This window comes from Muntiacus reevesi, chromosome 9 (genome assembly GCF_963930625.1).
Source record: "Muntiacus reevesi chromosome 9, mMunRee1.1, whole genome shotgun sequence".
NCBI lineage: Eukaryota > Metazoa > Chordata > Mammalia > Artiodactyla > Cervidae > Muntiacus > Muntiacus reevesi.
Window position 1 is genome coordinate 42,654,822 of NC_089257.1, and position 72,089 is coordinate 42,726,910.

The 72,089-nt window shown below is 39.7% G+C and overlaps 2 protein-coding genes and 2 pseudogenes across 2 annotated transcripts; 2 read left to right on the plus strand and 2 right to left on the minus strand.

The window, feature by feature from the left end:
* The first annotated feature begins 10,624 nt into the window (after nucleotides 1–10,624).
* On the plus strand, nucleotides 10,625–11,659 carry LOC136174503 (olfactory receptor 51I2-like; annotated as a pseudogene).
* Nucleotides 11,660–20,337: 8,678 nt separating this feature from the next.
* On the plus strand, nucleotides 20,338–21,114 carry LOC136175101 (olfactory receptor 51I2-like). The gene has a single exon (XM_065945408.1). The coding sequence runs from the start codon at nucleotides 20,338–20,340 to the stop codon at nucleotides 21,112–21,114; it is 777 nt and encodes a 258-aa protein (XP_065801480.1).
* A 16,101-nt stretch (nucleotides 21,115–37,215) lies between these two features.
* On the minus strand, nucleotides 37,216–38,105 carry LOC136174655 (olfactory receptor 51I2-like; annotated as a pseudogene).
* An 18,697-nt stretch (nucleotides 38,106–56,802) lies between these two features.
* On the minus strand, nucleotides 56,803–57,747 carry LOC136174799 (olfactory receptor 51I2-like). Its single transcript, XM_065945005.1, has one exon. It carries the CDS (start codon nucleotides 57,745–57,747, stop codon nucleotides 56,803–56,805), a length of 945 nt encoding a protein of 314 aa, XP_065801077.1.
* Nucleotides 57,748–72,089: the final 14,342 nt, after the last annotated feature.

Genomic DNA, 72,089 nt, shown 5'->3' on the forward strand with positions numbered 1-72,089 from the left:
AAACAAGATCCTCTCTGACCCACCTCCCAGAGTAATGGAAATAAAAACAAAAGTAAACGAGTGGGATCTGGTTAAACTTAAACACTTTTGCACAACAAAGGAAACTGTAAGCAAGGTGAAAAGGCAACCCTGAGAATGGGAGAAAATAATGGAAATGAAACAAGTGGCAAATGATGAATCTCCAAATATAGAAGCAGCTTATACAACTTATTACCAGAAAGACAAACAACCAAATCAAAAAGTAGGAAGAAAGTCAATCAGACATTTCTCCATTGAAGACATAGAGATGGCTAACAGACACATGAAAATATGCTCAACATCTCTCATTACTAAAGAAATGCAAGTCAAAACTAGAATGAGATACCACCTCACACCAATCACAATGGCCAACATCAAAAAGTCTACAAACAATAAATGCTGGAGAAAATGTGGAGAAAAAGGGAATGCTCTTGCACTGTTGGTGGGAATGTAAATCGATACAGACACTGTGGGAGACAGTATCGAGATTCCTTAAAAAAAACTAGGAATAAAACCATAATATAACTCAGCAATCCCACTCCTAGGCATATAACCTGAGGAAACCAAAATTGAAAGAAACACATGTATCTCATTGTTCATTGAAGCACTGTTTACAATAGCTAGAATATGGAAGCAACCTAGATGTCCATCAACAGATGAAAAGATAAAGAAGTAGTGGTACATATACACAATATAATATTACTCAGACATAAAAAAGAATGCATCTGAGTCAGTTCTAATGAGGTGGATGAAGCCAGAACCCATTATACAGAGTGAAGTAAGTCAGAAAGAGAAAGATAAATATTGTATTCTAATGCATATATAGAGACTCTAGAAAAATGTTACTGAAGAATTTATTTATAGAGCAGCAAAGGAGACACAGACAAAGAGAACAGACTTATGGACATGGAGAGAGGGGAGGAGAGGGTGAGATATATGGAAAGAGTAACACAGAAACTTACATTACAATATGGAAAATAGATAGCCAATGGGAATTTGCTGTATGGCTCAGGAAACTCAACCAGGGGCTCTGTATCAACCTAGAGGGGTGGGATGGGGAAGGAGATGGGAGGGATGTTCAAAAGGGAGGGGATATATATATATATATGTATGCTTGACTCATGTTGAGGTTTGACAGAAAACAACAAAATTCTATAAAGCAATTCAGTTCAGCTCAGTCGTGTCTGACTCTTTGCAGACCCATGAACTGTAACATGCCAAGCCTCCCTGTCCATCATCAACTCTTGGAGTTTACTCAAACTCATGTCCATTGAGTTGGTAATGCCATCCAACCATCTCATCCTCTGTTATCCCATTCTCCTTCTGCCTTCAGTCTTTCCTAGAATCAGGGTCCTTTCCAATGAGTCAATTCTTCACATCAGGTGACCAAAGTATTGGAGTTTCAGCTTCAGCATCAGTCCTTCCAATGAATATTCAGGAATGGTTTCCTTTAGGATGGACTGGTTGGATCTCCTTGCAGTCCAAGAGACTCTCAAGAGTCTTCTCCAACACCACAGTTCAAAAGCATCAATTCTTTGGCACTCAGCTTTCTTTATAGTCCAACTCTCACATCCATGCATGACTACTGGAAAAACCATAGCTTTGACAAGATGACCCTTGTTGATACAGTAATGTCTCTGCTGTATATTATGCTGTCTAAGTTGGTCATAACTTTTCCCCCAAGGAGCAAGCATCTTTTAATTTCATGGCTGTAGTCACCATCTGCAGTCATTTAAGGGCCCCCCAAAATAAAGTCTGCACTGTCTCCACTGTTTCCCCGTCTATTTGCCATGAAGTGATAGGATGGCAGCTGGAACAGCGCATGCACGGTCAAGGTCAGGATCAGTGGCCGTGAGGAGATATCCGACATCCAAGGTCAGAGAAACCCCAGTGAAACAGTAGAAGCTGGGGAAACTGTGAGGAGATACCACACATGCAAGGGCAAAGGAGAAGCCCCAGCAAGATGGTAGGAGGGGCAAAATTGCATTTAGAATCAAACCTTATACCCATCAGAGATTCTCAGAGGACTCAAACAAACTGCATGTGCACCAGCACCCAGAGACCCCACAGATACTGAGACAAAACTGTGTTTGACTGTCTCCTGTGGAGGTACGGGTCAAGAGTGGACTGACCAGGGTCAGGGGCTCTGGGTGGAGCAGACTTGAGTATGGCATAAGCCCTCTTGAAGGAGATCGCCATTAACACCACCATAGAGCTGCTAGAACTTACACAGGACTGGGAAATAGACTCTTGGAAGGCACAAACAGAATCTTGGAAAGCAATTATCCTTCAATAAAAAATAAATTATTTTTTTTAAAAAAGCAGAGATATTCCTCTGCTGACAATGGTCCATCTAGTCAAAGCTGTGGTTTTTCCAGTAGTCATGCATAGATGTGTGAGTTGGACTATAAAGAAAGCTGAGTGCCAAAGAATTGGTGCTTTTGACCTGTGGTATTGGAGAAGACACTCAGTAGTCCCTTCAATTGCAAGGAGATCAAACAAGTCAATCCTAAAGGAAATCAGTCCTGAATATTCATTGGAAGGACTGATGCTGAAGCTGAAACACCAATACTTTGGACACCTGATGTAAAGAACTGTCTCATTGTGAAAAACCCTGAAGCTAGGAAAGATTCAAGGCAGGAGGAGAAGGGGATGACAGAGGAGGAGATGGTTGGATGGCATCACTGACTCAATGGACATGAGTTTGAGCAAGCTCTGGGAATTGGTGATGGACAGGGAAGCCTGGCATGCTGCAATCCATGAGGTGGAACAGAGTCGGACACGATTGAGTGACTGAACTGAACTAAACAGAATGTCAGCTAGCTTCCAGACACATTCAGTGGTTAGGAAGCACTGGCACACAGAGATTATGTCACTGCCTCCATTCTCCTGCCTAAAGAAGTCCCTGGCATGTGTTTCATTTCTTCCACAGCTCCAACTTTTGCCAGTTCAAATCACCCTGGCTTCAGTTCTGGTGATCCCACCTTGAGTCTTCAGCCTGTGGATCATAGTGACACATCTATAAGTTTTATTAGCAACAGCAGGTCCATTTCTTGGATCCTTTGAAATCTGTGTAAACAATTTCCAAGATTAAGTTCACTCTGTTTTATTGTACTAGTTATTTTATCATTGTCTCTCAGTCTCAATTACACATTTACATTATTTCTTGTGATACTGGGTCTCTGTAAACTCCATTTCTCACTTTCCAATCAGTTTCCCAGATCTGCAAATAGGATGTGCTTGGAAACTCGAGCAAGAAGGAAGATTGATTTTTGTTGCTTTCCGTGTTACCCCAGCAAAACTGTTGCACTGGAGCAACAATGATTCTTTCCAATGCACTAGCTGGTTCCATTTTATAGCTTTCCAAGAACGTCCCTGGTGGCTCAGTGGTGAAGAATCTGCCTGCCAATGCAGGATACCTGAATTCAGTCCCTTAGTTGAGAAGATCCCCTGAAAAAGGAAATGGCAACCCACTCCAGTTTTCTTGTCTGGAAACTCCCAAAGACAGAGGAGCCTGGTAGGCTATTGCCCATGAGGTCACGACGAATCAGAAATGACTTAGTGACTAAACAGAAACAAAACTCCAGAAGGGGTCTAATGTGACCTCGTAAAGGCCTCTGAACAAGCCAGAGAAGTTCCCTGTCCCTCACATTTCAGAGGAGTAAATCTTAGTTATATAAGACCTCTTGTCTGAACTCGAGATCCCAACATCACCAAAACAGTACCTTCTTCTCTGAACGGAGTTTCAGCTCTTCATCGCTATTGCCTCAAGATTATAAGAATTAATAATTTCAAAACTCTGCCCTTATTCTTTAAGTCCTATAGTTAGAAGCTACTTCCTAAAGTTATCACCTCCAGTGACACCATCATAATCTCTTTTGGTCTTATGCATTATTTAATAATTGGTTAAGAAGTTTTTACATTAATTTTTCATAATTAGAGGAACTGATGTGGTCTTTATATTCTGTTGAACCATAAATAAACCATAGTCTTTGTTTCCTGGGTTAGATCACAACTAACACATGAATTCAATAGACATCACTATCTGCTACACTTCAAGCTCTTTCCTGCTTTCCTAGGACCTGGAGATGTAGCAATATCAAGACAAAGTGTGATCCTTCTCTAAGGGAGCTTATTGTCCAGTTGGAAATGTGACAAGTGAGTTCATCACAATCCATGTGAAAGGAGAGTTACCAAGAAAATAAGGAATATTATGGGAGTACCTGGACATATATTATGCAAGTAATTAGAAACATTTGAACTGAGAAGACCCTAAAATTTCAAAGATGTTTAAGCAAGAGACATATATATGTGTGTGTGGGTGTGTGTGTGTGTGTATATATATATATATATATAATGTGTCTTTCATTGCTCTTTTCATTTAAAAGAACAAGGAGCATAAGTTCATTTAGTCAACAGATGCTTATTAAAATCTCAAAAGTGTCCTACAATATTTAAATAATGTAAACACAATTGTGAACAAAACAGTAAAGCCCATTTGGATGATGCTAATAGAGATGATAGACAATAACCAGGAATTTCAGAGAAGTAAGAGAGGGTTGAAGAAAATAAAATTAAAACTAAGAATATATTTTCATATTCTAAGGTTTGCTAATGCTGAGATCTTAAGCTATACATGTGTGTGTGCCTGCTAATTTGCTTCAGTCATGTCTAACTCTTTGCCACCCTATGATCTGTAACCCGCCGGACTCTTCTGTCCATGAAATTCTCCAGTCAAGAATACTGGAGTGGGTCACCATCCCCTTCTCCAAAGGATCTTCCTGACCCAGGGATAGAACCCACATCTCTTGTGTCTCCTGTTTTGACAGTGGGTTCTTTACCACTAGGGCCACCCGGGAAGCCCTTTGGCACTTAGTCAAAACTCTCTATATATTGATTGAATAAATAGAGATGGTTTCAAATGACTTGGGCAATGTGGAATTAGAGTTTTGTTTTCTTTTGCTTATTTTGGTTTATTTGGCTTTGTTTTCTTCAGTGTGAAGGAGATATGGAACAGCATGAGCTAAAACCTATGGTTTGATGATGTCAAGCTGAAGGCATCTATTCTACCAGAGCTGTTGCTGTGGAAGAAGATAAAGAAGGATAAACAGACCAGAACATAGGAAAAAGAAGAAAAAAGAAGAGAGCTGGGAAAGAAGAAAACATGAGAAAATAAGAGGAGATAAGTGGGGAATTCCCTAGATGTCCAGTAGTTAGGACTCTGCACTTCCACTGCTGGAGACTGAGTTTCTGTCCCCTGTGGGGGAATTAAGATCCCATAAGCTGTGCTGAGCAGTCAGAAAAGAAACATAATTAATAAGAGAAATATCTACAAGAAAGAGGAGTAGAACCAAAAGCAAAAAGAAGAGAAAAAGAAAGAGAAACAATAAGAGAAAAATTATGGGACAATGGTAGTGATTTGAACAGCAAATTCTTTACAACCAGTTAATCCATGGAACCTTCCTGTATGTTTTTCTTTTTTGCTTTGAGATAAATATTTTAAATCCTAAAAATTATTCTTAAAATCATCAACACATGTTTTAACTTTAATTTTCTCCTGCCCCCAAAGATCCCCAGCTACAGATATGCATATATGTATGTGTGTGCTCAGTCATGTCTAACTCTCTGTGACCCCATGAACTGTAACCCACCGGGCTCCTCTGTCCATGGGATTATCCAGGCAAGAATATTGGAGTGGGTTGTCACTTCCTTCTCCAGAAGATTTCCCAACTCAGACAGGGATCGAATCCATGTCTCCTGCAGCTCTGCCATTGCAGGCAGATTCTCTACCCACCGAGCCACTGGGAAGCAGTATACAGGTAGGCAATGCCCCTGTGCAATTGTCCCACAGTGTACGGGTGAACTTGGGACACTTATAAGTAACAAAACAAGAAGTAAATGATCATGCGTGGAACAAAAACTAGATTTTTTTTTTTTAATGAGGAGTTGTAACATCGCATCATCCATCTTTCAGATTAGAGGTGAAAGATTGCACCATCCATCTTGTCTCCTTCTAGAGGAAGGTGCATCACACACAGTCCTGTGGAGAGGGTTAAGCAAACAGGTACTGAAGCCTCCTGCCAATACCCATGTTAACCTGGGGGAGGGTCATCCAGACCTAGTCAATTCTTCATGAACTGCAGCCCTGACCAGCAGTTTGACTGCAACCTCATGAGAGAGTCTTAGCTGGAACCCTCAAACAAGGCAATCACTGGCCCTTCATAAATAAGACACAAAGTTCATCACTTATAAAGTTAATAGTATTAAGCTACTGAGGGTTTTTTTTTTTTTTTTTGGTTAATTTGTTACATATCAATTGATAACTAATATAGATACAGGATTCATACATCATAATCTGAAAATTTAATCAAGTCTAAGCAAATACTTGCTACTTAAAAATGGTTTTTGGCTAATTTATTTATTCATTAATTTTATAATTTAAAAAATAAATTGAGTACCCAATATATACTGTGGGGAAACAAGAGTAACCAGACTCCTTCCTGTTTTATAGTTCCCATATTGAGTTTTATGATGATAGTCTGAGGAAATTGTGAATAAATTCATTGACAATACCTTAAACATTCCTGGTAAGGTTAAGAGGTAGGCAGTATTTGGGAGGAAATAACTGGGACCAGAAGAGTCAAACTCTGGGTTAAAAGAGGCCAAATACCACTTAATATCCTGAAAATGGTTAGTTGTGCATTCCATATTATTTCCTCACCTTAGAAATTTCCCTCAACTTCTTTTTAGAGAAATTTTGAAAACTCATGAATGGCACTGAATGTGGATGACTCTATCTTAGACTACATGTTAAAACTGCTTATTTGTGAGAAAACCTTTAGCTATTTCTGTGATTATGTACAGTGACACGGACTGACTCCATTCCAAAATCAATTTCTAAATGCCTACATCATGTGAAGTCAAGCCAGACTCTGGATAAGATATGGTTTCTGTGACTATGAAGCTGAAAATAATTTTCTCTGTTCATTCTTTCTAAGGGTCAAAAAAGCCCGAGGCACTGAGCTAGATACTGAGGATAATGTAATGAGTAAGACACAAAATGTGTGAGTTATGTAAAGTTTAGGTAGCATTTGATAAAACCAGAAATAGGGAAATGTGAAGCTCACAAACAATCACAAAAAAGCACAAGAAAATAGGAAAATAATTAAATAAACAGGTAAGGTTCTTACAGCTGTAGGATTCACTAGGAAATGTTTTAGGGGCAAAAATTCCCAGCAGAGGACATAATAAAGACCAAATACAGAAGCACGTGGTCATGAAATGGCATATTTGCTTAAGAATCTGCAAGAGGTTCAGTTAAAAAAGAAAGAAAGAAATGTAACAGGGGTTTGAGCTGAGAGCATTATTGAGCCCTACACCAAGGCGACAGATGTGGAACCCTTTACCAAAGTCACAGGACAAAATTCGCCAGAACTGACCAAGCCCCATAGCAACTGTTACCAAGCCCCCTGACTTACTCTAGCCAACTCTCTGACCCCCTATTAGGTAAAATACCCACCCTATAGCATCCTAACCAATCACCTAACACCACTGTTACTGCAGGAATTTTGTCTTGAGGCTGTAAAAATTGGCTAGTAGCCCTTGAAAGGGGTCCACTTTCCTTTGAGCCAGTCCACTATTCTAACAGCATCTCTTTCTCTAAAAAGCTCTATTCACCTCTCATTCTACCTCGTCTCTGGAAATTCTTTCCTAATTCATGCACAGACCACACTTTTGAGATGAGAAATTCTAATGTTCTAAGAGTTTGAGATATTTTGTACATGAAACAGAATTTTAAAATGGATCCTATGTATCTTAGACTGGTTGATATGTGAAGATAATGGCTATTATCATTTTAATGATCAACTATGGGAAATTTTGATTTTCATAGAACGAGTTAGCTGACTTATACACTCATTTGCAAACTTCAGTGGTTCTCAACCAAACGTTCTTTTGTACTGCATGGCACACGTGTCAATGTCTGGTGGCATTTTTATTATCATAGTGGGGGTAGAGCATCTGTTAGGTAAAGGCCAGTGACACTGCTAGAATTCTTACCATGCACAAGACATCACGTCACAACAAAGAACTATTCAAAACAAATTGTTGACACTGCTGAGGTTGAGAAACTCTGCCCTAATCAAAGGTGTAAAGAAAGAGTTATGAATTAGAGGATCTAAACAAAGATTTCTGAAGAGAATAATTGGAAAGAGCTGTCTCCCATCCCACATCCTACATGCAAGAGAAAGGGATACGGAGGGACATCCCACTGTTCTTGAATAAAAAGAGAGTTTCCTCAAGGATTCTACTCAGGAGCTTTTGTCCTCTGAGTTGTAGGGGAAAAGGGACAAAGCAGACTGGTTTCTTGTTACACTTGAAAATTTAAGTAGTGTGATAAAAGCCATCTTGCTCTTCAGATAGCAGGAATAAATAGAAGACTATTGTCATTTTGAGGTAAGGCATTAGTTATGCACAAGAAGTTTAACTATTTCCTGGGTGGCTGCATGTTAGAGAGAATGGTCATGGTGTTGTTGCTTCTGATCAGAAGAATATATGGTTCTACAAAGGTGAAGGCAAAGAATTATTGATGCTTTGTATGAAGTAGATAACTAACAAGAAGCTACTGTAGAGTTCAGGGACCCCTACCCAGTGCTCTGTGGCGACCTGAACGGGAAGAAAATCCAAAGAAGAGGCCATATATATGTATATATATGCATGCAGTATATATACATATATATGTATAAGTGTATATATATGAATAACTGATTCACTCTCCTGTGCAGTAGAAACCAAAACAATATCATAAGTCAATTATAGTCCAATAAAGTTAATTTTAAAAAAGAACTAAGCCTTTTCAATAAATTCAGCAGGATAAGAAAACTTAGTTATTTTCCAATTATACCTTATTTGTTGTGCTAGTTCAATATGTCTCGCAATTCTGGGATGTCTTTAAAGATAACGAGCTCCTGTCTTGCATGCCTGCCCAGCCTTCACCAAGCAGTGTCTTGCACTGGGGAGAGAACTGGTGTGGCAGATTTGCAGAGTTCTTTTTCAGCTAAAGGTGCTTCTTGTCAATACTCATGAAAGTCCTCAAGAGAATAAGATCTCACTAACGAGTTTTCAGGCACAAAGTCAGCCCTACTGCTCTCCTCCTGGGGCTTAGAGTGAGATATAAAAGAGGCAGGCATGAATGCACTTGAGCAGATAGAAGAATGTGTTGGCCTTGGATGTCTCTCGTCAGTCTGTTCTCTGGTGAGTTCTGAATCCCAGTAGGGGTGAACTAGCTGACTGTCCTGAGAGGGTTTAACCCTGCCCCCGAGAAAGGGTTATACTAGGAAAAGGGTAGGGTGAAAAAGAGAGAGACTGAGTGGAGGGAGGTCTTCAGATGGCAGTATCTCAGCTGAGTGAACAGAATAATTGGGACTGTCCTTGGCCTTGGGGTTCTAATCCTGGAACAGCCACTACCTGCTTGTGTAACTCTGAGTGATTCACCGTACTTCTCTAGATTGTCACTTTCCAGAGTCAGACTCCTTGAGATCAATGTTTCTATGATTCACTAACATTGCTGCAAGGTGAGGAAGGAAAGCAGGACTTTGGCACAAGAAAGTTTCAGAAAAATAGGAGCGAAGTGGTCACTGCCAATTCCACAACTCAGACCAACAGGTAAGCCAGCACACATGATCTTTGTTCTCATTTTATTAATTCTGAGAAAAAGATATATAAGAATTCTCAGGATATATAAAAAAGTATACACAAGTCCCCCAGAGAAAAAGAAATCAGTTAGTCATAAACTGTAACCATAAATAGATGAACATATCTAAACATGGATGACTATGACATAGATTTAAAAGTATCATCCTTACATCAGCTATGTTTCAATTAAAAATAAAGAAAAACTATGGTTTTTAGACAACCTGAATGCTAGTATACCTATACCAGATTTAGAGGAGAATTCATAAATTTTCCCCAGACAACTTCACACCTTTGCACAAATAAAAGGCTTCTTTGTTGCTTTTTTGCAGCAACTCTGCCAGTAAAAAACTGATATCCATCGGCAGTAGATTTCATAGAAGTCCCACTGGCCCCTCTCTTCCCTAACCAAACATATATCATAATTCAGGCTAGCTCTGGGGTATGCTATCATTAATTAGTGACATGACTGAATCAAACAACATTGTGAAGGAAACATTTAAATATTGGTACAGTTACTGATGAGTCAAACACCAAATGTCCGTTGTAATAGTTCTCTAAGAAGTTTAACCTATTTCCTTTCAAAAATGCAATTAAAATTGTAGATACCAAAGTGCAAACATTTTCTTTGTAACTAACTGACACATCTAAGCATTTGTCAGTATTGTCCTTCTTTCCTAAAACAGAGGGAATATGTAGCCCAGCCTATTACTTGATGATCATAAAGTACAAAGAAAAGAAGTTTACCTGTATTTTTCCAAAATAAGTGATTTCATGAATGAGTCAGTTTAAACTGTGTAGACACCATCTGCTCTGTCTTTTTCTCTCTGGTTCCTCCTCTTCCAGTTAGTACAACTCTCAGAAATCGCTAAATCAGAAGGTCTGACACTGAAAAGCTCTCTGGCTTCCTCCTGCCATGGGGTTGTTCAATATCACTCACCCTGCCTTTTTCCTTCTGACTGGGATCCCTGGCCTGGAGAGCGCTCAATTCTGGCTAGCGGGACCCCTCTGTGTGATGTATTCTGTGGCTCTCGGGGGCAACACGGTGATCCTGCAGGCTGTGAGAGCAGAGCCTAGCCTGCATCAGCCCATGTGCTACTTCCTGTCCATGCTGTCTTTCACTGACATGGCCATGTCCGTGGTCACACTGCCTACTGTGCTCAGAACCTTCTGCCTCAGTGCCCGCACCATTGATTTTGATGCCTGCCTAATCCAAATGTTCCTCATTCATTCCTTCTCCATGATGGAGTCAGGCATTCTGCTGGCCATGAGCTTTGACCGCTAAGTGGCTATTTGTGATCCTTTGCGCTATGCCACTGTGTTTACTAATGAAGTCATCGCTGGAATGGGTTTAGCAGTGACTTCTCGGAGCTTCATCACGCTTTTTCCTCTTCCCTTCCTCATCCAGAGGCTGCCTATCTGCAGGTCCAATGTCCTTTCCCACTCCTACTGTCTCCATCCAGACATGATGAAGCTGGCTTGTGCTGATATCACAATCAATATCGTCTATGGATTCTTTGTTCTTATTTCCACATTTGGCATGGACTTGTTATTTATCTTCCTCTCCTATGTGCTCATTCTGCTCTCAGTCATGGCCATTGCCTCCCATGAAGAACGCCTCAAAGCTCTCAACACATGTGTCTCACATATCTTGGCTGTACTTGCATTTTATGTACCAATGATTGGGGTCTCCATGATGCACCGTTTTGGGAAAAATGTGCCAGGATTCATCCATGTCCTTTTGTCCAACATCTACGTCTTCGTGCCTCCTGTGCGTAACCCTCTCATTTATAGCGCCAAGACAAAGGAGATCCGCCAAGCCACTGTTCACACATTTCACCGCATTAAAATGGGACTTCCATGTTTGGCTTTAAAATATAATGACCATTGTAGTCCTAGACTATCATCCACAGTGTCATTATTATCATCATTGTTGATGTTGTTATCCTAAACATCATAATTATCATCACAAATGTAGATTTACTGGAGTGGGGGGTGGAGATTAAAGATCAGGAATGGAGATTCAAAACTTATAGGACAGAAAAAAATGTGTAACAATACATCTCACAAAAACCAATTTCATTCATAGAAAGATAACTATTAGAGTCAACTGAGTGATTAGACAAAATTTTGCAGAGGAACATTAAGCTAGGAGCCGTTTTCTATATACTAACAGAATAATAATAGTATCTGTTTCTTAAAAGTGCCAGATTCAGTTCTAAATTATTTTTGAATTAATTCATTTAATATTTCTAACAATCTTATCAAGTATAGAGAAAGAAATGAATTGTTCTGAGTAAATCACATAATGTGTGATCCAAGTGAGATTCAATACTTGTCTGTCTCCAATGTTTGTACCCGACCACTGCAAATACTGCCTCTCTAACTGACATCACTATTAACATTACAACTTCTTGAGGTATGCCAAACTGGGAAAGATAAATATCATATGATATTGCTTAAATGTGGACTCTAGAGAAAAATTTGCTGTTCATTGTTCAGTTGCTAAGTCAGGTCCCGCTCTTTGTGACCCCATGGACTGCAGCACGCCAGGCCTCCCTGTCTTTCACAATCTGCTAGAGCTTGCTCAAACTTGTGTCCTTTCAGTGGGTTATGCCACCCAGCCGTCTCATCCTCTGTCATCCCCTTCTCCTCCTGCCCTCTGTCTCTCACGGCATTAGGGTCTTATCCAATGAGTGGGTTCTTTGCATCAGTTGGCCAGACTATTGGAGCTTCAGCTTCAGCATCAGTCCTTCCAATGAATACTCAGGGTTGATTTCATTTAGGTTTGATCTCCTTGCTGTCCAAGGCACTCTCAAGAGTATTCTCTAGCATTACAGTTCAAAAGTATCAATTCCCCAGCAGACAGCCTTCTTTATGGTCCAGCTCTCCCATTTGTACATGACCAGTGGAAAAGACATAGCTCTGACAACAGGGATTTTTGTTGGCAAAGTGATGTCTCTGCTTTTTAATAGGTTATCTAAGTTTGTCATAGCTTTTCTTCCAAGGAATAAGTGTCTTTTAATTTCCATAAATATCACACACAAGGTTATAATTTATAATGTACTTAGATATCAGTAGCTTACTTAAATACTTAATTTAATAGCTTAAACAAATATAATTTATCTCAGAAAAAAACAATTCTTTCTCCCCACAAGTCTGTTAATTAGGAAATTGGTCAATATTTGTTAGTCAGAAATAATACATATACATTGGTGAATGAAATGGCAACCCACTCCAGTATTCCGGCCTGGGAAATCCCATGGGGAGAGAAGCCTAGTGGGCTATAGTCCATGGGGTCATAAGAGTCAGACATATCTGAGTGATTAAACAACAGCAAAATTAAAACAATGCAATACATACACAAATTTACACACATACTCACATATAATGGAGTATTTTTTCCTCTACTAAGAATATAAGGGCTTATCATTTTCAACCTCCTCAGCAAATGTCTCTATAATCTATGGTCTCTATAAACAGGCTGTGTGTACACACCTGCACATGCTCCATAGGTCCCTAACCAAGCAAGAGCTGGAAAGTGAGTACTTTCAAACACTGAAAGAAATTCCAATCACTATTTTGTTCAGTGATGCCTTACTTATTCAGTACTCAGATCAGCACATTTGTATTCAGCTGTTAGCACTGCTGAGGTTAAGAAACTCTGCCCTAATCAAAGATCTAAAAGAATTATGAATTAGAGTATTTAAATAAAGATTTATGAAGATACCAATTGGAAAGAGCTAAGTCTCCTATCCCCCACTCCTCATACAAGAGAAAGGAATACAGAGGTGCATCCCACTGTCCTTGAATGAAAAGAGAGTTTCCTGAAGGTTTCTACTCAGAAATCAGAGGTCCCCTGAGTTATGGGGAGAAAGAACACAGCAGACCTGTTCCTTATTACCCCTGGAAATTTAAATGGAGCAATGAAAGTTACCTTGCTGTCCTGATAGCAGGATTGAGTAGCAGACTATTGCTGCTTTGAGGTAGAACATTTGTTTCACACAGGAAGGCTGCCCATCTCGGGTGGCTACATGTTAGAGAGAGCTGGCAGGGTGTGGTTATACATCCTGACAAAAAGAATGTAAAGGGGATCTGGGTTGTGGGTGGAGTCAAAAGCAATCATATGAAAATATATTAGTTAAGATTGATGTAGGAAATAGATGGACCCCTGGGCTGGACAACTGGTGCTTGTCAATTGGAGTACAACTGAAGCTTTGTTTTTCCTCAGAGATACCAAGGACGAAGCTAGTGGCAAAAACTGAGCTTTGCTGGAGTAAAGAGATAACATGCAGAAGTGTCCTGAGATCCAGGAAACTTCCCTGACAGCAAGACAGGTACAGAAAGGGGGTGGGTTGCTGCCCTGATACGTGTTGCCAAGACCCCCACAGGTCTGTGTGGTGGAATCCATCTTGGGCAAAAGTTGCATAAGCATAGTGGGGAGGGTCCTAGGGCAGGACAGGTGTGAAAATGAAAACAAGATTTTTGGGCAAAGGAAGCAACAATTAGAACTGGACATGGAACAGACTGGTTCCACATAGGAAAAGGAGTACATCAAGGCTGAATATTGTCACCCTGCTTATTTAACTTATATGCAGAGTACATCATGAGTAATGCTGGGCTGGAGGAAGCACAAGCTGGAATCAAGATTGCTGGGAGTAATATCAGTAACCTCAGATATGCAGATGACACCACCCTTATGGCAGAAAGTGAAGAGGAATTAAAATGCCTCTGATGAAAGTGAAAGAGAAGAGTGAAAAAGTTGGCTTAAAGCTCAACATTCAGAAAAGTAAGATCATGGCATCCAGTCTCATCAATTAATGGCAAATAGATAGGGAAACAGTGGAAACAGTGGCTGACGTTATTTTTCTGAGTTCCAGAATCACTGCGGATGGTGACTGCAGCCATGAAATTAAAAGACACTTACTCCTTGGAAGGAAAGTTATGATCCACCTAGACAGCATATTAAAAAGCAGAGACATTACTTTTCCAACAAAGTTCCATCTAGTCAAGGCTGTGGTTTTTCCAGTGGTCATGTATGGGTGTGAGAGTTGCACTGTGAAGAAAGCTGAGTGCTAAGAATTGATGCTTTTCAATATGGTGTTGGAGAAGACTCTTGAGAGTCCCTTGGACTGCAAGGAGATCCAACCAGTCCATCCTAAAGGAGATCAGTCCTAGGTATTCATTGGAAGGACTGATGCTGAAGCTGAAACTCCAGTACTTTGGCCACCTCATGAGAAGTGCTGACCTATTTGATAAGATCCTGATGCTGGGAAAGAGTGAAGGCAGGAGGAGAAGGGGACAACAGAGGATGAGACAGTTGGATGGTGTCACCGACTCAATGGACATGGGATTGGCTGGACTCCGGGAGTTGATGATGGACAGAGACCTGGCGTGCTGCAGTTCATGGGGTTGCAAAGAGTCAGACACAACTGAGTGACTGAACTGAACTGAACTGAGACAAAGACTGGACTTCCCTGGTGGCTCAGGTGGTAAAAAAATCTGCCTGCAGTGCAGGAGACCCAGGTTCAGTTCTGGGTCAGGAAGATTCCCTGGAGAACAGAATGGCTACCCATTCCAGTATTCTTGCCTGGAGAATTCCATGGACAGAGGAGCCTGGTGGACTACAGTTCATGGGGTCACAAAGAGTTGAACATGACTGAGCAATTAACACTTTCATTTCCAAACAAAGACTGGGGAGAACTGGCCTATATAAGTGATTTAAATCACCTCTTACTGGGATCTTCTTCATTATGGAGGACACTCACATCCTTTCTCTCTGGGTGTGTATTTTTGGCTTGATTTTGTCTTTAATAAGCATATTATGTCCCTGTGTGCTCTCTCACATGTTATGCTGTATCTCGCATAATAAGCTTTGTACTTATTTTTGCAGCTTTTGCTTCCTTGAGAAATTTACTTCTCACAAGAGGCAAGAGTCAGGGAAACTTTGTTTCTAGTCTCCAGCCGCTGGTAGACTAGCAGCTAGGATTCCTGGTTTTCATCCAGGCCACCCAGGTACAATTTCTAGGCAGGAAACTAAGATTCAAGACTTCTCACTGCTGTCTCTTCAACATCAAAGTCAAGTGGAGAGGTAAAAGATGGAGAGAAATTTCTTCAAGTAATTAATGAAAGAACCCAATGAAAGAGTCAGCTTTAAGTATTGTTTTAAGTTTTTAACAAACCTAGGAAACATGATATCAGCTAACTGAATCATAAGGAAATGAATCTTGCCATTTCCCTTCTGTCTCCTTTCTGGGTGAGAATTCAGGTACCATTGTTAGCCAGGGAAGGATAGCAGAAAATAAAAGACTGTAATTCTGAACACTGGAAGATTCGACTATTACATTAGTCTGTTATTCTCTCAGTGGTGTCTGAATCTTTGTGACCACATGCACTGTAGCCCATGGGGTTCCTCTGTCCATGAACTTTTCCAGGCAAGAATACTAGATGGGTAACCATTCTTTTCTTCTGGGGTTCTTCCCTACCCAGGCATTGAACCCCAGTCTCCCACATTGCAGGCAGATTCTTTACCATATCTGAGCTATAGGGAAGCTATATATGAGTCTGGGTTTTCCAGATACTCACCAGAGGAAATTTTATCATCTGAATGTGACCAGAAATATTAAGGAACTTGTTTTTCATCTAGGAGTAAAGGAAGAACTAGCATTTTCAATATATTTAAGAGGAAAAGAAAAGTGATCTTAATCATGCTTTGATTATATCTCCGGCTTTCTTCCTGGGCTTGGACAACATATCACATAATTCTGGAATTTTTTACAGGGTAATGAGCTCCTGTCTTACATTCCTATCCAGCCTTCAATGGATGATATCTTGCATTGGGTAAGAATCAGTCCTGCAGATTGTTGAGTTATTTTTCAACTAAAAGAGTATATGCTTTATTCTCAGTAATCATTAAAAACCTCAAGAGAATAAAACCTTCCTGATGAGTTTTCAGACCAAAAGTCAGCATCACTGCTCTCTCTCGGGGCTTAGAATGAGATATAAAAGAGGCAAGCATGAATGAACTTTAGCAGATAGAAAGATATGTTGTTCTGTGGGTGTCTCTCATCAGCCTGTCTTCTGGTGAGTTCTGAACCCAAGTAGAGGGGAGACCCGGGTTCAATCTCTGGCTCAGAAAAATGCCCTGGGAGAAGGGAATACCTATTCCAGTATTCTTGCCTAAAGATACCATAAACAGAGGATCCTGGTGGGCTACCATTCCATGGGGTTGCAAGAGTCAAACACAACTGAGCGACTAACACAACAACAAAGGGGTGAGCTCACTGACCCTGAATTCAATCCCTGGGTTGGGAAGATCCCCTGGAGAAGGGAAAAGCTACTCAATCCAGTGTTCTGGCCTGGAGAATTCCTGGTTCACAAAAAGTCAGTCATGACTGAGCAATTTTCACTTTCACTTTCTCACATCTAAACATGACTACTTGGAAAACCACAACTTTGACAAGACTGACTTTTGTCTGCAAAATAATATCTCTGCTTTTTAATATGCTGTCTAGGTTAGTCATAGCTTTCTTTTGAAGGAGCTAACATCTTTTAATTTCATGACTGCAATCGCCATTTGCAGTGATTGTGGAGCCCAAGAAAATAAAGTCTGTCACTGCTTTCCCATCAAATTGCCACGAAGTGATGGAACCAGATGCCATGACCTTCATTTTTTGAATGTTGAGTTTTAAGCCAGCTTTTTCACTCTCCTCTTTCACTTCATCAAGAGGCCCTTTAGTTCTTCTTTGCTTCCTGCCATAATGGTGGTGTCATCTGCACATCTGAGGTTATTGATATTTCTCTCAGCAATCTTGATTCTAGCTTGTGCTTCATCCAGCCTGGCATTTCTCATACAAGTAAAATAAGCAGGGTGACAATATACACAAGTATATCAAGGAGTACATCAAGGCTGTTTATCATCACTCTGCTGTTTGCCTTATACGCACAGTACAATCTTAGAGTCTTACATACCTTTACTTGAGGTTTTATCAGCTGTTTGCATACTCTGTGAGGCAAGCTCACTTCATTGAGCCTTCAGTCAGTCAGTTCAGTCTCTCGGTCATGTCCAGTTCTTTGAGACCCCATGGACTAGCACATCAGGCTTCCCTGTCCATGATCATCAGTGAGCCTTAGTTTCCACTTCTGTCAAGAATTAATGAATAAATAGTTGTAAATTTCCTTGCAGAGTATCTGGCTCATAGCATATGCTCCATAAATATTGGTTTTTCTCTCACTACATTTGTTTGTCTTCAGCTGCATCTACACCACTCACAAATTCAGGGGCTGCCGGATAAACTAAACAATGGGATCCTGGGATGGACAGGAAGACTTTCCCCCATATACACTAGAGCTAGGATAGCCAGACCCAGAATGCCTTTGTCTCTGCCCTGCACAAAGTAAGCCTGCTTTCTTCTCCTTTTCTTTCTTTACATTATCTCAGTTCTTGACTTTTTTTCTGATTACCTTCTATAGGGCTGCATAAAAAGCATGAGAATTAGAATCATAGGACAGAAAAAAGATATGAAGTTTAGTCAGTCCCATATCCCAAGGAATCACAGTTCTGAAGGGGAGATGAGCATGCATGAACTTATCCCTAAGACCAGAGGGATGTAACCAATCACATAGAGAAGTGGCCCCTAACTTCCTGGGAACCACAGGAAGGTGGTCTGAGTTCTAGCCTGCCAGAGAAAATTAAGGAGTTTTTCCCAAGGGGTGAATACTGCATTGCAAACTATCCCAGCATCTCTATGGCTTTCAGGTACCTAGGGCTCCCTTTCTCCTCCATTCCCATCAGAAGGTACACTGCCATTACTTTCTGGCCTTGTTTTGTTAGAGGCTAGAGAGGAAGGTCAAGGGAAAATAGTAGCACATATTTCTGGAGGTCCTCCCCCAAAGGAGGATGCCTTAGAAGCCTGAAACATGTCCACCAGGTGAAAAGATTCTAACTTTCTTTCTTCATACGTCATGAGATAATGAACCTGGAAGAATTTCGAAAACATGAGAATAAAGACAAATAAAAAAATAAATACTGTTACAGAGAAGTAGTTGTGGGTTAGTCTCTAGGAACTGGGTAAGTAATACATAAATGCTGTTGCTGCTGCTGCTGCTAAGTCACTTCAGTCGTGTTCGAATCTGTGTGATTCGATAGACAGCAGCCCACCAGGCTCCCTCATTCTTGGGCTTCTCCAAGCAAGAACACTGGAGTGGGGTGCCATATCCTTCTCCAATGCATGAAAGTGAAAAGTGAAAGTGAATTCGTTCAGTCGTGCTGGACTCTTAGTGACCTCATGGATCACAGCCTAGCAGTCTCCAGCCATGGGATTTTCCAGGCAAGAGTACTGAGTGGGGTGCCTTTGTCTTCTCCAAACTAAATGCTACTGTAAGAAAAATTGTGAGTAAATGCAATGCACGAGGGTAAAAAGAGAGTCTAGGTGGATTAGGGGATGAAAACTAGTGGGTAAGAAGGAATATATGAGCAGGTAGGTCAAAGCATTTGTTATATGAGTACACAAATCTACATATACACCTGAATGTTATTCAGGTATTAATACTGCATATATGTCAACATGGACTGAAGGAATGAGCCTCAGAGCGTATGTGCATTAAAAATTATAAAGATCAAGAGGGAGTATTAAATATATATTAGTATCGTAAGAGTAAGTTGGGAGAGAAAGAGAGGTGTGAGTGTTTTTATAAAGAGCATGAATGGAATCCATGATGAGACAGTTGTGAAAGTACAGGAATGTGTCTATGAGAATAAGCATATTTTGAGAGTATATATGACTAAGGGTGTGGAAAATTTCTGTTTGGATTAATGCTTTCCCAAAGACTGAATGACACTCTACCTGTAGCAGATTTAGGGAGAAATTCATTATTTTTCCAAAAACAGGAACTGCTTGGTGACATTGCCCAAGTAAACAGTTTCTTTGTTGATCTTTTGCAGCAATTCTGCCTCCTGTAAAGAGGCAATCATTTTCATCCAGGTCCCACTGCCTCTTCCCCTCTCAGCAAACACACTTTATAGTTCAAGCTAGCTCTGGGGAATGCTTTCATTACTCAGTGACATGTCTGAATTAAATAGCATTTTCAAGGGACAATGTAAACACTTCAAAAAGCTAATAATAACTCAAACCCTCACTGTTCTTTTATAATCTATGAATTCTGGTTAACATAATTTCATTTAGTGATTCTTTTAAAGCACATGAAAATTATAGATAAAGCTATGTAGGTTTTATATAAACATAGCTAACTAATTGATACACTTAAACATTTGACAATATCGTCCTTATTCCATAAAACAGAGAGAAAGAGTAGTCCAGCCTATGACTTGATGATCACAAAGTATGAAGTAAAGAAGTTTGCCTGTATTTTCTCAAAACAAGTGATTTCATGAATGCATCCATTTAAACTGTGTAGAACATAGGCTCTGTCTTTTACTCCCTGATTCCTCCTCTTCCAGCAAGTGCAGCTCTCAGAAATCACTAAATCAGAAGATCTGACCCTGGAAAGCTCTCTGGCTTCCTCCTGCCATGGGGTTGTTCAATGTCACTCACCCTGCCTTTTTCCTTCTGACTGGGATCCCTGGCCTGGAGAGTGCTCAATTCTGGCTAGCGGGACCCCCTCTGTGTGATGTATGCTGTGGCTCTCGGGGGCAACACGGTGATCCTGCAGGCTGTGAGAGCAGAGCCCAGTCTGCATCAGCCCATGTGCTACTTCCTGTCCATGCTGTCTTTCACTGACATGGCCATGTCCATGGCCACACTGCCTACTGTGCTCAGAACCTTCTGCCTCAGTGCCCACACCATTGATTTTGATGCCTGCCTAATCCAGATGTTCCTCATTCATTCTTTCTCCATGATGGAGTCAGGCATTCTACTGGCCATGAGCTTTGACTGCTATGTGGCCATTTGTGATCCCTTGCGCTATGCCACTGTGCTCACTAATGAAGTCATCGCTGGAATGGGTTTATCTGTGACTGCTTGGAGCTTTATCATCCTCTTTCCTCTTCCCTTTCTTTTCAAGAGGCTTCCTATCTTCAGATCCACTGTCCTTTCCCGCTCCTACTGCCTCCACCCAGACATGATGAAGCTGGTCTGTGCTGATATCACCATTAACAACATCTATGGATTCTTTGTTCTTATTTCCACATTTGGCATGGACTTGTTATTTATCTTCCTCTCCTATGTGCTCATTCTGCACTCAGTCATGGCCATTGCCTCCCGTGAGGAACGCCTCAAAGCTCTCAACACATGTGTCTCACATATCTTGGCTGTACTTGCATTTTATGTACCAATGATTGGAGTCTCCACAGTGCACCGCTTTGGGAAGCATGTCCCACGCTACATACATGTCCTTTTGTCCAACATCTACCTCTTTGTACCGCCTGTGCTCAACCCCCTCATTTAAAGTGCCAAGACATAGGAGATCCGCCAAGCCATCGTTCGCATGTTTCACCGCATCAAAATGTGCCTTTGATATTTAGTTTTAAAATCTGATGCTTATTGTAGTCATAGACTGTCATCCATGGTGTCATCAACATCATCAACATTATCTTTAAGAATATGATAAATATGTGTCCTGGGGGGAAAGTATAAGATCAGGAATGGAGCAGCAAATCTCATAACACAAAACAAATGAATAGTACAGTCGACAAACATTAATGGTGTCCATAGAAACATAAATATTACAGGCAATTGAATGATTAGAGAAAACTTTACAAAGGGAATTGATCTAAGCTAGAAATCATTTTTTATAATGATACATATTAGTAATATAATTCTAATTAATACATTGAGTCCTAAATCAGGTTTTGTTCTAAATTATTTTTGTAGAAATCCATTTAATCTTTGTAACAATCTTATGAGATATATAGAATTAAGTAAGTTGTTCAAAGTAACACAGATCATATGGGATCCAGATGAGCTTCAATACTGGTTTGTCTCCAGTATTTGTACTCAACCATATAAATACTGCCTCTCTAAAAGGCATCACTATTAGCATTGCAACTTTCACCACCATTGTCATCCTCAAATAATCATGAGTTGCTTTAACTTCATAGAATGAGATTTGACATATTTTCAAAACTTGCCATAAGATGTATGTATGTATAACACAGGAAAAACAATAAAGATTGACTTTGAAAAGAAACCCCAGATTCCTCTCTGTTTCTTTTATCTGTCTACCATTCAATCACCACCCCCCAACAAGGAAAGTAATCTTTCATATCTGAGCCATAGTTTTTTTTTTTTTTTAGAAAATTTTATTAAGTGTATAATTTTTATTTCTCTTACCTTCTTGGATTTTTGTTAATTGAAATATATTTGATTTACTATATTTTTTAAATTTCAGTTGTACAGCATAGTGATTTGCAATTTTTTAAAGGTTATACATTTCTTCTACACAATGACATATCAGAAATTATTTTTTCTAGAATTTCTAGCTCCAAAACCTTAGCATAAGCAGAATAGAGTTTTTATGAATTTTACACTAGAAATTATTTTTGGAAATTCTCTCATACAGTTTTTTTTAACCTATTCTTTCCTTCATACAAGGGAGATAAGATAAAGTAGAAACTTTGTTAGCCTCATTTTAGTGCTTATAAACTAAATTGGACATACACCAATAGCATATTCAAGGGGATGCTCAACAGAGGCTAATCTACTCACCAAGGAAATGGGGATGGAGACCTCAAAGCAGCATTGAATGCAGTTATTAGAGCTTTTTATCTTTTTCCTCTGTACAGTCTTGAGAGGTGAAGTGTATTAGGTTCCAGAGAGAGAAAAATATTTCTGAATTGAGAGAATGTAATAAAATCCAGGTCTCCAAAAATGTCCATAAGTACAACAACAGACTCATAAAATCTGTGCCTTTTTCCACTAATTAAATTATTATAGGGGCATGATTGAATAATATAGCATAGTATGATTTAAAATAGAAAATAATTTTTTGGAAAATAAAATGGTATTGAGTGGTTCAGAGTCAGATTATGGTCATCAGTCAACTTAAATTTTGTCCTTTCTGATTTCTAAAGGAAGTTCTTTATTTCAACATCAGATAATAATGATAATGGTAATCCACAATGCCTTGAGAGTTTAGTTTTAAATAGGTGTGCTGTGCTGTGCTTAGTCATGTCTGAATCTTTGTGACCCCATGGACTGTAGCCCACCCAGCTCCTCTGTCCATGGGATTCTCCAGGGAAGAATACTAGAGTGGGTTGCCATGCTCTCCTCCAGGGAGTCTTTCCAACCCAGGGATCAAACCCAGGGCTCCAGCATTGCAGGCAGATTCTTTACCATCTGAGCCACCAGGAAAGCCCAAGAACACTGGAGTGGGTAGCCTATTCCTTCTTCAGAGAATCTTCCCAGCCCAGGAATTGAACCAGGGCCTCCTGCATTGCAGGCAGATTCTTTACCAGCTGAGCTGCCAGGGAAGCCCTTTAACTATATATAGATACAAAGACAGAGTTTAGAGAAATCACTAGATATGAAAATGCAGTAAGCACTCTCTTAGTCTCACCCCAGGCAGAGATGAAGGCATCCTTTGACCACATGCCTAAATTTGAAACCCACTGTTGGACCAAGGGAAATGACAAGGAACAGGGAATGCAAACCTCCTGAAAGAACCTGGAGCTCCTCTCCACTTTATTTCTGCCCCTTTTCTTCATTGGCAATGAGAAATGCTCTTTTCTTCAACTGCTGTTCAGTCACAAAGTCATGTCTGATTCTTTGCTACCCCATGGACTGCAGCATGCTGGGCTTCCCTGTCCTTCACCATATACTGGAATTTGCTCAGACTCATGTCCCTTGAGTCAGCGATGCCATCCAACCATCTCATTCTCTGTTGCCTCCTTCTCCTCCCGCCTTCAGTCTTTGCCAGAATCAGGATCTTTTCCAGTGAGCTGACTCTTCTCTTCAGGTGACCAGCACTGGGGCTTCAGCTTCAACATCAGTCTTTTCAATGAATATTCAAAATTATTTTCCTTTAGGATTGACTGGTTTGATTTTCTTGACGTCAAAGGGACTCTCAAGAGTCCTCTCCAACACCAGCTTGATGGACATGAGTTTCAGCAAGCTGAAGGAGATGGCAAAGGATAGGGAAGCCTGGTGTGCTGCAGTCTATGGGGTTGCAAAGACTCAGACATGACTGAGTGACTGAACAGCAACAACAGCCTAATGCTTTGTATGTATTAATTCACCTGCCTATTAGAAACTGCATTGATTTCAGTATTTTTTGTTTCTTTTTAAAAAACACTTCCCAGACACCTGCATCAGCCACCAGCAAGTGGGGGCAGAACGGAGAGGAGCAGGCGGCATTGCTTAGGGTAAGGACCGGGCCCGAATGCCCCGAGGGCAATCGGAGGGAACTAACGTGAGATAGCAACTTAAGCTGTGGGATAGCAAGAGAGAGAGAGAGAAAATTACCCAGCCGAACACACTGCCAGCCATTTGTAGAACAAAGGGACTGAGCATTTCCAGAGAAGAGCTAGCCATCTGTGGACTGGCCCATCCCCGCCAGAGGCAGGAGGCAGGGGGGAGGGGAAAGGGGCAAACTCGGCCCGAGAGAAGGCACCCCTACCAAACTGCAAACAGGCCTAACCAAAGACTTCCTGAGATTCTGGATGGTCGACATCTGCCGGGAGGGTCGCAGCTAGAGGCCAGCTCCTGAGAACAGACACAAGCCGCTCATACCAGACTAGTGTGCATGGAATCTGAGGCTGGGACTGCGGAGGGGAGAAGGTGCACCACACCGGGGGAGAGTGAGCCTGTCAAGCTCCTGGCTTCCTGAGCTACTTCAGCCGGGGAAGTCACAAAACGCAGGCCCAACCGAATTCGTGCTTTTGTAGAATACCGGAAAACTGGAACTGCACGCAACGCAGGGCCAGTTCCATATAGAGCAGCCAGGCCTGAGCAGTATAGAGGGGGAGAGCACACACACCTGTGAGCAAGGGCAAACCCAGTGTGGCCGGAACACTGTGAGTGCTCCCCACACACAGCGATATCTGTCTGCAGCACCCCTCCCTCCCCACAGCAGGACTGAACTAGCAAACCTGAACAAGAGGCCACCTCCGCCCACCTGTGTCAGGGCAGAAATTAGACACTGAAGAGACCTGCAAACACAAGCCAAATAAAAAGGGAACTGCTTCAGAAGGGACCGGTGCAACAGATTAAAATCCTTGTGGATAACACTGACTACACTGGAAGGGGCCTATAGATATTGAGAAGTGTGAGCTGGAATGAGGAGCTGTCTGAAACTGAACTGAACCCACACTGACTGCAACAGCTCCAGAGAAATTCCTAGATATATTTTTACTTTTTCTTTTTTTAATTAAAATATTTTTCTTTTCTTTTCTTTTTTTTTATTTTTTCTCTTTTATTTTCTTTTAAAATTCCCTATTACTCCCCCATTACTCCTTATCTTTCATTTCCATTTTCATATATTTTTACTTTTTTTAAAAATTAAGAAAAAAGATTTTCCCTGTTTTATTTTTTCTCTTATTTCCTTTTAAAGTCCTTTATTACTCCTCTAGTACTCCTTAATTTTCATGTTCATTTCACTATAACCTTGCAAAAAATAAAAAAGAAGAAACCATATTTTTAAACCACACTTCATATATATTTATAAATTTTTTGTGTGTTTTTGTTTTTAATATTGTATTTTTAAGAGTCTAATCTCTACTCTAGATTTTTAATCTTTGTTTTTCAGTATTTGATATCAATTTTGGACATTTAAGAATCCAATATTCAGTACCCATTTTTACTCAGGAGTGTGTTGATTACTCTCTCCCACTTTTGACTCTCTGTTTTCTACCTCAGAACACCTCTATTTCCTCCATTCTCCTTCTCTTACCAATCCGATTCTGTGAATCTCTGTGGATGTCTGGGCTACGGAGAACACTTTGGGGACAGAAAACTGCGTAGATCTGTCTCTTTCCTCTTGAGTTCACCTTTTTCTCCTCCTGCTCACCTCTATCTCCCTCCTCCCTCTCCTCTTCTTCATGTAAATCTGTGAAGCTCTCTGGGTGTCACTCATGGTGGAGAATCTTTTCAGCATTAGCCTAGAAGTTTTATTATCAGTGCTGTATAGTTGGAAAAGTCTTGAGACTACTGGAAGAAAGAACATTAAGTAATAAGAGACCATTCAAAGGCCTCCATACCTACAGTGAAACCAACCACCACCCAAGAGCCAGTAAGTTTCAGAGCAAGACATACCATGCTAATTCTCCAGCAACACAGGAACATAGCCCTGAGCATCAACATACAGGCTGCCCAAAGTCACACGTAACACATAGACCCATCTCAAAACTCATTACTGGGCACTCGTTTGCACTCCAGAGAGAAGAAATCCAGTTCCATGCACCAGAACACCAATGCAAGCTTCCTTAACCAGGAAATCTTGACAAGCCAATCGTCCAACCCCACCCACTGGGTGAAACTTCCACATTAAAAAGGAACCACAGACCACCAGAATAGAGAAAGCCCACTCCAGACTCAGCAGTCTAAACAAGATGAAAAGGCAGAGAAATACCCAACAGGTAAAGGAACATGAAAAATGCCCACCAAGTCAAACAAAAGAGGAGGAGATAGGGAATCTACCTGAAAATGAATTTAGAAAAATAATAATAAAATGATTCAAAATCTTGAAAACAAAATGGAGTTACAGATAAATAGCCTGGATACAAAGACTGAGAAGATGCAAGAAATGTTTAATAAGGAACTAGAAGAAATTAAAAAAGAGTCAATTAAAAATGAATAATGCAATAGTTGAGATCAAAAACACTGTGGAGGGAATTGACAGTAGAATAAAAGAGACAGAAGATAGGATAAGTGAGGTAGAAGACAAACTGGTGGAAATAAATGAAGCAGAGAGGAAAAAAGAAAAAAGAATCAAAAGAAATGAGGACAACCTCAGGGACCTCTGGGACAATGTGAAACGCCCCAACATTCGAATCATAGGAGTCCCAGAAGAAGAAGACAAAAAGAAAGGCCTTGAGAAAATACTCGAGGAGATAATAGCTGAAAACTTCCCTAAAATGGGGAAGGAAATAGCCACCCAAGTCCAAAAAAACCAGAGAGTTCCAAACAGGATAAATCCAAGGCGAAACACCCCAAGACACATATTAATCAAATTAACAAAGATCAAACACAAAGAATAAATATTAAAAGCAGCAAGGAAGAAACAACAAATAGCACACAAAGGAATTCCCATAAGGATAACAGCTGATCAATCAATAGAAACCCTTCAGGCCAGAAGGGAATGGCAGGACATACTGAAGGTAATGAAAGAGAATAACCTACAACCTAGATTACTGTACCCAGCAAGGATCTCATTCAGATATGAAGGAGAATTCAAAAGCTTTACAGACAAACAAAAGCTGAGAGAATTCAGAACCACCAAACCAGCTCTTCAACAAATGCTAAAAGATCTTCTCTAGACAGGAAACACAGAAAGGTTGTATAAGCATGAACCCAAAACAACAAAGTAAATGGCAACGGACCACACCTTTCAATAATTACCTTAAATGTAAAAGGGTTGAATGCCCCAACCAAAAGACAAAGACTGGCTGAATGGATACAAAAACAATACCCCTATATATGCTGTCTACAAGAGACCCATCTCAAAACAAGGGATACATACAGACTAAAAGTGAAGGGCTGGAAAAAATATTTCATGCAAACAGAGACCAAAAGAAAGCAGGAGTCGCAATACACATATCAGATAAAATAGACTTTCAAAATAAAGGATGTGAAAAGAGACAAAGAAGGACACTACATAATGAACAAAGGATTAATTCAAGAAGAAGATATAACAATTATAAATATATATGCACCCAACATAGGAGCACCACAATATGTAAGGCAAATGCTAACGAGTATGAAAGAGGAAATTAATAGTAACACAATAATAGTGGGAGACTTTAATATCCCACTCACAACTATGGATAGATCAACTAAGCAGAAAATTAAAGAGGAAACAGAAATTTTAAATGAAACAATGGACCAGCTAGACCTAATTGATATCTATAGGACATTTCACCCCAAAACAATCAACTTCACCTTTTTCTCAAGTGCACACGGAACCTTCTCCAGAATAGATCACATACTGGGCCATAAATATAACCTTGGTAAATTCAAAAAATTGAAATCATTCCAGTCATCTTTTCTGACCACAGTGCAGTAAAATTAGATCTCAATTACAGGGAAAAAAAATTGCTAAAAATTCAAACATATGGAGGCTAAATAACATACTTCTGAATAACCAACAAATCATAGAAGAAATAAAAAAAAGAAATCAAAATATGCATAGAAATGAATGAAAATAAAAACACAACAACCCAAAACCTATGGGACATTGTAAAAGCAGTGTTAAGGGGAAGGTTCATAGCATTACAGGCTTGCCTAAAGAAACAAGAAAAAAGTTAAATAAATAACCTAACTCTACACCTAAAGCAACTAGAGAAGGAAGGAATGAAGAACCCCAGAGTTAGTAGAAGGAAAGAAAACTTTAAAAATAGGGCAGAAATAAATGCAAAAGAAACTAAAGAGATCAGAGCAAAAATCAACAAAGCTAAAAGCTGGTTTTTTGAAAAACTAAACAAAATTGACAAACCGTTAGCAAGACTTATTAAGAAACAAAGGGAGAAGAACCAAAGTAACAAAATTAGAAATGAAAATGGAGAGATCATAACAGGCAACATTGAAATATAAAGGACCATAAGAGACTACTACCAGCAGCTCTATGCCAATAAAATGGACAATTTAGAAGAAATGGACAAATTCTTAGAAGGGTATAACTTTCCAAAACTGAACCAGGAAGAAATAGAAGATCTTAACAGACACATCACAAGCAACGAAATCAAAACTGTAATCAGAAATCTTCCAGCAAACAAAAGGCCACGACCAGATGGCTTCACAGGTGAATTCTACCAAAAATTTAGAGAAGAACTAGCACAGATCTTACTCAAACGCTTCCAGAAAATTGCAGAAGAAGGTAAACTTCCAAACTCATTCTATGAGGCTATCATCACCCTAATTCCAAAACCAGACAAAGATGCCACAAAAAAGAAAACTACAGGCCATTATCACTGATGAACATAGATGCAAAAATCTTTAACAAAATTCTAGCAAACAGAATCCAACAGCATATTAAAAAAAATCATACACCATGACCAAGTGGACTTTAACCCAGGAATGCAAGGATTCTTTAATATCCGCAAATCAATCAACGTAATACACCACATTAACGAATTGGAAGATAAAAACCATATGATTATTTCAATAGATGCAGAGAAAGCCTTTGACAAAATTCAACACTCATTTATGATTAAAACTCTCCAGAAAGCAGGAATAGAAGAAACATACCTTTACATAATAAAAGCTATATATGACAAACCCACAGCAAGGATTACCCTCAATGCTGAAAAATTGGAAGCATTTCCCCTGAAATCAGGAACAAGACAAGGGTGCCCACTCTCATCACTACCATTCAACATAGTTTTGGAAGTTTTGCCCACAGCAATCAGAGCAAAAAAAAAGAAGTAAAAGGAATTCAGAGAGGAAAAGAGGTGAAACTCTCGCTGTTTGCAGATGACATGATCCTCTACATAGAAAACCCTAAAGACTCTACCAGAAAATTACTAGAGCTAATCAACGAATATAGTAAAGTTGTCAGGTATAAAATTAACACAGAGAAATCCCTTGCATTCCTGTACACTAACAATGAGAAAACAGAAAGAGAAATTAAGGAAACAATACCATTCATCGTTGCAACAGCAAGAATAAAATACTTAGGAGTATATCTACCTAAAGAGACAAAAGACCTATACATAGAAAGCTCTAAAACACTGATGAAAGAAATCAAACAGGACACAAACAGATGGAGAAACATACCGTGTTCATGGATTGGAAGAATCAATATTGTCAAAATGGTTATACTACCCAAAGCAATCTACAGATTCAATGTAATCCCTATTAAGCTACCAATGGTATTTTTCACAGAAGTAGAACAAATAATTTCACAATTCGTATGGAAATACAAAAAACATTGAATAGCCAAAGTAATCTTGAGAAAGAAGAATGGAACTGGAGAAATTAACCTGCCTGACTTCAGACTACACTACAAAGCCACAGTCATCAAGATAGTATGGTACTGGCACAAAGACAGAAATATAGATCAACGAACAGAATAGAAAGCCCAGAGATAAATCCACGAACCTATGGACACCTTATCTTTGACAAAGGAGGCAAGGATATACAATGGAAAAATGACAACCTCTTTAACAAGTGATGCTGGGAGAACTGGTCAACCACTTGTAAAAGAATGAAACTAGGACACTTTCTAACACCACACACAAAAATAAACTCAACATGGATTAAAGATCTAGATGTAAGACCAGAAACTATAAATCTCCTAGAGGAGAACATAGGCAAAACACTCTCTGACATAAATCACTGCAGGATCCTCTATGACCCACTGCCCAGAATATTGGAAATAAAAGCAAAAATAAACAAATGGGACCTAATGAAACTTAAAAGTATTTGCACAACAAAGGAAACTATAAGCAAGGTGAAAAGACAGCCCTCAAATTGGGAGAAAATAATAATAAATGAAGCAACAGACAAAGGATTAATCTAAAAAATATACAAGCAACTCCTACAGCTCATTTCCAGAAAAATAAATGACCCAATCAAAAAATAGGCCAAAGAACAAAACAGACATTTCTCCAAAGAAGACATACAGATGGCTAACAAACACATGAAAAGATGCTCTACATCACTCATCATCAGAGAAATGCAAATCAAAACCACAATGAGGTACCATTACACTCCAGTCAGGATGGCTGCCATCCAAAAGTCTATAAACAATAAATACTGGAGAGGGTGTGGAGAAAAGGGAACCCTCTTACACTGTTTGTGGGAATGCAAACTAGTATAGCCACTATGGAGAACAGTGTGGAGATTGCTTAAAAAACTGGAATTAGAACTGCCATATGACCCAGCAATCCCACTTCTGGGCATATACACGGAGGAAACCAGATCTGAAAGAGACACGTGCACCCCAATGTTCACCGCAGCAATATTTATAATAGCCAGGACATGGAAGCAACCTAGATGCCCATCAGCAGACGAATGGATAAGGAAGCTGTGGTACATATACACCATGGAATATTACTCAGCCATTAGAAAGAATTCATTTGAATCAGTTCTAATGAGATGGATGAAACTGGAGCCCATTACACAGAGTGAAGTAAGCCAAAAAGATAAAAACTGAAACAGTATACTAACGCATATATATGGAATTTAGAAAGATGGCAATGATAACCCTATATGCAAAACAGAAAAAGAGACACAGATGTACAGACCAGAAGTTTGGACTCTGTGGGAGAAGGCGAGTGTGGGGTGTTTCGAGAGAACAGCATCGAAACATGTATATTACCTAGATTGAAACAGATCACCAGCCCAGACTGCAGGCATGAGACAAGTGCTCGGGCCTGGTACACTGGGAAGACCGAGAGGAAATGGGTGGAGACGGAGGTGGGAGGGGGGGATAGTAATGGGGAATACATGTAAAGCCATGGTTGATTCATGTCAGTGTAAGACAAAAACCACTAAAAAAAAAAAAAAAAAAAAAAAAAGAGAGAGAGAGAGAGGGAGAATGAAAAAATGTACCTTTGGGAAAAAAAACAAAACAAAACACTTCCTAATCTCAACCACAAAATTGAGCAATCAGAGAATAAGACATGAGAATAGGAAGAGTGGGTGCTATGTAACTATGAACATTTCTCTCCTGTCTTTTGTGGTGACTCCTTCTTTATTCATTGAACACACCCACATGGAGTGACTTCTCTGGGTCTCTCTCTGGGCTAAGCAGCAGGGACGTGGTGCTGGATTGTGGTTGATAACAAAAAATATTGGGACATTGGGAGATGTGTCCTTGCCTGTGTCTCACCAGTTGCATAGTAACGGGCTAAGTTCTGAACAAATAAGTGATCAGTGCATAAAATGGAGGTAGAAATTCTCTTCTGTGTTACAGAAGTGCTCACTTTCCAGTCTTGGTTGGATAAGAACCACTGGGACACGTGCACACACACACATAACCTGTTTATAGTGACTATAGATTTTAGAGACATTTGTTTAGGAGGCATAAAGTTAAAAGCTTTTGTTTTCTTAATAGAGAAAAAACCAGTATATATATATATGTGTATGTATTTATGTATGTATATGTGTTTATGTTTATTGCTGTATAATAAATATTGACCAATTCCCTAAACAGCAGACTTCTTGGTAAAGGCTTTTTTATGAGACAAATTGTATTTGTTCACACTGTTAAAATAAGGATTTAGTTCAGTTCAGTCACTCAGTCATGTCTGACTCCTTGTGATCCCATGGACTGTAGCACACCAGGCTTCCCTGTCCATTACCAACTCCTGGAGCTTGCTCAAACTAGTGTCTATTGAGTCAGTGATGCCATCCAGCCATCTCATCCTCTGTCATCCCCTTCTCCTCCCACCTTCCATTTTCCCCAGAAGCAGGGTCTTTTCCAAGGAGTCAGCTCTTTGCATCAGGTGGCCAAAATATTGGAGCTTCAGCTTCAGCATCCGTGCTTTCAATGAATATTCAGGACTGATTTCCTTTAGAATGGACTGGTTGGATCGCCTTGCAGTCCATGAGAATCTCAAGTCTTCTCCAAAACCACAGTTAAAAAACATCAGTTCTTCAAACTCAGCCTTCTTTTTGGTCCAACTCTCACATCCATACATGACTACTGGAAAAACCATAGTTTTGACTATACAGACATTTGTTGTCAAAGTAATGTTTCTGCTTTATAATATGCTGTCTAGGTTTATCATAGCTTTTTTTCCAAAGAGCAAGCATCTTTTAATTTCATGGCTGCAGTCACCATCTGCAGTATTTTTGGAGTCCAAGAAAATAAAATCTGTTACTGAATTCATTGTCTCCCTATCTATTTGCCATGAAGTGATGGGGTCATTTGCCATAATCTTAGTTTTATGAATACTGTCAAAAAAAAAAAAGAAAAAAAACCAACATTCAAATATAAATATTTTCCTTTAAAGAAGGACGATTTCCATTGTAAGTATGAGAAGCTCAGGGTCATGGGTTAATCTTTGCCCTTGCTTTGTTTTTCCTTTTCTTTTGCTCAGAACTGTGTATGGAGTTGCCAAAAAAGTCTGTATAGTCAAAGCTATGGTTTTTCCAGTAATCATGTATGGATGTGAGAGTTGGACCATAAAGAAGTCTGAGTGCTGAAGAATTGAGGCTTTTGAACTGTGATGTTGGAGAAAATTCTTGAGAGTCCCTAGGACTGCAAAGAGATCAAAGGAGTCAATCCTAAAGGAAATCAGTCTGGACTGTTCATTGGAAGGACTGAAGCTGAAGCTGAAACTCCTATACTTTGGCCACCTGAAGGGAAGAGCTAACTCATTGGAAAAGACCCTGATGCTGGGAAAGATTGAAGGTGGGAGGAGAAGAGGGTGACAGAGGATGAGATCGTTAGATGGCCTCACTGACTCACTGGACACTAGTTTGAGCAAGCTCCAGGAGTTGGTAATTGACAGGGAAACCTGGCACGCTGTAGTCCATGAGATAGCAAAGAGTCAGACACGATTGAGCAACTGAACTGAACTGTGTATAGAGTTAGCTTATACCCGTTCAAAGAGGGAAGATTCTTCAGTACGACTTGGAAAAGGATTCTCTGGATTGAGAGGAGAGCACAGGGTAACTTTTGCAGCTTCATGATCTAAGACTTCCTCTAGTTATGTGAAGAGTTCAGAGTAGCATCTCTCTTTGAGGCCACTTCTGTGACTCAGACCTAAGTCTGTTTCCAGAGGACATTTGACTCCCTCCCTCTGTTCCAGCCCCAGAGTTCAACAGACCTTCCTTCCTAGGGGAACTCAGCTTTGAAGGTTTGTGTAACTGTAGCAGTACTTTCTTACATATGCTTTCCTTATAGCCTTTCGACCTGTTATCACAACCTGCTTTGTCCCTTACTCAATGATCTTTCTGTGAGTGTGTGGTTCTCATGATGCTAAGGTAATATCATTTTGGAAAGACTTCTTTGCTGAACATTTCTGAGATTCTTAGATGCTGTAGACCACTGTGCTCCAGTAACTGTGACAGTGGGGAAAAGTTGATTGGCTCTCTAATGGATACTACTCTCCTTTGTGAATTAAACGCTCAGATAAACTTTTCTCCAGAACAGGTTGGCATCAGGGTCCCACCAGGGCCGTTTTTGACCTTCTCCAATCTGTGGAGCTTCAGCTCCCGTCTAGGGGGTTTTGGCTCCAATTTGGGGTGTTCTGCCTGTGAAAGGAAACTGTTAATAAGGCGCTTTGGAGAAAGGTCACTGGGCTAGTGGAACTGGAAAGTCACGTTAATGTGACTTTCTGGCTGGTTAGGTTTTGGTTTAGTTTGACTTCCCAGGTAGCGCTAGTGGTTAAGAACCAGCCTGCCAGTGCAGGAGACATAATGAGGCTCAGATTCAATCCCTGGGTCGGTAAAATCTCCTGAAGGAGGAGATGGCAACTCACTCCAGTATTCTTGCCTGGAGAATCCCACAGACAGAGAAGCCTGGTGGGCTAGAGGCCATGGGGTCGCAAAGAGTCAGACACGACTAGAGCGACATAGCAAGCACTGCGGTATTGCTCGATCCTGTCAAGTGCAAAAGTACTTGGACCTTGACAGGACTATCTCGTTTTACTAGCAATGTCAAAGCCCCCTGCCAAGGTTTCAGTGCTGTCCTAGCCTACGGTGATGTGTTTGTGGTTTTAGAGGGGTTTTCATTCCATACTGGAGTAGGGATTTTTAGTCACCTTCACTGCACTGACCCCCACCACACATTTGCCAATCTTGTGGCTTGGCGACCCTGATCTTATTCAAGGATACTTGAGATTTCCCTGACACCTAACATTGTTGAAGATATTAACTCCAGTTTTACTCTGCTTTGTTGCTTTCTTTTTGCCAACAAATGTCCATCTAGTCAAGGCTATGGTTTCTCCAGTGGTCGTGTATGGATGTGAGAGTTGGACTGTAAAGAAAGCTGAGTGCCGAAAACTTGATGCTTTTCAACTGTGGTGTTGAAGAAGACTATTGAGAGTCCCTTGGACTACAAGGAGATCCAACCAGTCCATCCTAAAGGAGATCTAACCAGTCCATCCTAAAGGAGATCTAACCAGTCCATCCTAAAAGAGATCAGTCCTGGGTGTTCATTGGAAGGACTGATCCTGAAGCTGAAACTCCAATAGTCTGGCCACCTCATGTGAAGTGTTGACTCATTGGAAAAGACCCTGATGCTGGAAGGGATTGGGGGCAGGAGGAGAAGGGGACAACAGAGGATGAGATGGCTGGATGGCATCACCAACTCGATGGACATGAGTTTTAGTAAACTCCGGGAGTTGGTGATGGACAGAGAGGCCTGGTGTGCTGTGATTCATGGGGTCGCAAAGAGTCGGATACGACTGAGTGACTAAGCTGAATTGAATGTCTGTTTGATTTGACAGCCAGGAGGTGTTTGGGAGAGACTAAATTCTATATTACTTCTATATTTAGGGCATTATCATGTCACTCATCCTCTCTGGTTTTATTTTAGAAAAAGTATTTTATGACCCTATGAGAAAAAACCATGGAAAATAATGCTTATTTAAACATATATACATATATATACTAGCACCAGATGGCAATAGAAGTAAAGAAGTTGCCAATGCAAGAGGTGTAAGAGACATCGGTTCGATCCTTGGGTTGGGAAGGTCCCCTGGAGAAGGAAATGACAACCACTTCAGTATTCTTGCCTTGAGAATCCCATGGACAAAGGAGCCTGGTAGACTACAGACCATGGGCATGCAAAGATTTGGACACGACTACAGCAACTTAACACACACACATATACATGTATACATGTATAGGTGTGTGTATGTATGAATGTGTAATGCTTTTCACTACTATCTGCATCTCAAATCATCTATAAGGATTGAACTATGCTGTAGTCTGTCCACCGCCCAGTGAAGGAATCCTCACACCAATTTACTTACCTCTGCCAAGAGTCATTCCCTGGTGACTCAGAGGGTAAAGCGTCTGCCTACAATGCAGGAGACCTGGGTTCGCTCCCTGTGTCAGGAAGATCCTCTGGAGAAGGAAATGGCAACCCACTCCAGTACTCTTCCCTGGAAAATCCCATGGATGAAGTAGTGTGGTAGGCTACAGTCCAGGGGCTCGAAAAGAGTCGGACATGACTGAGCGACTTCACTTTCATGCCAAAGGTTTGCAAGCTGCTGTGACTTCGTACTTGCTCTGTGTAAATTTGCACAGGATTCCTCTGCCTTTATGATTGTCACTCTCTAGAAATTATGCTCTGAATTTCCTAATATTCTTCAGCTACCTCTCCTCTGCTCTTGTTGTTTAGTTGCTAAGATTGCCAACACACCAATCCCATGGACTGTAGCCTGCCAGGCTCCTATGTCCATGGGATTTCCCAGGCAAGAATACTGGAGTAATTTGCCATTTTCTTCTCCAGGGGAACTTCCTGATTCAGGGAGGAAACTTGCATCTCCTGCGTTGGCAGGCCTTGGCATGTAGATTCTTTATCTCTGAGCCACTGGGAAATCCTCCTGTTGCTCTAGCATGTACAGATGTCTCTGAGCTTGGGTGATGAGTATAGGCCATTAAAATCCATATTGCAGCAGATGGTGAGCACAACTATTTATGCTCATGAAGTAGATTCACCCTACCATCAATCACTACTATCTATTTCCCTTCCATTCAGAGTGCTAACTAGCTCCCTAGAAGAGAGTTGATCCTTCCCTCAGCAATGCCCAACAGATGGCAACATATGATTTTTTCCCCCCACAAACCCATTCTCCTGCTTTTAAACTTTGGAATTTCTGGTCTTACATGGTTTATATTGCAGTGTCACTGTGACAGTCATATATGATCCATCTGATCAGTCTCACGAATGCTCTTACTTATTTCAGAAATGTAAAATTGGTCACAGGTATTGTGTATCTTTAATTTTTAAAGCTAAAAGATGCTCAAACTATTATTCCTATAAAAAGCATTGGATGATACTTATGATCTTGAGTAACATAACCCCCACTTATAATGTTTCATATGAATGCATTAGGCTTTGTGTTTTTGAGGTTTACTTTAAAATTTAGTCAATAATAATATACTTGGAAAAATAGAAGTGTCTAGTTTAAAACCCTCTTCCTTACTGAGTGTGAGAGAAATCATTTCGACAACCTGTAATTTGGTTAATTACAAAGTAGTTTGATGTTTTAAGTTATGAATTATAGCCAGGCTATACCCTACAGCTAGTAGCAGGTCCCCAACCAGAGGCCCATGCATAGAAGGAGATGACACAGTTCAACTGACCAGCCTGTAAACCCAAACATCAGCAATAACAATAGACTCTTAGGGTACCTGGGTTTTTAGAAGGTGTCTCTCTGATCAGTGCTTAGATTTCAGTATCTTATGTAGCCTCTCACGAATCTCCTTAGTCTTAATGGAATAGATGATTGGATTGAGCATTGGAGGCACAAAGAGATATACTAGGGACATGAACTTGTGCACATACTCAGGGGCATGCTTCCCAAATCGATGGACCATGGACACACTAACCATGGGCACATAGAAAATGAGCACAGCACAGATGTGTGACACACAGGTGTTGAGTGACTTAAGTCTCTCTTCCCGGGAGGCGATGGCCAGCACAGAGTGTAATATGAGCACATAGGAAACGAGGATGAGCACTGATTCTACACCAAAGGTAGAGACCACAATGAACAAGCCATACATGCTGTTGATGGTGGTATCTCCACAGGGCAGGCGGATCAGGTCTGGGTGCAAGCAGTAGGAGTGGGTCAGTACGTTGTCTTTACAAAAAGGCAACCTCTTCAGAAGGAAAGGCAGTGGGAAGACCATGCAGAAGCTTCGGATGATGATAGATATGCCCATGTGAGCCACACGGGTATCAGTGAGCACTGTTGAATAATGCAAGGGGTTACAGATGGCCACATAGCGGTCAAAACTCATGGCCAGCAAGATTCCAGACTCTGTCCAGGAAAAAAAGTGGATGAAGAACATCTGAATCAGGCAGGCATCAAAGGCAATCTCTGGTGCGTGAAAGCACAAGGTAGCCAGTATAGTCGGCAAGGTAGAAAAAGACACACCCAGGTCATTGACAGACAGCAGAGACAGGAAGTAGTACATTGGCTGGTGCAAGCTTTGCTCCTCCTTTATGATGAAGAGAATGAGACTGTTGCCCAGGATGGAGACAGCATACAGCAGTAAGAGGAGGACCGCTAACCAATGCTCCACTCCCTCCATCTCTGGGAAGCCTGTTAGGGTGAAGCTGGTCGTGCTCGAGATGTTAGTTTCAGAACTTCCCATGGGGCCCCTCAGTATCTTTTGGAGAAACACAGAGTAAAGTGAGGTCAGACAATGGAAAAATGGTCACTGTCCAGGATGGAAAGGAAAAGGCTACTTAGATTGCACACCAACAAAGATCATGAAAAATTGGGAGGAAACAAGCTAGGGATCACTGGTCACACCTCAGGCCTTCTGCCATCTGATCATTTCTACAGTTGGGTCATGGGCTCCACTTCCTTCCCCACAAAACTCCTTTGAGGCTGTTTTGAACACTGTATTTCATTCATCCTGTTTCTGTATTCTTTGCAGAAATATTAAAATCTTTCTCCAGTAGCATAAAATGTTTTAGCACTTACTCTCTACCAGTTCTAGCCACTACATTCTTCAAGAAGTGAAGTAGAGTATGGCCTCCCCAAGACCTTATCTCAGTGCTCTCCACTTACTCATGAATCTCCATGTATGCAGGGATGATACTTTCATCTGTACTCTGAGCTGTGTCTTTTCTCCTGCCTACACTGGAAGATCTCACTCCAGCCCCCCATCCTCTTTGCCACTTGAGCTCCTCTCTTATTCACCAAGGATCCAGAGTCTCATGCTCCCCTACTCCTGATTGCTCTGAGTTTTTCTATCTTGCATATTTATGTGTTTTCCTCTGTTTAGATTAAGGATTCTCAAACTGTGCATATTCTAGATTCACCAAAGTAGCTTTAAAAAAAAACTCCTTTTTCTGGACCCCAATAACACCAATTCAATCCAAATCTCTAGCAGTAGCAGTTGGAAGGCTGATTCATGTCAATGTATGACAAAAACCACTACAATATTGTAAAGTAATCAGCCTCCAACTAATAGAAATAAATGGAAAAAAAAAAAAAAAAAAAAGATCAGTACATTAAAAAAAAAAAAAAAAACACTACCCAGGAAATTCCAATGCAAAGTCAAGTTTGAGGATCAGAGGTTTAGATTATGTCCCATCCAAAACCAACTTCTTTATTATTGAGGATCAGTTTCAGGATATACAGTCAAAGAAAATAAATAACAACAACAAAAAAATCACTTTATTGCCCCCACATATTCTTCCAGTAGTCACTCACTTCTCTGCTCTCTTTCACACTAAGTTCAAAATTATTTTCTACTCATAATGTCCTTCTTACCTCTTCTCTGTATGTAAATTATCCCAAATTTATGTCTCTAGCTCAGATGTCTCTTCTAGCTATAGAGTCAAGCATCCAACTCCCTACTGGAGTATCACCTGTAATAGCTCATCAGCACAACATAAATATATGCCAGTCTGAAATTTTGTTAATTACTGTACTGGTCCTCTGCAATATTTTCCTCGTGTAAAAGTCCATCAGCATTTATCCATGGACTAAAGTCAGAAAAACCTAGGAAGAATTTTGACCCACTCCCATTTCCAGATCTAATTATATTACTACCTTTACAAAATATGCTTAACACTGGCACTCCTGTCTCTCTCACTTCCAGTTAATCCACTATCCAGTCTATCGCACTGATCTGTCCCTCTGCATTTTCAATCAGGATGTTCACAGACCCTTTCTTGCTGATCACCCAGCTCCATGTCATGAACCTCTCTAATCCATTTTTTACAAAGAAGTCAGATTATCTGTCAATAATATCAATAAAATGATGTTACACTTCTATGGAAAACCTCTCAGTGGCTTCCCTTCACTCTTAAAATAAGGATTAGAGCAAGAATTCAGTCTTACCTAGGCATGAGGCAGCATATGAACTACCTGAGAACTTGTTGCCTTTCTGTTATACCAACCAGTCATTACTTCTCTACATATCATTGTATGTCCTTATTTTGCATCCTCACACATACTTTTCAGCACGACTGTTATCACACTTTAGAATTATAGTGAATTATTATGTATTTGTTTGGTCATTTTGTTAGTATCTTTCTTCCCCAAAGAATTATAAGATCCTATAGTTGTCTCAATGCATATCCAAGTTGCTGGGCATAGAGTCCTGGATAAGGATTCAGATTACCAGTTCTAATTCTAACCAGTAAATATTGATTAAATAGATAAACTATCTTAGGAAGAATGTATTATGATCCAGTTTTGAAGTGTAACATAAACTTAGAAAAGTTAAATAACTCTGGTAACATCTAAAACAGCGAACTTTTAACCTCAGCTTTAGCACACATCAGCTATGGATTTAGTTTACTTAATTACACCTTATGTTTAGAGCTGTAGTATAGAAAAAATAGAAAGTAAAAACATAGAATTGATATTCAGCACCGTTGTGCAACATATGTACCGAATAAACGGCACCCAAGAAAGAGGGGATGAAGAGGGACATCTGGGGCCAAGGTTCCCAGGTCTGCTGTCCCTATGGCCTGACTCTTCCAGTTTCCAAACAAAGGCTCTCTCCTTTTGCATGAGAATACTGGAGTGTAGTTAGTAACACCGAAGCATTCACACCGAACAAAAGCTTTGGAATTTCAGGCATCAGGGCTACTGTGGAGGATTATTGGTGTAGGGCAGAAGTGGAGTACAGAGAAAATCTCTAAAATTAGATCACAAAACCTTTTCTTCACATATGTGTATTATGATCGCTTTAGGATTTTGAAGCTATGAATGAGGTTCCTACAGACCTCTGTGAGGGAAGGGCTGAAGTCCCAACTTACCTCCTCAGGGCAGCTCTAGTGAGAAGAGGACAGGTGAAGTGTCTCCTAAGGAGGAACTCTAAGGATTCCTCCGTACATGATCTCCCAGCCAACCTCCCTGCCCTGAGGAGTTAAACTGCCTCTTCAGAGTCCCCTGGGCCTGGTAAGTCCTAGGGCTCAAAGAGATGGCTGGAGCAGCAGGGGATATGAAAAATCTTGAACGATGGCTCCTCTGTGCACTGGTGTTTCTCCCCCTAACAGACATCAAAAAACATCGAGTTATAACCCTGTTGTCCTTCATGAAAGAATCCATTCAGTTCGTCAACAACAGTTAGACTGAATCTTAGACACTTTGACTCTCACTGATTCCAAAGTTAGTGATGTTTCCACCAATTGTGTCACAACTCAAGTAGATTTCAAGAAACAATAAATATAACCACTAAAAGCTTCAGTAATCATAGTCAGAGAACACAGTGGCAATCCTGGTTTGCCTGGAACTGTACTGGGTTTGACAATGAAGATCCTGCACTGGAGACAACCTCTCTGTAGCTGCAAACTCAGACAGTTTGTCAGTCTGTCCAGACCTGAGTAAAACAACCATTTCCCTGTCTAAGTGACTATCCTTAATAAGATTATTTAGTTTGCTCAAATTCCAAATTCCTCATTTGGAAACTTGGAACACAAATGTCTATAAATCCAGTTGACTATGCAACTTCGTATCACCATGGTAAATGATTATAAAACAAGAACTATAACAATGACTTGCTAATTTTCCATTGGAAAGAAAAGAATTTGAGAAGATGGGATAGGCAATTAGCTCTGAGAGCTCTGAGGGCTGTGAAAGCTGGTTGATTCCCAGGACGCTCATTAAAAGACCTTAAAATTATGAGAGCCTTTGGATCATCTTGTATCACACCCAAACTGTCATAATGAAGAAATGAAGACTTTAAGGGGCAAGAGGCCTGTTGCCATCCACTGTGAAATCATTTATAATCAGGACTTCAAAATAATTATCCATATTTAGTCCCCAAAGTCTATCTCCATTGCCCATGCAATCTCAATTACCAGGAGTGAGGAAAGAAGAGAAATACTGATATTTCTTGAACACCTGCAGAGTTTTGGGGGCAATACTAGTTTTCTGTTTGCTTTAGATTAGCTCATTTAATCAACAGAGAAAAACTGAAGGATACCTTTTATTATGCCTGAAGTCAGTACTGGATTTTTCAGTAGACAGAATAAACAAACAGAATTAGAACTGTGGAGGAATGAAATGCTAAAAAGCTATGTATTTTACATTTAGATAATTTTTAAAACATCAAAGCATCAATGTTTCCTCACAAAAATGTATTGGATTTTAGTACACTTATCTTAAGGTTTCATTTTAAAAAGAATTTAATGTATACAGAACACCAAAGCTCTTTAGGATTTTGTATCTCTTAAGGTGGTTGTTAGTGTCTGTCTGTAAAGTATGTTTTTTGTTTGTTTGTTTCTTTATTTGTTTCATTTATTTTTTTTAGTTGGAGGCCAATAACTTTATAATATTGCAGTGGGTTTTGTCATACACTGACATGAATCAGCCATGGATTTACATGAATTCCCCATCCCGATCCCCCTCCAACCTCGCTCTCTACCCAATCCCTCTGGGTCATCCCAGTGCACCAGGCCCGAGCACTTGTCTCATGCATCCAACCTGGGTTGGGGATCTGTTTCACTATAGATAATATACATGTTTTGATGCTGTTCTCACGAAACATCCCACCCTAGCCTTCTCCCACAGTGTCCAAAAGTCTGTTCTGTACATCTGTGTCTCTTTTTCTGTTTTGCATATAGGGTTATCATTACCACCTTTCTAAATTCCATATATATGTGTTAGTATGCTGTAATGTTCTTTATCTTTCTGGCTTACTTCACTCTGTGTAATGGGCTCCAGTTTCATCCATCTCATTAGAACTGATTCAAATGAATTCTTTTTAATGGCTGAGTAATATTCCATGGTGTATATGTACCACAGCTTCCTTATCCATTCATCTGCTGATGGGCATCTAGGCTGCTTCCATGTCCTGGCTATTATAAACAGTGCTGCGATGAACAATGGGGTGCACGTGTCTCTTTCAGATCTGGTTTCCTCAGTGTGTATGTCCAGAAGTGGGATTGCTGGGTCATATGGCAGTTCTAATTCCAGTTTTTTAAGAAATCTCCACACTGTTCTCCATAGCGACTGTACTAGTTTCCATTCCCACCAACAGTGTAAGAGGGTTCCCTTTTCTCCACACCCTCTCCAGCAATTATTGCTTGTAGACTTTTGGACAGCAGCCATCCTGACTGGCGTGTAATGGTACCTCATTGTGGTTTTGATTTACATTTCTCTCATGATGAGTGATGTAGAGCATCTTTACATGTGTTTGTTAGCCATCTGTATGTCTTCTTTGGAGAAATGTCTGTTTAGTTCTTTGGCCTATTTTTTGATTGGGTCATTTGTTTTTCTGGAAATGAGCTGTAGGGGTTGCTTGTATATTTTTTAGATTAATCCTTTGTCTGTTGTTTCGTTTGCTATTATTTTCCCCAATCTGCTGGCTGTCTTTTCACTTTGCTTATAGTTTCCTTTGTTGTGCAAAAGCTTTTAACTTTCATTAGGTCCCATTTGTTTATTTTTGCTTTTATTTCCAATATTCTGGGAGGTGGGTCATAGAGAATCCCGCTGTGATTTATGTCGGAGAGTGTTTTGCCTATGTTCTCCTCTAGGAGTTTTATAGTTTCTGGTCTTACGTTTAGATCTTTAATCCATTTTGAGTTTATTTTTGTGTATGGTGTTAGAAAGTGTTCTAGTTTCATTCTTTTACAAGTGGTTGACCAATTTTCCCAGCACCACTTGTTAAAGAGGTTTTTTTTTTTTTTCCATTGTATATGCTTACCTCCTTTGTCAAAGATAAGGTGTCCATAGGTTCGTGGATTTATCTCTGGGCTTTCTATTCTGTTCCATTGATCTACATTTCTGTCTTTGTGCCAGTACCATACTGTCTTGATGACTGTGGCTTTGTAGTAGAGTCTGAAGTCAGGCAGGTTGATTCCTCCAGTTCCATTCTTCTTTCTCAAGATTACTTTGGCTATTTAACGTTTTTGTATTTCCTTACAAATTGAGAAATTATTTGTTCTAGTTCTGTGAAAAATACCATTGGTAGCTTAATATGGATTACATTGAATCTATAGATTGCTTTGGGTAGTATAGCCATTTTGACAATATTGATTCGACAAATCCATGAACACGGTATATTTCTCCATCTGTTTGTGTCCTCTTTGATTTCTTTCATCAGTGTTTTATAGTTTTCTATGTATAGTCTTTTGTTTCTTTAGGTAGATGTACTCCTAAGTATTTTATTCTTGTTGCTGCAATAATGAATGATATGGTTTCCTTAATTTCTCTTTCTGTTTTCTCATTGTTAGTGTATAGGAATGCAAGGGATTTCTCTGTGTTAATTTTATATCCTGCAACTTTACTATATTCGTTGATTAGTTCTAGTAATTTTCTGGTAGAGCCTTTAGGGTTTTCTATGTAGAGGATCATGTCATCTGCAAACAGCGAGAGTTTCACCTCTTTTCCTCTCTGGATTCCTTTTACTTCTTTTTCTGCTCTGATTGCTGTGGGCAAAACTATGTTGAATAGTACTGATGAGAGTGGGCACCCTTATCTTATTCCTGATTTCAGGGGAAATGCTTTCATTTTTTCACCATTGAGGGTGATGCTTGCTGTGAATTTGTCATATATAGCTTTTATTATATTGAGGTGTGTTCCTTCAATTCCTGCTTTCTGGAGAGTCTGAATCATAAACGGGTGTTGAATTTTGTCAAAGGCTTTTTCTCCATCTATTGAGATAATCATATGGTTTTTATCTTTCAATTTATTAATGTGGTGTGTTACATTGATTGATTTGTGGATATTAAAGAATCCTTGCACTCCTGGGATAAAGACCACTTGGTCATAGTGTATGATTTTTTTAATATGTTGTTGGATTCTGTTTGCTAGAATTTTGTTAAGAATTTTTGCATCTATGTTCATCAGTGATATTGGCCTGTAGTTTTCGTTTCCTGTGGCATCTTTGGTTTTGGAATTAGGGTGATGGTAGCCTCATAGAATGAGTTTGAAAGTTTACCTTCTTCTGCAATTTTCTGGAAGAGTTTGAGTAAGATCGGTGTTAGTTTTTCTCTAAATTTTTGGTAGAATTCAGCTGTGAAGCCATCTGGTCCTGGCCTTTTGTTTGCTGGAAGATTTCTGATTACAGTTTCTATTTCCTGGCTTGTGATGTGTCTGTTAAGATCTTCTATTTCTTCCTGGTTCAGTTTTGGAAAGTCATACCCTTCTAAGAATTTGTCCATTTCTTCCAAATTGTCCATTTTATTGGCATAGAGCTGCTGGTAGTAGTCTCTTATGATCCTTTGTATTTCAGTATTGCCTGTCGTGATCTCTCCATTTTCATTTCTAATATTGTTACTTTGGTTCTTCTCCCTTTGTTTCTTAATGAGTCTTACTAACGGTTTGTCAATTTTGTTTATTTTTTCAAAAAACCAGCTTTTAGCTTTGTTGATTTTTGCTATGGTCTCTTTAGTTTCTTTTGCATTTATTTCTGCCCTAATTTTAAAGATTTCTTTCCTTCTACTAACTCTGGGGTTCTTTATTTCTTCCTTCTCTAGTTGCTTTAGGTGTACAGTTAAGTTATTTATTTGACTTTTTTGTGTTTCTTGAGGCAAGCCTGTAATGCTATGAACCTTCCCCTTAGCACTGCTTTTACAGTGTCCCATAGGTTTTGGGTTGTTTTGTTTTCATTTTCATTCATTTCTATGTGTATTTTGATTTCTTTTTTGATTTCCTCTATGATTTGTTGGTTATTCAGAAGTGTGCTATTGAGCCTCCATATGTTTGAATTTTTAACGATTTTCTTCCTGTAATTGAAGTGTAATCCTATTGCACTGTGGTCAGAAAAGATGACTGGAATGATTTCAATTTTTTGAATTTACCAAGGCTATATTTATGGCCCAGTATGTGATCTATTCTGGAGAAGGTTCCATGTGCACTTGAGAAAAAGGTGAAGTTAAATGGGTTGGGGTGAAATGTCCTATAGATATCAATTAGGTCCAGCTGGTCCATTGTGTCATTTAAAGTTTGTGTTTCCTTGTTTATTTTCTGTTTAGTTGATCTATCCATAGTTGTGAGTGGGATATTAACGTCTCCCACTATTATTGTGTTACTATTAATTTCCTCTTTCATACTCATTAGTGTTTGCCTTACATATTGCGGTACTCCTATGTTGGGTGCATATATATTTATAATTGCTATATCTTCTTCTTGGATTGATCCTTTGATCATTATGTAGTGTCCTTCTTTGTCTCTTTTCACATCCTTTATTTGAAAGTCTATTTTATCTGATATGAGTATTGCGATTTCTGCTTTCTTTTGTTCTCCATTTGCGTGAAATATTTTTTTTCCAGCCCTTCACTTTTAGTCTGTATGTGTCTCTTGTTTTGAGATGGGTCTCTTGTAGACAGCATATATAGGGGTCTTGTTTTTGTATCCATTCAGCCAGTCTTTGTCTTTTGGTTGCGGCATTCAACCCTTTTACATTTAAGGCAATTATTGAAAGGTGTGGTCCCGTTGCCATTTACTTTGCTATTTTGGGTTCATGCTTATACAACCTTTCTGTGTTTCCTGTCTAGAGAAGATCCTTTAGCATTTGTTGAAGAGCTGGTTTGGTGGTGCTGAATTCTCTCAGCTTTTTCTTGTCTGTAAAGCTTTTGAATTCTCCTTCATATCTGAATGAGATCCTTGCTGGGTACAGTAATCTAGGTTGTAGGTTATTCTCTTTCATTACTTTCAGTATGTCCTGCCATTCCCTTCTAGCCTAGAGGGTTTCTATTGATTGATCAGCTGTTATGGGAATCCCTTTGTGTGTTATTTTTGTTTCTCCCTTACTGTTTTAAATATTTGTTCTTTGTGTTTGATCTTTGTTAATTTGATTAATATGTGTCTTGGGGTGTTTCGCCTTCGGTTTATCCTGTTTGGGACTCTCTGGGTTTCTTGGACTTGGGTGGCTATTTCCTTCCCCATTTTAGGGAAGTTTTCAGCTATTATCTCCTCGAGTATTTTCTCATGGCCTTTCTTTTTTCTTCTTCTTCTGGGACTCCTATGATTCGAATGTTGGGGCATTTCACATTGTCCCAGAGATCCTTGATGTTGTCCTCTTTTCTTTTGATTCTTTTTTCTTTTTTCCTCTCTGCTTCATTTATTTCCACCATTTTATCTTCTACCTCACTTATCCTATCTTCTGTCTCCATTATTCTACTCTTGGTTCCCTCCAGAGTGTTTTTGTTCTCATTTATTGCATTTTTCATTTTTAATTGACTCTTTTTTGTTTCTTCTAGGTCTTTATTAAGCATTTCTTGCATCTTCTCAATCTTTGTCTCCAGGCTATTTATCTGTAACTCCATTTTGTTTTCAAGGTTTTGGATCAGTTTTATCATTATTATTCTAAATTCATTTTCAGGTAGATTCCCTATCTCCTCCTCTTTTGTTTGACTTGGTGGGCATTTTTCATGTTACTTTATCTGTTGGGTATTTCTCTGCCTTTTCATCTTGTTTAGATTGCTATGTCTGGAGTGAGCTTTCTGTATTCTGGAGGTCTGTGGTTCCTTTTTATTGTGGAGTTTTCACCCAGTGGGTAGGGTTGGATGATTGGCTTATCAAGGTTTCCTGTTTAGGGAAGCTTGCTTCGGTGTTCTGGTGCCTAGAACTGGATTTCTTCTCACAGGAGTCCAATCGAGTGCCCAGTAATGAGTTTTGAGATGGGTCTGTGTGTTAGGTGTGCCTTTGGTCAGCCTGCATGGTGACGCTCAGGGCTATGTTCCTGCGTTGCTGGAGAATTTGAGTGGTATGTCTTGCTCTGGAACTTATTGGCTCTTGGGTGGTGGTTGGTTTCAGTGTAGGTATGGAGGCTTTTGAATGGTCTCTTATTACTTAATGTTCCATGTAGTCAGGAGTTTTCTGGTGTTCTCTGGTTTTGGGCTTAAGTCTCCTGCCTCTGGATTTCAGTTTTCTTCTTCCAGTAGTCTCAAGACTTCTCCAACTATACAGCACTGATAATAAAACTTCTAGGCTAATGGTGAAAATGTTCTCTCCTTGAGGGACACCCAGAGAGGTTCACAGAGTTACATGAAAATGAGGAGAGGAAGGAGGGAGATAGAGATGAGTAGGAGGAGAAAAAGGGGCACTCAAGAGGAGAGAGACAGATCTACGCAGTTCTCTGTCCCCAAAGTGTTCTCCGTAGCCCACACACCCACAAAGATTCACAGAATTGGATTAGGAAGAGAAGTGGAAAGGAGGAAATAGAGGTGTTCAGAGGTGGAAAATGTAGAATCAAAAGTGGGAGAGAGTAATCAACATACTCCTGAGTAAACATGGAAACTGAATATTGGATTCTTAAATGTCCAATATTTATATCACATAATGAAAAACAAAGATTAAAAATCTAGAGTAGAGGATAGACTCTTAAAAATACAATATTAAAAATAAAAACAAAAACAAAAGAATTTAGAAATATATATGAAGTTTGGTTTAAAAATAGGGCTTCTCTTTTTTTTTTTTTTGGCAAGGTTATAGTGAAATGAAAATGAAAATTAAGGAGTAGTAGAGGAGTAATAGAGGACTTTAAAAGAAAATAAGAGAAAAAGAAAAAAAGAGAAGAAAAGAAAAAAAAAAAAAAAACAAGGAAAAAATTTTTTTCCTAATTAAAAAAAATCATAAAAATATATGAAAATGAAAATTAAGGAGTAATTGGGGAGTAATAGGGAATTTTATAAGAAAATAAAATAGAAAATGTAAAAGAGAAATGAAAAGAAAAAAATTTTAATTAAAAAAAGGTAAAATTATATCTAGGAATTTCTCTGGAGCTGTTGCAGTCAGTGTGGGTTCAGTTCAGTTTCAGATAGCTCCTCGTTCCGGCTTACATTTCTTGATATCAATAGGCCCCCTCCGGTGTAGTCAGTGTTATCTACAGGGATTTTAATCTGTTGCACCGGTCCCCTCTGAAGTGGTTCCCTTTGTTTATTTGGCTTCCGTTTGCCAGTCTCTTCAGAGTCTAATTTCCGCCCTGACGCAGGCGGGTGGAGGTGGTCTCCCATTCCGGTTCACTAGTTCCGCCATGCTGCGGGAAGGGAGGGGGCGCTGCTTTCCCTGTCTACACTGCTCAGGCTCCCGGTTGCTCTGTATGGAACGTGCCCTGCGCTGCGTGCGGTTCCAGTTTTTGGGTACTCCACAAAAGCACGGACTCGGTTGCGCCTGCATTTTGTGCCTTCCCCGGCCCGAGCAGCTCAGGCAGCCAGGAGTTTGACGGGCACCCTCTCCCCGGGTGCAGCGCGCCTTCTCCCCTCCAGGGCCCCAGCCTCAGTTTCTGCCCACTCCAGTCAGGTGCATGCACCTTGTGCTTAGCCTGCAACCCTCCCAGCGGATGTCGACCATCCAGAATCTCAGGGAGTCTTTGGTTAGAAACTGGAGGCCTGTTTGCAGTGCGGTAGGGGATGCCGTCTTTGGTGCCGAGTTTGCCCCTTCTCCTCCCCGCTGCCTCCTGCCTCTGGCGGGGCTGGGTCGGTCCACAGGCGGCTAGCTCCTCTGGACTTTCTCAGACCCTTTGTTCTGCAAACGGCCGGCAGTGTGTTCAGGCCAGTTAATTTTCTCTCTCTCTTTTGCTGTCCCACAGTTTAAGTTGGTATCTCACAAAAGCTCCCTCCGATTGTCCTCAGGGCACTCGGGCCCAGTCCTAACTCTAAGCAATGCCGCCTGCTACTCTGCATTCCGCCCCCACTTGCTGGTGGTGGTTGCGGGCGTCTGGGGTACTTTTCTGCTGGGAGTTGCTTTAGGCACGTAATCTGTGGCTTTTATTTATATTTCCTCCCAGTTAGGTTGCCCTCCGAGATTTGAAAACTTCCCCCAGACCCACCAGTGCAAGGGTTTCCTGGTGTTTGGAAACTTTCTCTATTAAGACTCCCTTCCTGGGACTGGGCTCCATCCCTAGCTCTTTTGTCTCTCTTTTTATCTTTTATATATTGTCCTACCTCCTTTCAAAGAGAATGGGCTGCTTTTCTGGGCGCCCGATGTCCTCAGCTAGCGATCAGAAGTTGTTTTGTGAAGCTTACTCTGCGTTCAATTGTTCTTTCGATGAATTTGTAGGGGAGAGAGTGGTCTCCCTGTCCTATTCCTCTGCCATCTTGGCTCCTCCTCCCTGTAAAGTCTGTTTTTGTGTATGCATGTGTGACAGTGTGTGCAAATGTGTGTATGAGAATGGAGAAAGAGCGGGCAAAGAAATGTACCTCAAATTCTTTAGAAAGGAGAAAAACAGATCTTTTATAATTATTCAATGAATCAGTCACAAGAAATCAAAAATACACATAAAAATATGATACCATTAGAAACAATAGTGACTATCAGACATTTAAGATTTGACAGACTTCACATAAATGAAAACATAGACTGTGAAAAATAGTTATCATTAATTGACCATCTACTATATGCTATAAACTTACTAAAATCTTTGTATACGTGGCTTATTTATTATTAACATATAGTTAATATTTCATATTCACAGAATCATTGTCAGTTATATTTTTTGTTTTCTTTTTACAAATCAGATTAGGAATTTTAGAATATTTGCCAAAGTCATAATGTTATTGGACTAGCCAAGATACCAATCTGGATGCAAAATTGTAAATAAATATACTCACACACAGTCATTCACACAAGCACAATCATCAATTGGAAGAAGAGATGAAAACAAAAGAAAAAAGGACTTGAAGGACAGCATCAATCAAGCAGTTATAAGAAGACCATACTGCCTACTAAGTGCCAGGGACTGAGAGGTTAAAGTTGGGGATGTTGGAGAAGGATACTTGTCCATCTGAACTTAAAAAAGGAAGGTTTATGATCGTGCCCCTTAAATTTTTTGGTTATGCCCCTTATCCTTTCTTCATCTCAAATGTAATCATGATGACTCTCACCAGGTGGGATATGCTAGTCAAGTTAAGAAGACAATTTCTGTTTGTGTAGTAATTCTATTTCTCATTGTTAATTGATAACATTACAAATCTATGCCATTGCCTTGGTTAGTGTGAGTTCATCCCTAAGAGAGAGAACTGCACCAAGGGAGTCTGAGATATAACAGTGAAGAGGATGAGCCTTCTCTCTGTTCTCACAGTGTTTAGGACAATAGACTAAACAAATAATTTCATGTGTTAATCATCTTCAGAAAAAAAGTTCAAAGTGCTATGAAGAGTAATCATTAAAAAGGTTAGTTTATTTTTTATTTGTTTATTTTTTTGCCTTTTTTTTTTTTTAATTTATTTTTCAGTGGGTTTTGTCATACATTGATGTGAATCAGCCATAGAGTTACACGAATTCCCCATCCCGGTCTCCCATCCCACCTCCCTCTCCACCCAATTCCTCTGGATCTTCCCAGCCCAACAGGCCCGAGCACTTGACTCATGCCTCCCACCTGGGCTGGTGGTCTGTTTCACCACAGATAATATACATGCTGTTCTTTCAAAACATCCCACCCTCACCTTCTCCCACAGAGTTCAAAAGTCTTCTGTACTTCTGCGTCTCTTCTCCTGCCCTGCATATAGGGTCATTGTTACCATCTTTCTAAATTCCGTATATATGTGTTAGTATACTGTAATGTTCTTTATCTTTCTGGCTCACCTCACTCTGTATAATGGGCTCCAGTTTCATCCATCTCATTAGAACTGATTCAAATGAATTCTTTTTAATGGCTGAGTAATATTCCATGGTGTATATGTACCACAGCTTCCTTATCCATTCATCTGCTGATGGGCATCTAGGTTGCTTCCATGTCCTGGCTATTATAAACAGTGCTGCAATGAACATTGGGGTGCACGTGTCTCTTTCAGATCTGGATTCCTCAGTGTGTATGCCCAGAAGTGGTATTGCTGGGTCATATGGTAGTTCTATTTCCAGTTTTTTAAGAAATCTCCACACTGTTTTCCATAGCGTCTGTACTAGTTTGCATTCCCACCAACAGTGTAAGAGGGTTCCCTTTTCTCCACACCCTCTCCAGCAATTATTGCTTGTAGACTTTTGGACAGCAGCCATCCTGACTGGCGTGTAATGGTACCTCATTGTGGTTTTGATTTGCATTTCTCTGATAATGAGTGATGTGACATTTCTCCAAAGAAGACATACAAAAGGTTAGTTTAGATTGAATCCTGAAGGATAAATAAGGGATATTCAGGGGAAGAGAGAAGAGAGCTCAACAAATGTGTTGGACTTATGAACTTTACTTGCAGAAATATGATGTTCTACCTCCTAAATAACTATTTAATTGACTTACTTCCCTTCGCACTTTCTAGTCAGCATATCATCGTGACATTCCTAGATAATTACAAGTCTTAAATCATTCCCCTACATTATTCAGCCCTCTTCCAATTCACTTTCTAAGTTGCAGAAATATAGTTGTGAAATTCCATCACATTACCGTCAAGTCCAACCTTTAAATGACCCTGTGTGATATGATAAATGCCTTCCTTCCAAACTTTATTTTGAGTCATTTTTCTTATGTTCTTTGTGTTACAACTAAAGTGATCTTCCAGTTTCTTGTATGTGCAAAGGTACTCCTTCACAAGTGCTCTATCCAAAATCTCCGAAGCTTTTTCCTACTCAGGTTCCATTCATTTGACTGGATCCCTACCATGATCTTCTAGCTTAAACTGTCCGGTGGAAGATCTCCCTAGCCTCCTAACCTAATAAAGGTTATATTACATTCTCTGTTGATCTTTTCTAGGAAGTTGCAGGGTTGTGATTGATTGATTTAAAATAAACAGTAAATTATTTATTACATGCTTCTTTCCTACATTAATATGTATGTTCCATGAAAGATGTCTCTGCCTTCTTATTTTTTAATATATTCAAAACATCCAGTACCATGTTTGTTGTTGTTGTTTAGTGGCTAAATCATTTCTAACTCTTTTGTGACCCCATGAACTGTAGACTGTCAGGCTCCTCTGTCCATGGAATATCCCAGGCAAGAATACTGGAGTGGGTTGCCATTTCCTTCTCCAGGGGATCTTCCCAACCCAGCAGGAGATTCTTTACTACTGTGCCATCTGTGAGCAGAATGATTAGCAAAAGACATTAGTAACCTAATGTCTTTACCATAATTACACTATCATCACAGTACCATCAGTCATCTTTCGATGTTTCTGCAAAATGGATTGCCATGATACCTAGTGAAACACCTGTTCAAGAACATATGACATACCCATATCTATTTAACTCTGTTGTTTGGTCAATTTACCTAGTTACATATCAGCCCCAAAGTGCCATCATAGAGAATGCATCAAACCTGAGTCAGTACTTCATTTTTTTTTAAACAAACCTGTTCCCAATCTAATCCCTCTTTTGATTCCTGGGTAGAATCTTAGTAAAGTGCCTGATTTTCTACATTATTTTCTACATTAACTAACTTAAACCAACGTGCACTAGAGAAATCTAAAAGCTGTGTTACATGCCCCTTTTCTGGGAGACCACAAACAGTAATCATGGCATTTTATCTCCCTATGTGTGCGTTAGTCACTCAGTCATGCCTGACTCTTTGTGATCCCATACTGTACCCCGCCAGTCTCCTCTGTCCATGGAATTCTCCAGAAAAGCATACTGGAGTGGGTTGCCTTTCCCATTTCCAAGGGCTCTTCCTGACCCAGGGATTTATCTCTGGTCTCCTACATTCAGGCAGAGTTTTTACCATCTGCGCTCTCCTCACTCGGTGCTAACATTTATGCTTACTTACTGAGCATTTTATGTGCTGGTCAACTTTAATTCAGCTAACCCTCACCACAGCCTTATCAAACAGACATCACTATTATCTATATTTTCCACATAAGGAAACTGAGGCACAGTGAATTAAATAACTTTTTCAAAGTTACAAAAAAATATAAGTGACAGAACTAATATTTAAATCTAGGTGCTCTGAACCGTTAAGCTATAAGGCCCTACTGTGAATTCCCAAAGTAAGTGCCACTCTGCTTTGCTCTTCACAGATTCCTTCTATGTCTAATATGAGGCCAGGCACATAATGGGTGCTCAGTAAACAGCCCCTGAACAATCATATGAGGCTTCTTTGTCATTTGATATCTTGCATGTCTCCAGCCCAAACTAAGACTATCAGTGTTGAATATGTTTAACCATAGAAGGCAATACACATAAAGGACAAGAACTGCAACATTTCTCAAAGCAGCATCACTGATTCAATCATCCTAACTTGGACTCAGGAGTCAGATTACCTGCACTCACCTCATGCCTCTCCACTGGCTAGCTTTGTGATCCTAAACGATTAATCTATTCTATGTGTCTCAGTGTCTGCACCTCTAAAACCAGAATAATAATTTTTTCTGTATCCTAGTCTTGCTGATAGGGCCTAATGATTGCTTTAATAATAAAATAAATACTAAAATAAACTTTGAACATTGACTGTCATGTAATAAGCTATGAAGAAATGTTATCCTTAGTATTAATTTAAAGCTGGGGAAATCAGTATTGGCCATTTCCAGTGACTGGTGTAGTTAGTCCAGTTGAATAAAGAGATCCTGTGCAGTTACTCCTGACAATTAGGCCTGTGAAAAATAAATGTCCTGTCATCTCATTTTAGACTACTTATGCTTTATTAGCCTTTGACTGCAGAGTGAACATTCTGGATAGCACAGACTTCTGAATTGGGATAAAGAGAGCAAAAGTGTGATGTAATTTCAATGTGCTCCAGGGGAGTTAAGTCTCTTAGGGCCTAGAATCAGACCCCCATGGAAAGTATCATAGGCCTGCCAAAGCCCATAGTCATGTCTAGAAGAGAATAACTCTCCCAGGAAAAGTACTCCTTATCCCTTGAGGGGGACAGAGAGGAGCATTTGGAAAGCACCTTGGCAGAGCAGAGGCATCAATACTCAGGTTTCTCTCTTATGAGGCTCACTTTCTCCAAGTCTCATTATTGTTATTTGCCTCCCTGTCTCTCCCTTCTCTCTCAATCACTCCCATTTTACTAAAATATAATGTGTATATTTTATAGAAAAGTAGAAAACACAGATAAATAATAAATCTCCTCAATTCTCACTAGCCAAAAACAACTACTAACACATTTTTGTTAAGTGAAAGTTGCTCAGTTGTGTCCAACTCTTTGCAGCCCCATGGACTATGGCATGCCAGGCTCCTCTGTCCATGGAATTCTCCAGACCAGAATACTGGAGTGTGTAGCTGTTCCCTTGGCCAGGGGATCATCCCAACCCAGGGTTCAAATCCAGGTCTCCTGCATTGCAGGCAGATTCTACACTGTCTAAGCCACCAGGAAAGCCCAAGAATACTGGAATGGGTAGCCTATGCCTTCCCCATGGGATCTTCCTGACCCAGGAATCTAACCAGGAGCTACCAGGGAAGCCAAATTTTTATTACTTCCTCCGAATATTTACTGTGTGCAAATGTATGAATGTTGAACAATAATATTATACATTATGGTCTTATCCAGAGTATACATCACAGTATCCTATAAATAGGGGGCTTCTCAGATGGCTCAGTGATAAAGAATCGGCTTGCTAATGCAGGAGACATGGGAGTTGCAGGCTCAATCATTAGGTTGAGAAGATTCCCTGAAGGAGGAAGTGGGAACCCACTCCAGTAGTCTTGCCTGGAGAATCCCATGAACAGAGGAGCCTGGCAGCCTATACAGTCCATGGGGTCACAAAGACTTGTACATGACTGAGCACACACACCACAACCACACTCTAAATAATTTTTGTAAAAACTTTTATTTGAACTACCATTTAATAGTGGTTCCTACATTCTTCTAAGCTATCTTAGCCTAGAAATCTATTGTTGCAGCCATCTATCTTTTGACTAGCTTAGATTTTGTTGTCTTTTTCTTCATATTTTACATTTGGGAGTTTTACTCTATGCCTGTCCATTGTTTTCTTTTTTTGAAGTAACTTTGAAGGAGAGTAATCTCAATTGCACAAGGATTCTAAACCAATTTTTAAATCATGTTGTTGTATTCCTCAGATTATTCACAATTAAGTCAAGTGAACTGGGGTGAAAAGCAACATATTCGATATTTGTTTAATCTCTCCACCAAGGCATGTGCTATTTGTGTCCATTCATTCAAGCTTACTTCAAAGTAAGTATCTGATAAGGGGTTTATCCCCAAATCATGTAAGGAGCTCCTACAGTAGCTATAAACAAAGACAGAATCATGTCTGATAATCTCATTTTACTATGTGCTAAGCAGTTAAATGGAAGTTTCTCCAGAGAGGATATACAAATGGCCAATGGGTATATAAAAAAAAAAAAAAAAAATCAATGTCATTAATCATCAGGAAAATTCATATTGAAAACACAATGAGATATCACCATACATCTGTCAAAATGACTGTTAAATAATAATGAAAAAACAATAACAACAAAAGACAATAAATGTTGGGAAGGGTATCATTTACTCTCACAGATTTATGGAATGTAAAATAGTGCAATTGGGATGGAAAGCAATATGGAGTTGCTACAATATTAAAATTTTGTAGAAATTTTGCAAAATTAAAAAAAAATCTACAAAATTAAAAGTAGAACTACTTTTCATATAGTCTTGGGGAAAAGAATTATTTGACCATTGTCACAGTGTTCACATGGTAATAAGTAAATTTTTATATGATAATTCATATAAATTATCCATATAATTATCCATTTTAAAAATGGATAAAAGAAGCACATGTAACAAAAAGAGGGATTGATTTTAGGAGACACATTGGTGGATTTTAAAAAAAATGAGTTTTATTTATTTATGTATTTTTTGACTAAACTACAGCTCAGTGTAACTTGCCAAAACCTGTTTGCTTTGGTCTTAACTAGTGCCAGGCTATCATCAAATATCTGGTGGAAGAAATCCTAAGGGTTTATTCCTACCCAAAAGGAAGTTTAAAAAGTTGTCAAAGCAGGTTTTGAAAACCCCAATTTGTGGAATAATAGTAAATATCCAGTGACTTATTTTCTTTCCTTGAGCTTCTGACTTAAATCTTGGTTCGCACTAGCATTCTGCCAAGCCTCCATCTAATCTGTTTGGTTTTGATTGAATAGATGACAGGGTTGAGCATGGGAGGCACAAAGAGAAAAATGAGGGACATAACTGTGTACACCAATCGGGAGGCATGCCTACCAAAACGGGCAGTCATGCACACAGCAATCTTGGGCACATAGAAGATGAACACAGCACACAGATGTGACACACACGTGTTGAGTGTGTTTAATCGTTCCTCCCGAGATGCAATGGCAAGAACAGAGCGCAGGATGAGCACATAGGAGAAGAGAATGAGTGCGGAGTCCAGACCGAAGGTAAACATGACAATGATGACACCAAAAATACTGTTGATGGTGATGTCACCACAAGGAAGGTGGATGAGATCTGGATGAAGGCAGTAGGCATGGGACAGTACATTGGCCTTGCAAAAGAGCAACCTCTTCAGAAGGAAAGGCAGTGGGAAAACCATGCAGAAGCTGCGGATGATGGCCCACAAGCCCATGTATACAACACGGGAATCTGTGAGCATGGTGGTATAGTGCAGAGGCTTACAAATGGCCACATAGCGGTCAAAACTCATAACCAGCAGAACCCCTGACTCCATCAAAGAGAAGAAGTGGATAAAGAACATTTGAGCCATGCAGGAATCAAAGGTGATCTTCCTTAAGTGGAAGCAAAATGTGGCTAGCACAGTGGGCAGAGTGGAGAAAGACACACCTAGATCATTAACTGAGAGCAGGGACAGGAAGTAGTACATAGGCTGATGCAAACTCTGCTCCTCCTTGACAATGAAAAGGATAAGGGCATTGCCCACAATGGAGACAATGTAGAGGGTACCGAGGAGCAAGAACATCCAGTGTTGGGAGTTCTCCAGCCCTGGGAGGCCTGTCAGGGTGAAGGTTGGCAACCCTGAGCTGTTGTAGAGGACATCTCCCATGCTGGGAGGACTTGAACTGTGGGACCACCACCTGTAAAGAAGACAGACATACAGTTTATTCATGACCTATTTTCTCACTTATGCCATCCAGACCCTTACTTTATAGCTTAATCAATTTTTTTTACCACATCACATCCTTGACTCTCACGTTCCCCATGATTTCTGGAATTGTCTGTGTTTTCAGGTTATTCGGCTGGCTCACCAGGTCACATTACCTTCCTCTATATCTGTGCCTATCTCCACCATGCTCTTCTTCACATTCAAAGCTAGGAACTTGTTATCAATCTATAGGCATCACTTTGTTCAAGACCTAAGATATCATTCTCCTTATGACTACTTCCTGGACTGTTCTGAGCATTCCAGTTATTCCTCAAGGCATAAACTTTTCATTTTTCCATTCTCTCACTCTACTGTCTCTACTGATAAGTAACATCTGCTCATTATCATGGCTCTCAGGCTTTCCTACTTCTACACAGTCTCCCAGTTCTTTCGTACATTTATCCAGACAAAAGTTAGATGGATAGGAAGATATAAGCCCACAGAGACAATCTTCCAGACATACATCAAAATGCACTAGGGCCCCCTTATATACACTCATCTATTCATTCTTCAATCCATCTGACGGCATTAATTTTCACAATGAATAACTTAATATATTAAAGTATTTTCTTAATAACTTCCTTCAGATCTAAATAGAACCTTAAAGCCACATGACTAATAATCAGTTCTCTTATCCATGACTATACAGATAGTTGGCTCTTATCTGTGTTTCCATCTCTTTGAATAATACTTATTATGACTAAGTTCAAGATGCAAAATTCAAAGATCACATTGCCATGTTCTTTCTCTCTGTTGTTATTCAGTCACCAAGTTGTGTCCAATTCTTTGAGACCTAATGGAAGGCACACACCAGACTCTCCTGTACTTCACCAACTCTTGGAGTTTGCTGAAATTCATGTCTATTGTGTTGGTGATGCGATCCAACTACCTCATCCTGTTTCCCTCTTCTCCTTTTGCCTTCAATCTTTCCCAGCATCAGGTTCTTTTCCAATGAGTTGGCTCTTCACATTACGTGGCTAAAGTATTGTAGATTCAGCTTCAGCATCAGTCCTTCCAATGAATATTCAGGGCTGATTTCCTTTAGGATGGACTAGTTGGATATCCTTGCTGTGCAAGGGACTCTCAAACAGTCTTCTCCACAATCTGCAAGCATCAGTTCTTCAACACTCATCCTTCTTTATGGTCCAACTCTCACATCCATACATGACTATTGGAAAAATCATAGCTTTGGCTGACAGACTTTTGTTGGCAAACTGATGTCTCTGCTTTTTAATACATTGTCTAGGTTTGTCATAGCTTTCCTTCCAAAGAGCAAGCATTTCATGGCTGCAGTCACCATCCACACTGATTTTGGAGCCCAGGAAAATAAATTCTGTCACTGGTTTCACTTTTCCCCATCTATTTGCCATGACCTGATGGGATCAGATGCCATGATCTTTGTTTTTTAAAGTTTAGTTTTAAACCAGCTTTTTCATTGTCCTCTTTCAACCTTATCAAGAGGCTCTTTAGTTCCTTCGGCTTCTATATTAAATGGGACAAGATAAAGAAAACAATGATCCAACTGCCTCTGCCAGCACTTTTGCCCATTAGTTTCTACAATCTCACACTTCAGATCCAAGATATCACATGTTTATGCCATAACAATTTTATTCTACTGAACCCCAGGTCTCTATTTCATTCTCTATTCTGGTTAGGATAGTATTTCCAGAAGGCTGATCTCAAAATGGCACTTTTTTTTTTTTTATTAGAAACCTTGAATGCCCCCTCATTATCAAACAGTTCAATCCAAACTCACAAGTCTAGAAATAAAGGTTCTCTGTGATCAGTACTAAATCAATATTTTTGGTCTTGGTTCTCAACATTTTCCTTACTTGTACCTTACCCAGGATGGCCTATTTGCTGTTATTCAAACATTGACTACAGCTCCTTAACTCCCAGAATTTCCCAGAATGTGTCAACATACCGATTCAATCCATCTTCCAGGTTCCAGGATCAATGATGCTCTCCTCCGCCATGAAACTCTGATTGGTCACTGCAGTGGAGGTAACTGCTCTCCTCTCCTCCCCACTCTCATAAGCAATAGATTTGCATCTCCTTTTGTGCCTGTTTCTCTGCCTGTTCTGCATTAGAGCTTCCTATCATGGAGTTAGGATAGTTGCTGCTGAATTATGAAACTTATCTCCCCTTCTGACTCACCAGTTCCAGGAGACCAACACTGACACTTAAACATTGTTTCAGTCCCTGCTGTGCTCAGTGCAAACCCCAACACAGGAGATGCATTCAGAAAGTCACTGATCACACAGGATTTTCATTCTGTGTGTTTGTAAATCGGGGAGGGGGGGGCGGTGGTGGGCGCTAAGGAACTTTGGTAATGGAGTAGAATAGTGAGAGACCAAAAGTAAACTGCTGTGAAAACCCTCAGGACCAAATACTTTGCAAATCTGAGTTCTAAACCTGCTCTAAATCCGCTCCTCCTGCTTTATTTTGCTTTTGTTCCTCCACCTGCATTAGGACTGATTCCTCTATCCTTTCTTCTCAGGACACGTTCTTTTTCCTCCATTCCACATTCATAAAATCTTTTTGTTTTTCCCATCTGCAAGCTCTTCCTAAGCATGTCTGTTTGTCTCTGCATGCAATATGCAGATATCCTTGATTTGGAGTTTTTTTTTTTTTTTTTCTTTTCCTTTTTTTAAACCACTATTTAGGGTCTTATCAGGTGTCTTCCAAAGCATTCAAAGTCTTTTTATAACCCTCCACCCATACGCATTTAATCTGAGAAAAGAGCAGGGGAGTATGGGGTGCTTATTCATATGAAGACATCTACATTCAAACTACTGGTTAATAAGGGAGAATCCCTGCAGAGAAAGGAATATATGATGTTGAAACCATGGTAAAATTTCAGAGAATAAGAGTAACAAATGGATAATAGAGAACCATAAAGTGATTCTTTAAAGTGAAAATATGCAGAAAAAAATTTAAAAACCTGACTCCTCTAGGAAAAGCCTTTCTGTCTTCATATTGTCATATTATAACACTTAGGATTTCTAAACTAGTCAGAGTGCCTCAGAGCCTGAGACTTGAGTGTCTGACACTTCACTTTACCTACCTGAAAGATCTGTGCCCGGAGGGTGCAGGGGAGGGAAGGGCAGTTGTGGGGGCCCTGCCCATACCCCCGCCTCCTCTGCCAATTCCCTGGCCTGAGCAGTATAAGGCTGCATACAGGACATCCCTTGAGCATTTATCAGCTCAGCAGCTCAGGACTGCTGGGAATATGGAGCATCTGCAGTGCTCCTTCCTCTCTGACTTTGTAATTCATTTCTCAAAGGGACATTTAGGAACAGAATGATCAGAACTGGAAGTGACATGCAAGAATACTATATCTAGTCCCTCATTTTATAGAAGAGGTCATTAAAATGTAGAAAGAAAAAGAGTTATTGCAATTTTATACAGCATGTTAGTGGCAGAATATTTAAACCTACATCTTATAAGTCAGTTGATGGCCTTTCTACCCTATAACTAGGACTATTACCTACAAGAAATGCTGTGTCCTATCTGTGTTCCAGGCAGATATTAGTATTATCTATATTTTGCACACAAGGAAATGGAGGCACAGTGAATTAAGTAAATTTTTCAAAGTCACAAAATATATAAGTGGCAGGACTAGCATTTGAACATAGGTGCTCTGAACCATTATGTTGTATGGCCATGCTGTGAGTTCAGACGGGACGTGCCTCTCTTTTCTTCTCCGTGGATTCCTTCTTAGCTTAACATGGTACTGGCACACCAGGGGTGCTCTGTGAACAGCCACTGAATGAGCAGACCTGACTTCTTTGTCACTTGGTATCTCCCATATCTCCAGTCAAACTAAGACCATCTGTTGCACATGTTTAGTCAGAGAATGCAATACACATAAAGGACAAGAATTGCAATATTTTTCAAAGCAGCACCACTGATTGAAATCACAACAACTTGGATCTGGGAATCAGACTGCCTGATTTCACCTCCTGTCCTTTACTGACTAGCTATGTGATCCTGGTAGGTCAATCTATACTGTGCATCTCAGGGTCTTCCCCTCGAAAGCAAGAAGAATAATTTAACTACTTTGTAGGCTTGAGGATAAGACATACTGAGTATTAATAATTAAATATGTAGTAAAATAACCTTTGAACCTTAACTGTCACATAATAAAGCTATCAAGAAAAGTTATCCTTTTATACATTGCAGCTGGTAAAATGAGCATGGTCTGTGCTGTGCTTAGGCTACTTTAAATGACTGGCGGAGTTATTGCAGTTGAATAATGAGAACCTGTGCCATTAGACCTGACAATGAGGCCTGCAACAGATAGATGTGCTGTCATTTTGTTTGAAACTAATTATCCTATACTATCCTTTGACTGTAGAGTAGGTTTCTGGTGAATATGGATAAATGGAGCCAAAGTTAGAGGTGTTTCCATTATGCACCAGGGAAGATGAGTCTCCTGGGGCCCAAAATCAGGCCCCATAGACAGAGACATGGGCCTGTCACAACCCACAGTCACATCTGAAAGGGAATAGCTCTCCCAGGATAGAACCACTTATCACTTTAGAGGAGCATGTGGCAGCACCTTGGTAGGATGTCAGCAGGGGCACCAACACTGAGACATCTCCCGTATGAGTCTCAACTTCTATAACTCTAAGGGAATTTTTATTTGAATCCTTCCCTCTCTCTCTCTCTCCTCACCCCCTCACTCTTGCTCTGATTTTACCAAAACATGTGTACATTCTATGGCAAAGTAGAAATCACAGATAAATAAATAATAAATCTTCTCAATGCTCACTAACCAAAGACAATTATTAATAATTAGTTTACATGTTCCAAACCCTTTTTTGATGGAAATATGTAAGTGTTTAACAATAATATTATATCTTAGAATTTTTACCAACAAAATATCTTGACAGTATGGTATAAAACCTTTTCATAAAATGTTTTATTTAAAATATCACTTTACAGTTGTTTATACATTCTTCTAAGCTATCCTATCCTAGAAACTATTGTTGCAGCCAGATATCTCTTTGCAATTAGTACTATTTTTTTCATGTTTTAACATTTGGGAGGTGAAAATGAAACTCGCTTCGGCTGTGTCTGACTATTTGCGACACCATGGACTATACAGCCCATGGAATTTTCCAAGACAGATACTGGAGTGGGTATCCTTTCCCTTCTCCAGGGGATGGTCCTAGCCCAGGAATTGAACCCCGGTCTCCTGCATTGCAGGCAGATTCTTTACCAGCTGAGCCACAAGAAAAGCCCATTTGGGAAATCTACTCTAATTCTGTCTCATTTCTTCTTCTTCTTTTTTTTTTTTTTCTTTTTGGAAATGTTGGGGGTATGTGATATCTATTTTACAAGAGTACTAAATGTTTAAATCATGTTGCAGTGCCCAGATTATTCAGAATTAAGTGAAATTTACTGGGGGGAAAATTGTGCTTTCAATATCTTTCCACCAAGGTACATCCTTTTGTGTCCATTCATTCCGTTTTACTTCTAAGTAAGAATCTGACAACGGGTTCACCTGCCAAACATGTGATGAACTCCTATAGTAGCAAAAACAAAAACAGAAATGCACCTGGTAATCACTTTTTACTATGCACTGAAGAGTTGAATGGAAATTTTCCTAAAGAAAGCGTACAAAGGCAACATATAGGAAAGTGTAGGAAAGAAAACACTCAGTGTCACTAACCACCAGGAAAATGCATGTTTAAAGCATGTGCCTGCCTGTCTGCATCTGTGCTCAGTCACTTCAGTCGTGTCTGACTCTTTGTGGCCCTATGAACTGTAGCCCACCAGGCTCTTTGCTCCATTGTTTTCTCCAAACAAGAATACTGGAGTGGGTTGCCATTTCCCCCTCCAGGGGATTTTCCCCACCCAGGAACTGAAACAACATCTCTTGTTCTTCCTGCATTACGGGCAGATTCTTACTGCAGAGCCTCTAAGGAAGCCCCTGTGAAAGCACAAGGGTTATTAAAAACAACAACAGAAGACAAGAGTTGTTGATGAGGATGTCAGATCCTTGCACAGTGTTGTTGGAAATGCAAAATAATTCAACTGCTATGGAAAGGAGTATGAAGATTCTAAAAAGAATTAAAAATAGGCCTAGTCTCCCAGTTCTTCCTTCCATCCCTCTAGTTAGAATGTAGATGAATAGAAAGATACCTGTCCAAAGCAATAATCTTCCAGACTTTCATCAAGATGCATGAGATGCCCCCACTTTATCTTTTCATCCTTCTATTCATTTATCCTATGGCATTAAGTTTTCTGCCTGAATAACTTAGTATACTGAAAGTCTTTTCTTAATAATTTCCCTCAAACTGAATTGTGTCTGGCTCCTGAAAACCACAGGATTATTAATCAGTTCTCTATATCATGGAACTTGTTCTTGTCTATGTTATCAATGTCTTTGAATAATACTGTAATTGTCCCTGAGACTAAGACTCACAAATACAAACATTATATTGTTTCTAACCTTCCTTTTTTATTACATTAAATTAGAGCACAGTCAATGAAATACTAAACCCTAAGTGTGCCAGGGTCCAGCCTCAGCAGGATCCAGGGGTACCCTCAGGATGAACGGCGTCAGTGAGAGAGAGAGAGAGACCAGACTGGGGTGTGCAGCAGGGTCTGATGCTGCTTTATTTTTCACAGTAGCTTTCATATCTTAAGTTAATACATTTCTAAGGGGAGGTGAAAGATAAGCATACAGAGTTAGTTTAACATTACGTCAGATTGCCCTTTATGAAACCAGGATGTTTTCTGCATACTTCTTTGTTCATGAGAGAATTTTTCCATAGTTGATTTTTGTACATTATCTTCTGGCCTTGGGCCCTATTGACATTTTATGACCTAGATGAATGCAAAGCTGTTTTCTGTAATCTATTCTTTATTGTTCTGTTTTGCCTTGAATTTAACAAAAAACAGAAAAGCTGCAGTTTCATGGTACAGGTTGCAACATAGTAGAAATACAGTCCTGTTAACACAAAGGTCAGTCCTTTTTGCAGAAGTGATCAGTCAAATTTATCCAAAAGGTTTACCACTAAATACACTGCAGCTCCGATGATACAGCCCCTGTTTAGCATTCCTGGTTAAAATGAACAATTATCTTATTGTTTCCACACTAGGGCTAAGCTCTTATTTTTCTGAATCTTTAGCTATATTAACAATAGTTTCCACTGCACAACCTCAGTGCATTAAGAGCAAAAACACAGCAAGCAAGTGTTGACCCAAAAACCACTTTTAGAATAATATTTTTTGTGTTCTCTAATAGGGCTTCCTCACTCACCGAAGGGCTCTGTGCCTATCAGGGCCTTTTGTGTGATCAGGTTCTTTATGCTATTTATGATTAAGGTGTTGTGAGTAGTCATGTGCATTAGTACACATTTGCCAAGCAGGCTAGAACTCCAGCAAAGTGGTCTAAATTGAAACACTTCTTTCATCCTGGATAATCTTATAGGAAACCACTGTCCAGGAGATATGTTGATTAAAATTCTAAGTTGATTCTGTTTGGAGAGAGATCGGGGAAGGCCTTCAACCTGTGTCACAGAAATTAGAGAGTAGTCTAATATAGCAAGGATCAGAAAGAGAGATATCATCTTTAAGGTGAGCGCCGGGGCAGCTTTTCAAAATCCCTGAAGTCCTGATTTGCCTTGCTTCTCGGGTCTTCTCCTAGTGACCTTGTCATGGGTGGGATCTTGTGTGATGACTCCCGGCATAAGTGCATCTGCCGGTACTTTTCTGGATTTCCTTCCACTTACATTCTTATACTTTGTATCCAAGACATCACATTGGTATGCCCATAATAATGCTCTCTTAATGAATCGCTTGCTTCTATATCATTCTCTAATCTAGAATAGGTCTAATATTTTCAAAGGTCAACTCTGCAAATAGGACCATTCTGACTAGAAAGTTTGAATGCTCCTCCACTAACAAAGTGTTAAAACCAAAGTCACAAGTCTAGAGTTAAAGGCCTCTGTAGTTCAGTACTAAATGGGTATTTTTGGTCTCAATTTTCAGAATTTCTTATTTGTATCCCCAAACACCTGACTGGTTATCCATATTAATAATAGCAATATTCTTTGCTAGTATTAAAACATTAACTACAGCTCCCCAGCTCCCAGAGTTTCCCAGAATGTCTGAACATATCTATTTAACCCATCTTCTGAGGCCAAGGATCAGTGATACCCTCCTCTTCCATGGAAATTAGAGTAGTCATTGCAGTGGACATAACTGCTCTCCTCTCTTTACCACTCTCATAAACTGTAGATTTGCATCTCCTTTTGTTCCTATTCCTCTGCCTGTTCTGCATTAGATCTTCCTCTTGTGGAGTTATGATAGTTAATGTTGAATTAAGAAACTTATCTCCCCTTCTGACTCACCAGCTCCAAGAGATCCACACTGATATTCATTTGTTGCTTCAGTCCCTGCTGTGCTCAGTGCAAGGCCAAACACAGGAGATGCACTCAGTAAATCACTGATCCCACAGGATTTTGATTCTCTTTGTTTGTAAATTGGAGGGGCTAAGGAACTTTGCTAATGGGGTAGTAAAGATTCAAAAGTAAACTACTGTGAAAAGCCTTAGGACCAAATACTTTGCAACTCTGAGTTCTAAACCTGCTCTAAATCCACACCTCCAGGCTTTCACCTGCCTTTGTCCTTCCATCTGTATTAGGACTCCTCTATCCTTTTTTGCCAGGGTGTATTTTTCCCTCCATTCTGCATTCTTAAAATCTATTTGTTTTTCCTATATGCAAGCTCTTCCTAAACATTTCTGGTTGCTTCTGAATGCAATATGTAATATCCCTGATTTGGAGATTTTTTAAGCACTAAATAGAGTCTTGCCACGTGGCTTCCAAAGCAGCCAGTGTCTTTTTATAGACCCACACACACACCAGTTTGTTTTGAGAAATGGGTAAGAGTATTTATTTATTGCAGAACATCTGCCTCCAAAATACAGTTCATTGGAGTATCCCTGCAGAGAAATGAATGTCTGAATCTGAAAGCATTGGAAGATTTCAGAGAACAAGAGAACTAAGTAGAAAATATAGAACCAGGAAAGTGAAAATATGCAGAAAAATTAAAAAAAAAAAAAAAAAACCCTGACTGCTATAGGGACAGCCTTTCTGTCTTCAGATTGTCATAACATTCAGGATTTCTAAGCTGAGTCAGAGTGCCCTAGCGCCTGAGTCTGGAGTGTCTGGCACTCCACCTTACTACCTGAAAGAGTTCATGGAGGGGGCAGAGAAAGCAAGAGCATTTGTGGGGGCCCTGCCCATATCCCCCGCCTCCTCTGCCAACTCCCAGCCTGAGCAATATAAGGCTGCATCTAGGAACTCCCTTGAGTATTTATCAGCTCAGGAGCTCATGGACTGCTGGGAATATGGAGCCTCTGCAGTGTTCTTTCCTCACTGACTTAATAGTTTGTTGTTTACATGGGTATGTAGGAATAGGAATAATCAGAACTGGAAACGACATGCGAGGATATTGTACCTAGTTGCTCATTTTAAAAAAGAGATCATTAGATCCTAGAAATGAAAAGAGGCATCTCAATTGTATACAGCTTGTTAGTGCAGAACATGTCAAACTAGGTCTTCTAGGTTAGTTTATGGCCTTTCCACTTTACAACTATGATCAATACCTACAAGAAATGCTGTATCCTATAAAAAGTGCTTAAAACCCATGTAAGTTAGGAATGTGGATTTATTAAATTTTGTGAAATTCTCTCCTGTATTATCCTTGAAATTGACCCCAAGTGTAAGAAGCACTGGTTGACTGTGGCTGACCACACACATCGCATAATTACACGTCAAATTATAAAAAGTATTTGGCTCAATTAAGAAAGTGTTAATGTATACAGCGGCCTTCTTCACAAATACTTATTGGACACCTACTAGGGTGACAACACAAGTAATGAGGATTAACTGATAAGGTTTTGAGCTTCCTGTACCTGAGCTTCAGTCCACTTACCTTGAGAAAGTTTCCAACATACATGCAGTCTCATTTCTTCACCTATAAAATAGGTTATAATCATACTTTAGTCATAGACTGATCAGGATGAATAAGCAACAGAAAATAGACCAAAGCATTTAACCTATTGGCTGCCATATAACACTTAATATATGGTGACAAAAATACTGAAGCTCTAGTATTTTGGTCACCTGATTCAAACAGCTGACTCACTGGAAAAGTCCCTGATACTGGGAAAGACTGAGGACAGAAGAAGAGGATATCAGAGAATGAGATGTCTGGATGGCATCACCAATGCAATGGACATAAACTTAAGCAAACTTCGGTAGACTTGAAGGGACAAAGATGCCTGGTGTTCTACAGTCGATGGGTCACAGAGTTGGGCATGCCTAGGTGACTGAACAACATGTGATTATTTAAAACCTAAATATTTTAAAGAAGATGTGGTACATATGTACCATGGAATATTACTCAGCCATAAAAAAGAACAAGCTAATGCCATTTGCAGCAACATGGACTTATCCAGAGTGTGTCATGCTGAATGAAGTATGTCAGACAGAGAAGGAGAAATATCATATGACATTCCTTGTATGTGGAATCTACACAGTGATACACATGAACTTACAAAATAGAAAGAGATAGACTTAGAGAACAAACTTAACGGATGCCAGGGGGAAAGGGATAATTAGGGAGTTTGGGATGGGCATGTACACACTGCTCTATTTAAAATAGATAACCACCATGGGCCTATTGTATAGTACAGAGAACTCTGGTCACTGTTATGTGGCAGGCTGGATGGGAGGGCAGTTTGAGGGAGAATGGACACATGTATATGTAAGGCTGAGTCCCTTTGCTATCCACCCAAAACCATCACAACATTGTTTGTTAATTGGCTATAGCCCAACACAAAATAAAAAGCTTAAAAATAAAATATACTATAAAAAGAAACTCAAACATTATGTCCTGCAAGTAAAAACACTGGGAGTGGGTATTAACCTAAGTATACCAAATAAGAAGTTATTGAATACCTTAAATAGCTCAGTTCTAGGAAGATACTAGCAGATATACCTGGAAGGAATAGTGATTAGTAGCAAGAGATGCATACTTGTACCAGATCAGGGAGGGTGTAAGGGGTTGGGATTGGAAAGAACCTCTCATATACCAAATATTGATCTGAAACTAAACAGGTGGAAAAATGCAATACCTTCTCAACAATCCCACTCATACATAAGTCAGAGCAAGGGACTTATCGGCATCACCTAATATACCCCTAGATTTTCTCATAGTCACACTGATTGTCAGGAAAAAAGGTCAGGAAGCACCCAAGCCCTAATCAAGAGGCAAGGATTTATGTGAATTCTCTATTGTTTGTTTTTCATTGGTCTTTTTTTTTTGTTTTCTCAAATTAAAAAAAAGAAATTTCATTTTCATTTATGACAAAGTCACAATCCCTATCCTACAGGTCTACAGTAGGTATATGGTAACAAAAGTAACTATAAATCAAATCATTCATTTAGTATTAAACACAAATTTATTCCTGGGAATGTATAGATGAATCATTATAATAACTCATAGTCAGGTCTGGGAGATTCCTAAGGAAACATTTATAATATCTCAGTGAAACCAATAATAATAGATACAAGGAGATTTTAGGGAAGAACAAAGAAAGGGACACTGCAATATTCTAGGGCAATCAGAAGAGATATCTAGGTGCGTGTAACAGTTCTCCTGATTTTCAAAGAATGGGCAAATATTTTTAAAGCAAATACAGTAGGAGGAATGTCAAAGGATGTCAAAACACGGCAGATGTAAAAGCATGAACACAGGTATGAAACCTTAAAAGGAAACACCAGAGAAGTGTGGGTGTAGAATTGTGTAGCTACATATTCAAAAAGGCAAGAGTTCAAATAACCCTCCACAGGACCCATATCCAATACAGTAATACTTCCTATGCCCTATACTCCTCCAATATGTGGTTCCAGAAGGCTCTCCTGTGTTTTGGTTTTTGTTTTCAATATAGTATTTTTAAGAGTCTAACCTCTACTCTAGATTTTTAACTTTTGTTTTTCAGTATATGATATAAACTGTGAACATTTAAGAATCCAATATTCAGCTCCCGTTTTTATTCAAGTGTGTGTTGATTATTCTCTCCCAATCTTGACTCTCTGTTTTCAACCTCAGAACACCTCTATTTCCTCCTTTCCCCTTCTCTTCCCAATCCAATTCTGTGAATCTTTGTGGTTGTGTGGGCTACGGAGAACACTCTGGGATCAGACAACTTCATAGATCTGTCCTCTCCAACTGAGTCCCCCTTTTTCTCCTCCTGCTCATCTCTATCTCCCTCCTCCCTCTCCTCTTCTTCATGTAACTCTGTGAACCTCTCTGGGAGTCCCTAACGGGGGAGAATCTTTCTGCCATTAGCCTAGAAGTTTTATTATCAGTGCTGTATAGTTGGAGAAGTCCTGAGACTACAGGAAGGATAAAACTGAAATCCAGAGGCAGGAGACTTAAGCCAAAAACTTGAGAACACCAGAAAACTCCTGACTACATGGATCTTTAAGTAATAAGTGACCGTCTAAAAGTCTCCATAACTACACTGAAACTAACCACCACCCAAGAGCCAATAAGTTTTAGAGCAAGACATACCACGCAAATTCTCCAGCAATGCAGGAACATAGCCCTGAGCGTCAACATACAGGCTGCCCAAGGTCACACCTAAAACATAGACCCATCTCAAAACTCATTACTGGGCACTCCATTGCTATCCAAAGAGAAAAAATCAAGTTCCACGCACTGGAACACTGACGCAAGCTTCGCTAACCAGGAAAACTTGACAAGCCAATCATCTAACCCCAGCCACTGGGTAAAACCTCCACAATAAAAAAGAACCACAGACCTCCAGAATACAGAAAGCCCACTCCAGACACAGCAATCTAAACAAGATGAAAAGTCAGAGAAATACCCAACAGGTAAAGGAACATGAAAAAGGCCCACCAAGTCAAGCAAAAGAGGAGGAGATAGGGAATCTACCTGAAAAAGAATTTAGAATAATGATAATAAAATTGATCCAAAATCTTGAAAACAAAATGGAGGTACAGATAAATAGCCTGGAGACAAATATTGAAAAGATGCAAGAAATGTTTAATAAAGACATAGAAGAAATAAAAAAGAGTCAATTAAAAATAAATAATGCAATGAATGAGATCAAAAACACTCTGGAGGGAACCAAGAGTAGAATAACGGAGACAGAAGATAGGATAAGTGAGGTAGAAGATAAAATGGTGGAAATAAATGAAGCAGAGAGGAAAAAAGAAGAAAGGATCAAAAGAAATGAGGACAACCACAGGGACCTCTGGGACAATGTGAAACACCCCAAAATTCAAATCATAGGAGTCCCAGAAGAAGAAGACAAAAAGAAAGGCCATGAGAAAATACTCGAGGAGATAATAGCTGAAAACTTTCCTAAAATGGGGAAGGAAATAGCCACCCAAATCCAAGAAACCCAGAGAGTCCCAAACAGGATAAACCCAAGGTGAAACACCCCAAGACACATATTAATCAAATTAACGAAGATCAAACACAAAGAACAAATACTAAAAGCAGCAAGGGAGAAGCAATATATAACACACAAAGGGATTCCTATAAGGATAACAGCTGATCTATCAATAGAAACCCTCCAGGCCAGAAGGGAATGGCAGGACATACTGAAAGTAATGAAAGAGAATAACCTACAACCTAGATTACTGTACCCAGCAAGGATCTCATTCAGATATGAAGGAGAATTCAAAAGCTTTACAGACAAACAAAAGCTGAGAGAATTCAGCACCACCAAACCAGCTCTTCAACAAATGCTAAAGGATCTTCTCTAGACAGGAAAAGCAGAAAAATCGAATAAACGTGAACCCAAAACAACAAAGTAAATGGCAACAGGACCACATCTATCAATAATTACCTTAAATGTAAAAGGGTTGAATGCCCCAACCAAAAGACAAAGATTGGCTGAATGGATACAAAAACAAGACCCCTATATATGCTGTCTACAAGAGACCCACCTCAAAACAAGAGACACATACAGACTAAAAGTGAACGGCTGGAAAAAAATATTTCATGCAAACGGAGAACAAAAGAAAGCAGGAGTCACAATACTCATATCAGATAAAATAGACTTTCATATAAAGGATGTGAAAAGAGACAAAGAAGGACACTACATAATGATCAAAGGATCAATACAAGAAGAAGATATAGCAATTATAAATATATATGCACCCAACATAGGAGCACCGCAA

Excerpts from the sequence above, each read along its gene's own strand:
- LOC136174799 (XM_065945005.1), bottom strand. The coding sequence starts at position 57,747 with ATGGGAGATGTCCTCTACAACAGCTCAGGGTTGCCAACCTTCACCCTG.
- LOC136175101 (XM_065945408.1), top strand. The coding sequence starts at position 20,338 with ATGTATGCTGTGGCTCTCGGGGGCAACACGGTGATCCTGCAGGCTGTG.